This window comes from Sceloporus occidentalis, unplaced genomic scaffold, assembly GCF_023333645.1.
Source record: "Sceloporus occidentalis isolate IW3139 unplaced genomic scaffold, rSceOcc1.0.p SCAF_233, whole genome shotgun sequence".
Lineage (NCBI taxonomy): Eukaryota > Metazoa > Chordata > Lepidosauria > Squamata > Phrynosomatidae > Sceloporus > Sceloporus occidentalis.
The window spans coordinates 881,585-953,673 of record NW_028317213.1 but is presented as its reverse complement, the minus strand read 5'-3'; the positions used below and the strand labels follow the sequence as shown (position 1 = coordinate 953,673).

The 72,089-nt window shown below is 37.1% G+C and overlaps 1 protein-coding gene across 1 annotated transcript; it reads left to right on the top strand.

Annotated features, from left to right (window-relative positions):
- Nucleotides 1-42,397: 42,397 nt before the first annotated feature.
- LOC149276600 (uncharacterized) lies at nt 42,398-71,834 on the top strand. The gene is made up of 53 exons (XM_089503457.1): nt 42,398-42,638; nt 43,336-43,349; nt 44,245-44,277; nt 44,590-44,622; nt 44,971-45,024; nt 46,262-46,372; nt 46,554-46,628; nt 47,296-47,340; nt 48,604-48,657; nt 48,773-48,826; nt 49,105-49,158; nt 49,729-49,782; nt 50,000-50,053; nt 50,143-50,187; nt 50,630-50,683; nt 51,061-51,105; nt 52,102-52,155; nt 54,064-54,162; nt 54,249-54,293; nt 54,375-54,473; nt 54,909-54,962; nt 55,233-55,340; nt 56,946-56,999; nt 57,125-57,223; nt 57,905-57,958; nt 58,284-58,382; nt 58,467-58,520; nt 58,612-58,665; nt 58,836-58,889; nt 59,354-59,407; nt 59,612-59,656; nt 59,785-59,883; nt 60,261-60,368; nt 60,454-60,507; nt 60,759-60,812; nt 60,893-60,946; nt 61,985-62,038; nt 62,847-62,954; nt 63,726-63,779; nt 64,224-64,277; nt 64,764-64,925; nt 65,793-65,900; nt 66,738-66,845; nt 67,073-67,126; nt 67,565-67,672; nt 67,893-67,946; nt 68,046-68,153; nt 68,624-68,677; nt 69,235-69,342; nt 69,454-69,739; nt 69,995-70,185; nt 70,990-71,229; nt 71,688-71,834. Exons 1-53 carry the CDS (start codon nt 42,398-42,400, stop codon nt 71,832-71,834), a joined length of 4,413 nt encoding a protein of 1,470 aa, XP_089359583.1.
- Nucleotides 71,835-72,089: the final 255 nt, after the last annotated feature.

Here is a 72,089-nt window from a genome sequence, read left to right as displayed (position 1 = left end):
TCTTTTGATGCTTCTGGATGCTTCCAGGTTAGAATGGTTGCAGGCAATTGCAGGCCTTTATCTATTTAGCAACATCATATTGCATACTGCGATACAACAGAGTATAACAGTGCAAATCAGTGCTAGTACTATCGGTCTTTTGTCCTTCTGACCCAAATGTGACTCCGTGTTAAATGCATAGCAAATGCTAGTCCGGCAAGTGACCTGAGACAGACACGTGAGCTGAAATCAGGGATGGCCTAAGATGTTCAGGCACCCTGTCCGTGCCAACGACATGGTGTCCCCTCCCCTTCCTTCACCCCCAGTGTCCTCCTTATCATACTACCCGTGGTAGCTAATACAATGGTTCATTGTTAATGACCCAATGGACATTTACACTAATGCCAAACAAACTTCATAGCTCTGCATTAGAAAAAACACAAAACAATGTCATAGGGGCTGGGTGAACACCAGTTATATGTGATGAGTGTGATGTTATGTGTAATGGAAGGGCGGAATTGAGGTGTGATGTGTGATAGATATGAGGGAGTCAAGTATGATGTGTAAAAGATGTGGTGGAGTCAGGTGTGATATGTAAAAGATGTGAAGAAGTTAGTTGTGATTTGTGATAGATGTAAGGGAGTGAGGTGTGGTGTGTGATAGACGTGAGAGAGTGAGTTGTGATGCTGTAAGTGTGAGGGGGAAGGTGTGATATGTGATGGGATGAGGTGTGATAAGTTTTAGAGAGTGATGTGTTAAAAGCAATAGATGTAAGGGAGTTATATGTGACGGGAGTGATGTGTGACAGTTGTGAGGGAGTGATGTTTTATATGGGGCAGTTTTATTGAGTGTCTGTTATGGTGATTGTGTATGTTTTGGTGCATATTAAGTGGATGGGGGGACAAGGGTCTGGGGGTTCACTCGGTCTTACCTGCCTCCTGGGAACCATGAAGATATCTTCCTCCCTTTTGGCCAAGGAGGGATAAAAGGTTGAACCTATGTGACCTTTAGTCACCTTTACCATTACCCTGGAAAAGCAGAATACCTTGAGTAAATAACGTAGTTAGACTCCCATGTTATGCCTTTTCACACGTGCAGCTGCACATTCAAAGACAGGAAATTTGCCCAGTTTGCTAGATGGGCAGTCTGGTTCTGTCTGAGACTTTCCCAAGTGGGAACTCACTTTAGGGTAGATTGTGTTACTCATCAACATACTTGGGAACTCTCCAGATATGCCCACTCCCTCATAGGCATTTCCCCTCCCACCCTATCCAAATGAAAAGGGTTTGGGGCTAGCCCCACCAACAATATCACTATCAGCACACACTGATGTTGTCGGCCCTGGCTATTGAGACTGTTTGCGCCACCTACCAACATCATTGGCCTACTCAAAGAAAGGGTCTCTAGGGAGCCAGAGACTAAAAGTTCCCGGGTACTGTATGCTCATCAAGCCCATCATAGGTGCACTACCAGGGAAGATTCCCTTCAGTTTTAGAAAAAGTGGGCCGCTTGGAAGGTGGCTTATAATAGTAATTGGTTTGTGAGGGAGGGTGGGGATCAAGGAATAAGAAAGTGTTGAGATCAAGGAAAAAGAAATAGCGGGGAGGGCTGATGGAGAAAGTAAACAATTAAAATACAGGGCATTTATAGTATTATGTAAAATATATGCAACTGTTCAGTTGAATATATATTGGCTTGTAATTTGTCTTTTTTTTTGTAACCAAAACCCCCCAAATCTCCAGTTACTTAAACATTAAACATGTATCAACTACTGATTTTCCTAATGCCTAATACTCCGGTTTCTTCCTCCTTACCTGCTTAGGCTTTGGGTGAGGAGGAAGCAAGACCTCTTAATGACAATAGGTTGAGAAGAAACCATATTGTATCTTCCACAATCCCCTCCTTTTCTGTTAAATTATAGATATTTCAATCCTGCTATTGTAGACCATGTTCTCAAATGAGTTGCTATCAGGCTGATAGGCTACTATAAAGCAGACAGATTTGCAGAGAAAGAGAGTATCAGAATTGCTTCTCTTTCTCCGTGAATCTGTCTGGATTATTTTGGCCTATCGGAGTGCTTCCGCAAAAGAACGGAATCACACGGACCACCTCTCCCTCGTTCCGCCTTTTGCAGTAGTTTGCCGGGAGACTGAAGAACAAAAAAATGCAACAGAAGAAGCAGAGCTGTGGGAAAAGAAGACCGTGACACAGAAGCGTTCCCTGACTTGGCAGGCAGTTTGGGGTAACCAGTTGTTTGTGACAAACATGGCACAGACAAGTTGTTTGCTGGTAGTAACAAGCTGTTTGGGGGCAAAGATGACACAGGTAGGCTGTTTGGTGGCAATGATGGCAGAAGCAATTTGTTTGGGGCACTAACAAGCTGGTGGAAAAAGGCAACCTGGGGACAAAGATGTCACAGACAAGCTATTTGAGGACATTGACAAGCTGTTTGGGGAAAAGATGGCACAGGCAAGCTGTTTGGGGGCAAAGACTAACTGTTTGAGGCAGAGGCTTTGCCATTTTGCAGAAGTTTTGAGGGAGGCCTACGAGAAGCGATAGGAAAGGAGACAGTGTCCCGCTAAAAAACAGCAGGTGTTGTATCTCTTTTCACTATGGCTCAGTGAAGCTGTATCCGAAATGTGCATGTGCGTCTTCTTTCTCCTGGACTTTAGGAGTGTTTCTTCACAGGGGTGGAGCCTCCACGAACACCTTCTTCTGCTATTTTGAGGAAGTGCTCTGTGATGTCTTTTGTGGATGAAAAGCTGAATCCTGTTAAAGTTAGGACAGCCTTGGGAGGATGCAATGTGAAAATAACAAGACTACATCATGGTCACTTCCAATTTCAAAGGTATAATATCCATTACCTCATTCCCTGGCTCCGATTAACAGGATAGGAGCTGAGCAAGAAGCAACAAAATAGTGCTTTCTAACCCTCCAACATTGGGTGCCCATTGACATCGGGATCCGTGTCTCCTGAGGGTCAGCTAAACTGCCTATTCCTCATTTCTACATTTCTAATTTGAAAACTCTGTCAAACACTTTGTGTCCTTTTATTAGAGAGGATTTCATAAAACTTGATGTTTTGGATGAGGGAGAATGTTCCTATGTTGTGTTTACTCATTAGGCCCACAAACGGTCTCTATGGTCTTTTGTTAGAGAATATGCCATGGTGCAAGAATGTTCTGTATTTTCCTCTGCTGTTTGCAGGTTTTCTTTGTAAATCTCGGAGAGATCAGCTACATATAAAGTAAAGTGGAATCCCTTTCTTTAGTATACGTATAAACATTGAACTTAAGATATTTTGGATATAAACTTTAAAATAGGTTGAACCATATAGCTAAACAGAAAATGTTTGCATTTAAATATCATTTGGATCATTTTTGTAGCAAACAACAATATACAGGGATATAATTGGTTGCAAGAAATAATTAGTTATAGCTTGTTGATCCAATGAGAAATCAGATAGAAATAGAAAAGGAATGTTTCCCCTTTTTGGTGCACAATAGGGAATCATTTCAATGTGGGATTTTTGCCTCCATCTGGATCAACATCAAGGACTTCATTTAAATTACTATGTTGCTATCTATGTAACCAAAATTACTAAAACTGAATTAGCTTTATGCCTATTCTATGCATGTTTAAATTCCTTTGCTTTATTAACTTCTACTACACTTGTGCATTCAGATTCATACAAGTTGCAAATTTAACAAAATTTGCCGATTTTGTCAATTACCGTATTTCCCCATGTATAAGACTCACCTTTTTTAGAAAAAATTGGGGTCTAAAAAGCGGGTGCGTCTTATACAGTGGTGGTAGATTTTTTAAAATTTTTAAACTAACTGCTGCTTACCTTCATCCGCCGCGGCTGGACAGGAACCCGGTGGAGTCACGTGAATGCACATCGCAGAGGGGAAACAGCGGCCCCCACAGAAGTTGGCGAGCGGCAGCAGAAGATCTGCCTTTCAGGTAAGGTTGGGGAGTAAATTGTATGTATGTATGTTAGCAGGGATCCGTGTGAAGGGAGCACAGGGAGGTTGAAAGTGATGTGCATGTACTGGCTGCCTGAGCATGATAGGAATGCGATTGCTAACAGTTGCTAGCAGCCAACATCAATCACACTCATATCATGCCCAGGCAGCCAGTACAATAACTTTATGTAATATATATATTTTTTATATATTTATATATAAAAATGTGCGTCTTATACAAGGGAGTGTCCTATACTTGGGGAAATACAGTAGTACAAATCTATGAAAACAAATCCAGACCCCCAACAAAACAGATGAAAATGAAGAAAAAAATTACACATTTTTGTCCAAAGTTTGCTGTCTCTTTCACTCCCACTCTCTCCCACTCTCTGAATGTCTTCCTACCTTCCCTGCCGACCACTTCCTCTTCTGTGTCTCACAGATCCACTTCCATGTCTCGCATTTTCTTGTTCTTCATCCTCATGTTCTTCCCTTTTATCTCTTCTTTACTCGTCCGCATCTCCATGGACATAACCTTCCAATTGAAGGGTCAGGTAGAGGATCTCACAGAAAGCCCAGCCATTTTGGCGGACGTTTACACAGGGTTATCTTAGGGCAAAAATGGCGGAGTTTTTTTCGTGATGTCCTCTCCCTCGATTGGAGGATCAATCATCCCGGTGCATCACAAAGACTCACCGGATGCCAGCAATAGCAGACACTGGACGGCGTGGGACAGCTCCAGAATGCCGGATTCTTCTTGCCTCGTGAGAAGCAGACCCTGCAGGTTGGTGAGTGCTGTTTCTGAGAGTGTGTGTAAATATGTGTTAGCATGAGTAATAAGTGTGCATGCTAGCATGTGTGTGTGTATTAGCATGAGCGTATATATGCGTAAATGTGTGTTTGAGTGTCTGTAAGTTTAACATGTTTGTCTACTAACTGTGTATGTACACTCACTGGCCACTTTATTAGGTACACCTTGCTAGGGTTGGACCCCCTTTTGCATTCAGAACTGCCTTCATTCTTTGTGGCATACTTTCTACAAGGTGCTGGAAACATTGCTCAGAGATTTTGGTCCATATGGACATGATGGCATCACGCAGTTGCTGTAGATTTGTCGGCTGCATGTCCATGATGCGAATCTCTTATTCCACCACATCTCAAATGTGCTCTATTGGATTGAGATCTGGTGACTGTGGAGGCCATTGGAGTACAGTGAACTCATTGTCATGTTCATGAAAAAGTTTGAGTTGATGTGAGCTTTGTGACATGGTGCATTATCCTGCTGGAAGTAGCCACCAGAAAAACCAACACTGTGGTCATAAAGGGATGGAGTTGGTCTGCAAAAATACGTAGGTAGGCTGTAGCGTTTAAATGATGCTCAATTGGTACTAAGTGGCTCAAAGTGTGCCAAGAAGATGTACCCCACACCTTTACACCACCACCACCAGCCTGAACCGTTGATACAAGGCAGGATGGATCCATGCTTTCATGTTGTTTAAGCCAAAGTCTCACCCTGTCATCTAAATGTCGCAGCTGAAATCAAGACTTATTAGACCAGGCAACGTCTTCCATTGTCCTATTTTGGTGAGCCTGTGCAAATTCTAGCCTCACTTTCCTGTTCTTAGCTGACAGGAGTGGCACCCGGTGTGGTCTTCTGCTGCTGTAGCCTACCTGCTTCAAGGTTCAACGTTGTTGTGCGTTCAGAGATGGTACTCTGCATACCTTGGTTGTAATGAGTGGTTATTTGTATTACTCTTGCATTTCTGTCATCTCGAAACAGTCTGCCCAGTCTCCTCTGACCTCTGATATCAACAAGGCCACGTCCACACAACTGCTGCTAACTGGATATGTTCTCTTTTTGAGACCATTTTCTGTAAACCCTAGAGATGCTTCTGTGTAAAAATCCCAGTAGATCAGCAGTTTCTGTAATACTCAGACAAGCCCATCTGGCACCAACAGCCATGCCACGTCCATGCTGCCACCATGTGATTAGCAATTTGTGTAAATAAGCAATTGAACAGGCTTACCTAATAAAGTGGCCAGTGAGTGTATGTATGCGAGTTTATAAAATATGGGCCGAGGGATCAATGGGGCCACTTGGCTTTGCCTGGTCCCTGCTGCCAAAAGGGTGCCAGCCCTCCCCATCATTGTGTCTGACTGATCCAGTGTACAGCAAGTGACATTACATCCACTTCCTGTATGCTGGATCAGTCTGCACACAGCACAGAAGAAAAGAGACACACCACACCTACAGGTAAAGGGTGTGGGCAGGGGTCAGGGGACAAAAGATTACACAGACAAGCTGTTTGGATGTACTGACAAGCTATTTGGGGACATAAATGGCACAGACAAGCTGTTTGGGGCTAAAATGGCATTGATATGCTGTGTGGGGGCAAAGGTGGCACTTACAAGCTGTTTCAAGGCAAAGCTGGCACTGTGGGACATGTTGCCTGGCACTGTGGGACATGTTGCCTGGCAAAGTGGGGGGGCTGGGCAATTTTTGCATTGGGGACCAGTGGTTTCTAGTTACGCCCCAATATATATATATATATATATGTATATATATATATATACATATATATACACACTGTATATACATATGCAAATACATATATAATAGTACTCTACTACTACATTAAAATAGATTGTAAGCTTGCAAGACCTAATTTCCTTCTGTACCAGTATGTTATTCAAATTGTCTCATTTACTTTCTATGTACCCTATTGTATTTGCTATATGTGTATATATAATTTCCCTTTTTAAATATGCAATAATTTTCTATTATTATTATTATTATGGTTTTTACTGTAATGGAATACCCTGAACCCAGCAGGATACATTATACAAGCTTGTTAATAGTTTACATAAACCTTATTCTTATAACTTGTTAATTAACACTTGCATGAACATAATATTACTTTCCTGTCATAGGAAGATTTTCTGTATTATAAGAAAAGTTTAAGTAAGAGAGAACTACTTGTGATTCGATTGTTTACCATCAATCAGAGTATCCTTGGCAGAGACTGGATGACTATAAGCCTGCACAAGTTGAAAAGGGGCAGGAAAACTAGTGGAGGCTGCATTCTTCCTATTTAAAGCTGCAACACTTCAAAAAAGGGCTTGTTTGCAGACTTTGTCTTGGAACTGAGAGGGGAGAAACACACTGGTGGCTTAATGGTGCTAAAAAGATCCTAACTTTTTTTTACATCTCAAGAAAAAGGACAGCCACATGTCTAACTAGACATGATGGTATTAATACAGAAAAGGAACTTGGAAGTTTTTACACTTTTAATTGGGCTGATTATAGCAGTAAAAGCTCAATATGAAGAAAGTGGTAAGTAGTATAAGGACTCACATTCTTTTGTGTAATCTGTTTTATAAGTAGCCTGGAGGCAGTCCTTTTAAAGAGTTGTGTATTGTCGTATCAAGGATTTCTGTAATACAACAAGTATATTGCATTTAGTCACTTTACTGTCTTTGTAAAGTGTCCCATAAAGTATTGGAAATAGGCAAACTATCCAGTGGGGGTGGGGTATGGGGGTCTAAAGTTTCACCAGGACAATGCCGATGTCCAGATTAGCTCCTTATTATAGGGGGCAAATTGAATTTGTTAGAAACAATATGCATTTTTGTTGGTGCTCAGTACTTTGTGTATTTGTTTTGGTGCATTTATTCACATATGTGGCTTTAGTAAATAACCTTCAGTGACCTTGGCTGGTGCTAATTCATGTCCTTTCAAATTGTTGCCCTGTTACCCAGCAAGAGAGTAACATATGGATGAGGATGCCTGTGATGGGCACAGAGTTGCTTCAGATCTCTGTGTGGTTCCTGTATCCAGCTAGGGTGGAGTCCTTTATGTCTTCAGGCTTTTTTCTTTGTTAACAAAGAAATCCCTGGTCTCTACTTGTTTGATTTTTTTAAAACATATTTTAGTATTTTTTTCATTTTGTTTTTAACACACTCTATATTTTTAACCCTTATACCCCCACTTAATTCTCTCTTTTTATGTTTTTTTTTTAAAGTTATTTAAGGAATGTTCACTTCTTACACTTCAATCCTGCTTCTACACTGTAATCTTTACAGATTTGCTATGACTTGACATTTAATTTTGTAACCATTTTAAAATTGAGTAATCCCAGACCTCCTGTTCCATACCAATGGGAATCGCCTTGTATTCCCTCAGGGGAAAAACAATGTAGCCATTTAGGGTGCTTCTCACCAACTTTTAGTTCTATAATGATGCCATTCCTTCAAGAACAGTGACAAGTGATGAAGAGTATACTTACGGAAATACATTAAAGAGACGTAAAATATATTATTTTTCTACAAATTCATATGTCTGTACAACAATAAGACAAAACACTATAGGCAGTTTTATAAATTGTGTTTTGTGTTTGTAAACATTTCTATATATTATTAGAATGTTTAATGGGATTTCCTTTCTTTATTACCCATGATGGATATTTTTTATTTTTACAAAATTTAGTGGTGAGTACTTTAGCTTCGTCAACTTATAAAATATAAGCAATTGAAGTCATTACTGTTTAATTTTTAGGAGTATTTGGCCATTGTTATTTTTTTTGCAGGGTTACTTAAAGTATAAGTAGCAGATGGGAATGTATGAATTGCAATATTTCACCTACAGGAGGTAGCATAGCATTCTAATGACTAGAACAGTTGGCCAGGAAGGATGTCACAGGCCGTTAATTACAGAATAGGCCATGCCACTGATTGCACATACTAGAAATCTTATAACTACTTATTTTACAGCTTTGTCTGTGTTACTGAAATGAAGAACAGTGGTAATGGAAGTGACTTTAAAAGCTTTTTGGTCCAGAGCGCCTCAACACAGCATAGGAATCTATTAAGCTATAAGTGCACTAAAGTTTAATGTTAAATTAATCATTCTGAACAGATTGTTGGATTACAAATAAATTGGAATGCTGTTTCTTATCTATGACAGGGTCTTAAGTCTCTTCCATAAAGGTCCAAGTAATATAAATCTTAAGGGAATTTTCAAGAAATTACATTCATTAATTTTGACCCAGCTATACAGAAGCAGAACTATGTGAAATCATTGGCTCAGACCGTTTCCAGAATTGAGTTGTGGCATGCTGTAGTCCAACTGGGCCCCTGAGTGGAAAATGACATCACTGCTCCACTCAAATGTTTGCTGTTACACAGTGTTCATTAGCAGTGCTGGCTTTTTCATTAAGCAGCATAGTTATTGGTTTATTAGAGTAATTGGTGAGGTCATTATTTTGGGTAACCTACAAAGTAGCTCCAGCCTTGGGGTGAAGTCATGCATGTCTTTACTGATGTCACACTCCAGATGCAGGTCATATGGAAAATGTAGGGTTGTGTATATCACATTTTAACAGTAAGGTTATCAAGTTTTACCCCTGCCATTTTAATTTCATATTCCTAGTGAAAAAAAGTGTAATTATTGCAAACTAATTGCATGCTCTACTTCTGCCTCTACATATCAATATAAGGTTTACTACATACTTTTGGTGACCATCCTCCTGAAATGAAATATTTTAATTTAATTAATTGCATATGTAGGGAATATAATGATTTGCAAATATACAGCATATGTCAAGAAACTGCTGCTCCCAAATACCTTGGTTGCATTAGAAAAAGAATATTGTGACAGACCTCTAGTGGTGGATGAGAATATTACTTTAGCACATGTTTCAGTGTCATTTAATCTTGAGGTAATTTACATTGAAAGTGCTTAAATATTCATAAGCCACACAGGAAACACAACAACCCAAATAAGATTTGTCTTCTTTTCATTATGTCTTTGTTTCTAGGTGATATAACTGCATTAAATAGAGATTATAATTCTCTGAATATTTTGAAAGTTTATTTTATTATGTGAATACTGTGATTCTAATTTGCGCAAGTCAAATATTTTTGAAGGCCTTCCAATTCTGTATGTGATGGGCTTCCATTCACTATGAAATATACTTGGCACAACAACAAGCATGGCTTCTGAATCTGTGGAACAGGAAGTGCCGGTATCATACCCTCTACAACTTCCTGTAGGCCTAAAGAAGTGAAACCAACCTTGTAGTCAATTTAGCCTACATTGCCATACCAATCTGACCAGAACATGAGCATCTTGGATACTAATGTTGTAGTCATGTATAAGGGAAGTCTTTAGAATATTTATGGTAGATCTTCTCATAGGTCAACAAAATCAAATAAAAATATTGGAAACACAGTGATATGGACCATAATTTACCTAGTCTGGTATTTATTATTAATAAAAGTATTGATGACTGATAATGTTATGTGCAGACTTCCACGTTTTTTTTTTACAAATCTTTACAATATTATTAAATACCTACTAACCATTTCCTATGATGTTCTATGAGTAACAGGTCTGCGGTTACTAGTAAACAGGCATACAGTGGTACTCAGTTTTGGGAAATCTAAACCTCTTGGTTTTATTGGCTATTACTCTGGCAGCAAGGGGTTACAAACATTAGATAGAACCAATAAAATGTTTGGCTTCCTGTCTGGTGAGGTTATGGATTTATGAATGTCCTAGGAATAAAACTGGATTAGACATCGTTTGGAAAATACGATTCATTACACTGAGACCAGGATATATTTCCACATTTCTGAAGCTATGTCTAAAAATTCAATTATTTTGAGATAAACAAAACTACGTTTTTGAATGCAACCCTTCCCATTTCTGATCAGCATTTGAAGCATGTGCTTGGTGAAGCATTGTAGGCAATGTAAAATGTAATCCTATAAATTCAGTTTTAAGAACCAGACATTTCTGTGATGACACAATTTCTGGCAAATGTATAACTAACGAAGAACTTGTATTTTAGCTAGGTCAGAACAGCCCTTCCTCTACACCGTTCCTCTCTCCCATGTTTCCTTAGCACTCTATATTAATGTGAATTCAGACTACCAAGTTTAGTGCTATTAATAAGTACAATCTTTACTTGTGTACATGGATGACATTAAATTACAATTACATTACAGTCAATGGACGTGTGGCCACTAGCTGGATATGCACAGCTGTGCTATATGTTCTTCACTCACATAGTGTGCAGTCATGTTTAGCCAGTGTGTGGTTGCATATTATATTAGTGGCCCTCATCATCTGGTGCATTTGCCTGGTTTTCAAAATGACCATTCTGGGCCTGGCCTTCTCTTCCTAATTGGTATGTTTATGTAACAAATTTTTATTATGTTATTTGTAAATGAGTTATGGAAAACGACCCTTTGGGCCAGGCATTAATTGTTTTTCAATGTCAGAGTAAATTGGGTGTGGGAATAGAGAAGGTCAGACCTGGCACATTCTTTTTCTTCCTTAATGATGTGACTCATGTAATTGGATATAGAGGAAGGATGTCAGCTATCCAATCAGTACTCAATCATGTTGATTTTTTTTTTGCAACCATGAGTTACAGTGAGTAGCGAAAGCCTTGCTGTGAAATGGATTACACATAGGCTACTTATGCTCATTACATTCTAAATATTGTACACAAGAAACATCAATCTTTATGAGTATAAAATATTATTTTAGTACGTGCAGTATTATTGCTACAAATATATTACTATCCATAGTGATCTGAAATAGCTTAACCAGCTAGTAGTATTGTTCTAAGGGAGGGCTTGCAAATCTCTGGAGCCAGGTAGCCATGGTTGTCCTATTTCACATTGATCTTTATGGATGTACTTATTTCTGGCTCATGAAAAACATCAAGCTGGCTTCAGGATTTGTCTATCTGGTTCCTAATACAGATAGTTTGTAGAATTGTATCACCATACTGTTACTTTTGTGACGTGTGATTGTCAGCATTCCATTCGTTTGTTCATGTACAATTATTACATTTCAAGAATTGCATAATAGATAGGTCCACCTTATAGTAAAACTCTCTCTTTAACATATAGTATACAGCAATGATACCATTTCTGCGATTATTTGGGGACGAAGAGCTTAAGAAAGCTATTTTAATTTTTTAATATATTTTAAGTTGTTGTAAGCATGCATCAAAATAACTGTTTTACCTTGCATTAGTTAAATTACAAATGTGATATTTTTACCCTTAAAGTGTATATTACATACATTATCAAATAAAACCATGATACCCTTTGTTTTCCTGGTGATTTTGTTGAACAGTGATATTAGCCCATGGCAGCTTGGAGAAGCATAAAACAACATAAAAGTTGTTGGATGTATTTTTGTGAAGAACAAACAGCAAATATTAGTTGCGCAAGTAAAAGTTTGCAGACATTTCTGACAAAAAAGTGTTATCCTGAAGTTTGTGTTCTACAGGGCCTGATGAACCCTCCTTCCAGAGAAATATTCCAGTATTGGCCCTTTATAATTGCAACTCACAATTCCACAACTCCTCTGGAAAGTCTCCTGCATATTCCCATTTTTGTAAATAAACCATTGTTTTAACTGAACCAAACCAACCAACCAACCTCCTGTGGCTTCAATGGATCCATGGCCTGGTGGGCTGGTGGCTAATAATGGCAAGAAGGGTTCCACTTGCTTGGTCCAGCTGCAAGAGTATACAAATATAAAAGTGTGTATCTAGACGTGACCGTCCATATGTCATGTAGCGGTCGCTGGCCTTAAAGTGCCAGAACAGTTGAATTAATTCAAATACACAATTTTGAATGCTGGGGCTATTACACTTTCACAGATGCTTGTTTGCTTGATTTATGGCAGCACTAAATAACACAAGCCCTTAACAGGTGTTTAAGCATTGTAGTTTAGAAAATTAACACCTTACATTTAATGAGGTTTTTCCGCATTTGATGTGCAGCTGCATGTATGCATTGGTTAATAGTGACCAAGGACAGTTGCATATGACTACCTACTTCACTTAAAAAGGAATATGTGAAGTTAAAACAGGATATTAGTTGGTTACACGTGTCATTTGTGCACATCTGTTGGTCTGATGCTTCATTTCAACATACTTCAATGCAAAGCAGAAGACACAGTGTGACACACACTGCATGTAAAAGCCAAAGGAGGAATGCATTATAAAATCAACTCCATTATCATTACTTTCATTCTATTCCTTAAGCGTTACCCTTCTTATTCCATGTGTGAGTCATTATCCTTTTAGAACATGTAGCTCATGCCACAGATGAAATGATTTTGGTACTTTGATCATAGTTGATTATATTATACATGTATGGGCGGCTAGTGCCAGCTCATCTTATCAACTTAATAACCCTCTTGGGCATGTTGGCAGTATTTTACAACACTTGTTCAGACATTTATTCTGTAAATACTAATTAAAAGTGAAGATATATGGTTATAGAAATTAAAATGATTAATTTAAGGAACTACGTTATTATAAGGTGACAATATTGTAATGCTTTATAATTACAGACAATGTTATGGCAAAGCAGTGGTCTTGAAATTGACATAGACTCTTCTTCTGCTTCCTACACTTTACATGTGAAGAGCAGAATACAGAGGCACAAATCTTCTTGCTACTTCAAAAAAATCACTGGAAATTATTGTGTAGCACATCCTACCTAAGTCTCTACATCAACAGATATATGTTGCATGTGCCAGATATTTCCAATGTATATATTTAAACCCAGATCAACATTTAAGTAAAATTCAATGCATATGTCAGAATTTCCGTCTCATGGCTCATTATGACAGTAGTCAAAAGTTAATTGCCTTTTCCATCAATCACTATTTAATATAATTGATGCCTTGCCTGTTGGACAAACTGTGGTTTAGGCTCAGTGACAATGTAAATAATCAGCACATTCATTGACTTCTGCTATAGATCAAATGTTACCAAAACAGTATTACTGAGAAATGCTGTTTGTGTTCATGAAGTTAGAATGGCACATTAAACTGATTTTTTGTAACAGTAATGACTTTAAGTAGAGCTTAGACTTAATAGTTGCATCTACACAAATTAGTGGAGTGGGACCCCAAATGTGACAGAAACGCCTTTTGAAACAAACTTGTCTGCTTACCAGAACCAAACTTCAACCAAAAAATAAGCCTGGCATAGACCCACTAGGGACATTTTTGGAGGGTCACTAAGATCACCCCCATCCACACAATTTCCCCAGGCAGCCTGCAACTGAGAATGACAAGGTGACAAATAATCAGTGGCTTCATTTTAGCTCCCTATTTTTACTTTTCGAGGTTATGGTTTAATCTGCTGACCAAGACTTCACTGAAGTTCCATGCCCTTGCATACTAACATTTACAAAAAACTTGAATGTTCATGACACTATACATGTACAAAAAGTTAATTATTGAGAGAGCGAGACCAACAATCTCCCTCCTCACAGTAAGATAGGGAATACCATGAAATGTGTGTGATCTGATGAACAAAAATAGCCATTTTGTAGTTTGTATAGGCTCCATTTTAGTTTCTTAAAGACAGTGGTGGAAACAGAAAGCTTGTTACCCTTTGAAAAGCACATTCTGCTTATACATAGCTTTGTTATGGAATTAAAATAATATGTGCCAATGAAGTATTGGCCAGATCCCTGCTGTAATAGTATATGGAACGTCTGTAGACCTCTGGAAGGCTTTAGAAGAGAAACATTTTAAAGCAAGCGATTTTCCAGTTGCAGAGTATGACAGGAGACAATTGCCAGATGTAGTATGCTTGTTTTGGACAGTGGAATAAATGCTGGGAACAATAGTAAAATGGAAATAAAACAGTAATATAAAAGGAAACAAAATTTCACTTTGCAAAATATCACAAACATGCAAAGATAAAACAGCAAAAAAGGTACTTTTTAGGCAACAGACTTAAGTTTGGTAGGACATATAGCTAGTAAAGTAAAGACTGGTGCAGCTTGAACAAAGCCAAGTAATTAAAATTAATGTTACAATTACTACTACAGCAATTCCCATTAAACCTTGAGTGCAGGACTCATTAAATTCCATTCAAACTGGACCAGAACTCACTTGGGATATGAGTCACTCCTGAGAACCTCTGAAATCACTGATACTCATGAGAGCAAATCCTGAAAATGTATATTCTTCTAAGTTGTAAGGGGCCTTTGTTTACCTAATGTATCCATTTGTTTTAGTCTGTCAATTCTAGTTGTGTACAGTGTTAATCTAGAAATAATAAAATTAGATCTATTTTGGTCATGGTTACTAAAATTGGCTCTTTTGATTAAAAAAAAGTGCCAAATCTATAGCTATTTCCTGAACTGCTTTGCCTAACATATGATCTGTGCCCTTTGGACAAGAGTAATGTTGTCCTGGCAAATCATATATCCTCTTTCATTATGGAATGTCATTTCAGTCTTTGATATATATGGACATTTTGGATTTGAAGAGGATAAATGAAATGCAAAAGGAGCAGGGCTTTTGAAACACACATACCTTCCCCAAATAACAATTGGGTATCAGTTTCTAGCAATATAATAATAATGCTTTTTTGCATGCGACTTTACAAATGTTTATGCGATGAAGCATGATTTTGTGGAAAGTTGCTAAATAGAATGTTCAAATTCTGACCATTTTCATTTAGAATAACATGAGTGAGCTATGGAGGCTCATCATGAATTACAAGCCATCAACACTTAAAGTTATGTCCCTTTGGAAGGGTAACCCAACAGCTGTTGTTAGGTGGTAATGCTTGCCAGACAACAAATGTTGATGTTTCATTTTTTCCACCCTTTTGGTGCTATTAAACCCGCCATGTATGGGATAATACTGATTAGGGTGACTTGATGATTCTTTTGGAAACACATGTATTTTTAATCAGATGATTGATATTTTTGTGAACCTACATACCGTAGAACATGTATGTTTAATTCTCTCAAAACAATAAAGGGTAGCTGCGGCTTGAGATTATAGGCATTTATTTGGGATAAGCAATTGGCGACATGAATGGGAAATAAATTCCCTGGATATGTAGCATGCTGTATCTGTAACAGACTGTTGACAGGACGTCCTGCAGAAGCATCTATTAACAGCCTAATGGTGGATGCAGAAGAATCCTCTTGAGGTCACTGACCAACATTCCATTTGGTTGTGGCACTATGCCCAGTGTATATGTCCAGTCTTTTGCTTTGCCATTTACCTGCTTGTGTGTAGACCCAGTTAATTTTGTTTTTGTTCAGTTTACATTTAATTATACATTATTTGTAGCATTATTTCTTTTATTTATATAGGACCAACAATTTACGCAGTACTTCTTAAAGTACATTTATTTAAATGGTATGACAAAACTAGAATCGACAGACAAAGGTAAAGACAAACCAATACATTATGTAAAAAGGGCCCTGCTTGCAAACTTTCGTATTAAAAGTATTATATAGCCCATTGGAAATGATCCTGCTTGAGAACATCAGGGAACAATCTTTCCACCATAGAATTTAATTGACACGAGGCTATAGTTGATTCATGGGAATCTTTTTTTTGGGGGGGGGATTGGTTTACCATTATATGTGTCCAGCAAATTCATGGCTGGTTCCATTTTGACATAAGCTACAAATTATTGCCATATGGTTTTAGTTTGCAACATATAACACAATATATACCTTCACATATTTTGTTCCTTGAAGGCTCCAATTAAATTGTTTTAGATATACTAAAGAATTTCAACCATATGTAGTAAAAAGGTTATGAATTAATGTAAAGGATTTGTTTGGACTTTAAGCCTGCTGTAAGGACCCTGGCAACCTTTTGCATCATTTCAAATCTGTCAAAATAAGTCTTATACTAGCCCTAATGAGGATCTGCGACTTACCAAATCTTATATTTTATAGTTCTGTATACATAATCAGGCTATGAAACAGTGTTTACATTTAAGAGAAACAATATTTATTCCAATATTTATATTACTCGAAACATCCTGTTTTACATAGTTATTCCTAAACTACTAGTGATCCTCACCCTTGTAAGTCTAGTTCTGGCAAGGCTTATAAGGGTATGGTTAGAAGGGATCAGAATATGTGAGAGGAAACTGTTATGCTAGTTTTGACACTTTTTACTTCTAAGCTCGGATTCAATAATTTAAATTAACATTTTACTTTATAAACTTATGAGATAAGTGGTTGGCATCCACATATTGTATTTAAATACAAGGTATGTTGATTGTTCAGTGGCACATCAGCACGATCCAACATATATCTGATTACTGCTTATAAGTAGAAATCTGTTCATAGAACTGGCAACTTAGTGTAGCTGCCCGTTACTATGGAAAGACCCTTACTGGCAACAAGTCTGTTTTATGTAAGCAGGAATAGAACATTGTGATATCTGTCACAGGGCCCCCAACACTAGCCATAGCCCCAGAAAGATTTACAAACTAAAAGTACACATACCTACGCACACAAATATACTTGAAGATTATTTTAAATAAAATCCAATTGTTACATGAGCTCTTCTGGACTACAGCTTCTATGAATCTCACCAAGAATGTTGATGAGGGTCTTAGGAATTATCACAACTCTGACTATAATTTGTTGAACCAACCTTACAGATCTTATGATTAGAAACCGGCAGGCATATTTTCTTTACTCTCACTGATCAGTAATTAGGATGTGCCATTAATAAATCCTAATCATTCAGACACTATGCCAGCATTCGTTGAATACAGCCTTCCAGACATCTGCAGACAATTTAATGGGTTCTTCACACATGGAGTCGCAGTTTTCTGGTTGATTTTTTTGTTCCAGTGCATATAATATATCGATACAGTTTTTGCCCACTTGTTGTAACTCTTTATTTGCAAACCTTATAACTTGCGTAGTTTCCAGGTCAAGTGCTCTTTTGAGTTCTCCTCAAATTGGTAGAAGTGAACCCTGAACCACTTGTGTTGAGTAGGTTTCAGATAACTATGAAAAAGCTAGCAATCATATCTCTGACAAGTACATTCAGGGCCAGCCAAACTCCTTTAAGTTATTTTATTTGACATAGTTGTGTTTCCCGCCTGCTCATGTAGGCATTGATCTATTTTGTCATTAACAGAATGGCTGAACATATACATATAACATTTACATAAGACTAATATCTGTTCTTTCTTTCTAGTTTCATTAGAGGTGTAAGATGCTTATTTCTTGACATGTTAAATAAATAAACTCTAAAACTATTCTAAACTAACGCCTCTGTGTTAGGCTTATTGGTCACTGTATTCACTGTAAAGAACATATGAATCCTCAGATACAGATGTCTCACATATTAGAAAATAAGAACCACATGTTTCCCAAGATCAGTTATATAAAATACTGCAGATCAAAGTTGGTTCATGATCAGAAGGTTATCATGAATAACCATTTTTGTAAACTGAGTTTGTTTGATGTTATATGCTAGTTATTTTAATTGTTAAACCCCCTGTCAGTTGTAGTATGCATATTTAGGTTATGACATTCAGAAAATCAGAGAAATAAAAAGTTCTTTACAAGACTATGGAACGTGCAAAAAGAGTAATTAGAATGAAGCCCTCAAGTAGTCTGTCATTCTCACTGTAACAATGATTCCATTATTATTGTCATTGTTGTAATGCTATAGTATCTTTCTTCACAGTCATCCTTACCCCAGGACACCTCACATGATACATATACCACAGAAGAAGATCTCTTAACTTCCTGTTATCAGGAATAATAATAATAATTATCCCTACTCATTAAGTTACCCTTATTGTAAGTTGCTCCTTATTAGGCCAGGCTGCTTTAAGTCTTGTAGCGCTGGGATATGACATCATATCCTGGCGCTATACAGCAAGGACAGTGGTCATGGAGTGAGTGGCTGGAGTGGTGTGGCCTTGGGTCAGTTACATGGCACCCAATATAAATACAGCACTTACTGTTTAAGTGACGACCATATAAACGGCTAACATTTTACCTATGGAAAGCTATTCATAGATACCTAGTTTAAGGCAACCCACAACATTTTGTAATATTAAAAAACAAACTTACATGCAAGGTTCAGTACACAACATATCACATGGTCAATTCCATCATTTAAGAAAGAAAATATAGGTAGAAGATATACATTCCTGTAGTATGCTAAACCTTTTGCACTTCTGGTGCACCTATCACCCTCATTCTTATTGTAGCTAAGGTAATGGGAGTTGTAGTAATGAAAAAAAAATGTGTCTGCATGTTTTCAATGTATTATTTTTTATAAAAAAAATACCTCTTATGGGTGGACCATAAACATTTTTATCGATAACGTACCCCAGCATTTTCACCTTAGTGAGGTCTTCATCAGAGCAATACAAAAATGACAGGGGGTGAGGGGAGAAGATGGCTGTCAGTTGGATCTGATCAGCAGCATCACTACACTCTTGGACACTTCTGGGTCAACATTGTGAACCTCGTATCAGGGGTGGATACTGAAGCATATGGGGTAGAGGAGGACAGTGATTAGTTGTGAATTCCTTTCTTTACCAAAAAAAATCATTCAACAGTAAATATCTTCTACACAGTCCCAAGAAACTCTGCCTGACTGTTCCTTGATGTTATTGGTTATGGAAAGATGAGCAAACATCCTCTTAGATTTTGGTTTCCTTTTAGTGCCTTATTGTATTACAGTATGCATGGGAAAGACTACAAAGATATTGAGGGCTGTCTAAACAGAATACAGTGTTACATGTGAACCAATCTTAGATTTGTCTGAAGTTCTTGTCATTCCCAATCTCAAACACATCAAATCCTATTAGTGGTCATTAATTTCAATCCAGTGGTTTTAGTGATATAACTATCATCAGGGCCGGCCCAAGCCAAAATGCCACCTGGGGCAAATTTTAAAATGCCACCCCCCGGGTACTTACCTTTCAGCAGTCCTGCGGCGAGTCTCCCTGTTCGGTCTCGGTGCCGGCTTCTAATGCTGAGCGCCGGAACCGAGACCGAACAGGGAGACTCGCCGCAGAGGAGAGAGAGAGGGGCGCCGAGCGGGTACTGACAGCTTGGTAAGCGAAAACCACTCGGCGCCCCTTTCTCTCTCGTTTGCTTTAAAAAAAAAAAATAAGGGCTTGGGGCGGCAAAGTGCCACCGCTTCAAAAGTGCCGCTGCTTCAAAAGTGCCGCCTGGAGCGGTTGCCCCACTCGGCTCCCTGTCGGGCCGGCCCTGTATATCATGGAAATCTATCCTATATTAGACATATATGCACCAACCCAGTTTAATTTTTTCTGTATTATATTTTGGGCAGTTTCTGTAGTTTATTGAGACAAATTTGCTGCTGTCTACCGTGTGCGGCGCAGGGTAACGTCATTACGTAGGCTCTAAAGTGTATTTGGGCTGGTTTCCCCAACCAGCCCAATGATAAGTGGCAAACCGGTGCGTTCCTCCTGGAACTGCTGCCCTACACCACTGCTCTTACATGTGTTGTAGAATGTTTTTTTTTACTAAATGAGAAGCAGATTTCCATTATGGCATGACTGAGCCATGGTGTGGGTGGCTACAGGGATAGTTGCAGGCAATTTTTTTATTAGGTCTGTTTCAAGGCTTAAGTTACAGCATGCCGGCCAAAAGTCTAAATGTGTCTCTTTTTAGATTTAAAAAAACATAAAAAGCCAATAATTAAATACAAACTCATAGATCAGCATCTCAAAACATCCCATGGGAATGGTGTTGCCGCATAATCCATATCTAGCTGTGATGTTTTTTTTTATGTAGCCTCATGGCACAGAAATTACTTATTTTCATGTTACAGTTGCTTAAATTATTTGGTTTTCTGAACATCCCAGGCTTTCTTGTTGTTATGTTGATAGAATAATTTGGAGAGTATTAGACCAGTAATTAGGAATCTACATTTAAAAAAAAATTTACATTTTAGTGAAACTATTGCATAAGTATTATATTCTCAGACAAAAGTGTTCTAGTGTTCTGGGTTTTTTAAAGTTCTTTGCAGATGTTGCTATTTGTATGCCTGTTACCACAAGAAGACATGTGGCTCAAACAGGAAACTACATATTATATTCAAAGAAAATGATCTGTATTCTCATATTAGAGTGGAGGACATGAAACGTGGCAAAAAGAACATCAGATTCTGCGTGTCACACAAACTTGAGGTCAGCAACGTTTTTTGGCCACTGCCAGATGTTTAGAGAAAGGAAATCTCTGAATGGATTCAAACCTAAAGGCTGTTAGACGTCGACTTTTAAAATGTATTTGATTGGTGATCTTTACACAGTAATGTAGGTTAGCATTCGAAAATACTTGGTATTATACAATGTTGCTTATTTCCTTTATGTACAGATCTGGAGGCTGCCATTGTTGTCAGTCACAGCATCCCTAAGCATACAAAGACTGATCCATTCTGCTGTTTGAAAGACATATGTTTTTAATAACAACAGGCACACCCTTAGTTTTACCAGTAAGCATAGTTTTTTCCAGGAAAACCGTGTCATAAAGATTATATTACATGAAGTATTTAAAATAATAGTAGGATCCTGGGGATATCAGTTAATATTTACAACAAACAGTCTTGTATCTACTTTAAATGGGTTGATTACATATAAAACACAATGCATGTTTTTTATCCATAAGGCAACCTTATGGTTGTCTGTAAGGACCTAAATTGGTCAAAAAGGGCTTCAATTTGCTGGCTCAGTTCTAGCTCAGCTTATGCAATGTTTTTCTTTGGACCTATTTTGAGTTGCGTCGTTACAATTTGACTTCTTTTTAAGTAGGAACCTCTATCTTTCACGTCTGTAGTTTTTTATTACCGTATTTGCTCGATTATAAGACAAGGTTTTTTCCAGAGCAAATACTGTGAAAAATACCCCTCGTCTTATACTTGGGGTCATCTTATAATCAGACCTCTAATAGTTGCCCCCCCCAACTTACCGGTGCTTCTGAGTCCCCAGTGCTTAGTCCGGACAGCGTGTAGAGCTCTACACGCTGCCCGGACTAAGCACCGAGGGACTCAGAAGCACCGGTAAGTTTGGAGGAGGGAGGGGGAGGGAGTGTTAAATGGGGGGGGCCATAAGGCATTTCTGGAGGCAGAGTGCTCTGTGAAATGCCTTTTAACCCCCTTAATGCCACTCTGCCTCCTGAAATGCCCTACACTTCCCTATATGCCACTCTGCCCCATAATATGTCTTTTAACCCCCTAAATGCCAGAGTGGCATATAGGGGTATAAGGCATTTCTGGAGGCAGAGTGGCACATAGGGGGTCAAAAGGCATATCATGGGGCACAGTGGCATTTAGAGGGTTAAAAGGTGTATCATGGGGCACAGTGGCATTTAGAGGGTTAAAAGGCGTATCATGGGGCACAGTGGCATATATGGGGTATAAGGCATTTCTGGGGCAGAGTGGCAAGCCTGGGGCAGATGTGCATAACCAGAAATAAAAACAAAATATTTTTCTCAATGGTAGTTTTTATTAACAAACAATTGTTCACATAGTTTACATGAATTAACATTTACTGGTAAAACTTTTTTCCTATAGGGTCGTCTTATATTCAGGCTTTTTCTTTTTTTCATAAATTAATATTCAGATTTTGGGGGGGTCGTCTTATAATCAGGGTCGTCTTATAATCGAGCAAATACGGTAATAGTTAGAACTAGATAGATATTGCAAACTAACTATGCTCTTTTTTTCTGGATATTTTATGTTGTAGTATACATATGCATGCTTTAGGTGGTGTGTATTCTTATTGTCAGCATGTCTAAAGGCCAGAAGGTTCACCTATGTATGGGAATTAAATAGTTATTTGCTTAATATGATTACACGTTTTGAAGTTTAGCTTAAATAGACTAGATGTATATTTATTTATTTGGGAACATCTGGTTCCAAAAGTTGAGATTTGGGATATTTCCATGTACAAAAATGCAGTTTAGAGATTTAATATCCATGACAATTATATGACTCACTGAAAGCTTTTCCAAATACAGCTTCTGTTCCTAGTGGACTGAAGTTCATTATTGGTATCATGTGACCAACCACTAGGTTCCTTCAGAATGAAGTGCCTCGTTATTTGACCAACAGAACATAAAACATGATCTATTACTCTGGAAACTGATATGAGGCACACAGAGGGGCAGAGTGCAAAATTGCCTTTTAAGACTTGAAATCTGTTTTGCAGAAGAGGGCATTCCATTGTAAGACCAGGGTAATGACGTAACATATTAACAATTGGTAGTAACATTATAACAATTGGTAGTACATACCACATAACATTCCTTCCACCATGATCCAGGGTAGACAGCTTACCTGGATTTTGGCAACCATATTATATACATTAATTCACACTTTTTGGTCAACCTAAGAAATAAAGCAGAAGAATTCATTCAGGATAATGCTATTACAATGGTCTAATACCCTGTTTATGCATTTGTTTCTTAGAAGTGGTACGCTTTTGATCACTGATTAAAGGTTGATAATAGCCTGAAAAATTATATTATACTTGTCAAAAAAACAACTCAGAAGCAATGATCAGCAGAAATAGCAGTGTAAAGTATGAGGCATGTCCTGTCCTTTGTCTTTTTAGCATTGTTTTCTGGAAACTAACATGTCATGTTGTCTATCACGTGAAAAGCTATTTTGATTATGTTAAAATCAAAGTGTCTTATTTGATCTACTGATATGCAAACGTTACAGTTCCTAGTCAGTGTAGATGAAGGTTTAGAATAAATAATTTAAGGTTTGTTTGTCTTTCTATAGTAAGAGGAAATTCCAGTACTAGTAAGATAACCACTACCTGAAGTGCAAGAGTATCTAGAGAAATGGCTAAATCTGGGGTTCATATGTCTAACCATAAATCTTATTCCCGTAGGCAAGGAATCAGTTATGAAATACATTTTGAATTCTTTATTCTTGGCTGTATTCGAAAACTTTTTTTTCTTGGCTGTCTGTTTTTATTTCCCACAGGCACATAATTTTACCAACTGCATAACTTTGGTTTGCAATCATCAACTTTATTCATTTCACTTTCCACTGGAAACAAAAGCATTTCACCTCCCCCACTTAAAAATACAAGACTGCTTCAATAGCCCTGTGCTGGAGCTCTTGTTACAACTTGTAATCTAACTTACTTTAAAAAGGCAATCACGTTTTAGAATGTTTGTACAGCTAAGTTTGTATTTTGAAATTACATTTTGTACCATTAAGCACATATTTTCTTTTTTTTGCCTAAGATCACATTCCTTTTTCATTGGAAATCCATAGAGAGTACTGTTATGTGTGCCAGGGTTTAGCCACCATTTAGGTCCAATGTCCAACAGATTAATGTGTACGAGCATTTAAAAAAAAGTTTTAATTTTTTTTATAGAGTTTTTGTTTTGCTGTGAAAAATAAAACAATGCATCATCCATACACCAATGAGTGTCAAAGGAATGTACATAAGTCTTTCCTTGACACTTGTATTCTCAGCTGGTGTTTTAATAAGACCACCATGTCATTAGACAGTTTTAATTACATGTAATATGCTTGGGGCTACCTTCTCAGCAGGTGTCCCTCTTTGGTCAACTCAAAATGTTGAGAAGTAGCTTTCATGTTACATGTACTTGCATACTTAAGCATTTTCTATGTTGCTAAAATGTGACAGTTTTTAGTGTCCTGACCTTACTGCATTGTTTATCATGACCAAAAACACCAAATTAACATAGTAAATGGATCCAGTATCTAAAAGTAGTCTAACAACTTAATGCTACTAGAGCCTGGTACTATATGGGTTTAGAATGTAGGCTTCAAGAAACATAGGTGATTACTTGAAGTCCAAAGCACCCTGTGATGTTTAAATGGGACAGAGATTGATTGTGCCATCACAGTCTTGTCTTCATGTATCGACCACACTCCCTTCTACTGTACCTCCCATAAGAAGCAGGAGTAGCACAAGTTTCTGGAGTTCTCAGGTATCAATGCCAAACAAACCTCAGCTCTACAGACATGTTGTGCTAACATTTCATGATTCTCTTACTGTTACCTTCGGCGTAGCATTCTTAGGTACCCAAGGTCTTCTGCTCCCCGTGGCTGCCATCTAATTTCCCTCCTGGCATTTCCTGGTCCCCGTAGGCTCCTACATGCCTGCTGTCCCGAAACACTGCCGCATATTCCCTTCATGGCTCCAAGACGGCCAACATGGCTGCTGCATTATCAGAGCTTATTGGATGATTCTAACCCTTCTCACCTGTTGTTCTGTTATGCTGAGGCAAACATTGACGGTCGTACAACATTTCTATTATCATTATATACTGAGGCAAACATTGACGGTGGTATAGGATCTGTTATCATTATATACTGAGGCATGCACTGACGGTGGTACAGCATAACACCTATCATCATATACTGAGGCAGACATTGTCAGGACCCGGGCAAGCAGGTCGGGTAGGAGCCCAGGTGCAGGGGATGCTAGGGGTTCTGTCTGTACCCCTTGATGCATTCTGATGGGAAGGTAGGTACAGACAGGCAAACAACAGATGGAATAGCAAGACTGGAAACAGAATATAAGGGAGCTGAAGTGAGGACGCACAGCTTTGAAGGCCTCAGACAGGGCAGACGGCAGGGAGCCCACTGGCAGGGCAGACAGCAGGGAGCCCACTGGCAGGGCAGATGGCAGGAAGAAAGGCAAGGTCAAAAGGCAATCTGGGTCGGTAGGCAAGCAGCGGTCGAATATCAGAGTCAAAAGGACAGTCCGGGCCAGTAGCCGAAGTTCAGAAACAGGATAACAGGATACCAGGAAGAAGCCAGGTACAGAGCCAAAGCAAATAGGTAGCTGACACTATAATGCAAAGGCCCTGTTTGAGGGGCTGAGCAGGTATATATAGGCAGGGCTACACTCAGGTAATTAGCCTCAGCTATCTCAAGCAATCAATAATAGGTGCTCCAGAGAGGAAAGAGTGGACACTAGTGGTTGCAGAAACACATGGCAGTTCTTATGATCTGGGCTGGTAGGGTGGAGTCTGACAGACAGTGGTACAGCATAACTGTTATCATTATATACTGAGGCAGACATTGATGGGGATACAGCATAATCCCTATCACTATATACTGAGGCAAACATTGACGGTGGTACAGCGTAATCCCTATCACTATACATTGAGCCAGACATTGACAATAATGCAGCATAACCCCTATCACTAAGCCAAACCATTGATGTGTCTGGCTTAGTATATAGTAGGGATGTACCAAAACGAGAATTCTGGACCGAAACTGAAAATTCAGCATTCACTGAAAATGACCCCCCACCTTTAAAAAAAATAAAAAATACACTTTTATTGAAAGTAAGTAACACACCAAAATTGGACAAACAAATTAAATAACAATATTAATATACATATATATGATTGTTAACAGCAATCACAATCCTATCATTCCCAGGCATACCCAGATTCCAGCATGTACTGGCTGATTTAGCATGATAGGATCGTGATTGCTAACAACAATCACACAGGGAAAAGAAAAAATGTCGGTGCGCTAAACTAGTCTCAGGCTCAAATAATACAAATGTATAATATGAGGCCTACCAAACAGTGTGAGCATGCTGCAAATACAGTGTGTTGGCTGTACAATGTATACAAAAAACAAAATACTGTCTGCGCTTCTCACCCTAATAAAGTTGGCAACAAATATATAAACATAATATAAATGAGAGGTTTTGGTTATATGAATTGGCCAAAGCATAATTAAGCTCACCCGCCACGTCAAGGCACACTCTCAATAGGGTGAGAACCTACTCTCACCTCCTACATAGTGGGCACACAAAGCAGTTTATACTGCTACCAAAACCAGATTAATGTATTGGGGGAGGTGCAATTAAACCTCCTCCCATTTAACCCCTGGACAGCAAGCTGCAACCAGACTGATGAGGAGCCAACAACCTCAAATATGTGCAAACAGGGAAAAGAAAAAATGTCGGCGCGCTAAGCTAGTCTCAGGCTCAAATAATACAAATGTATAATATGAGGCCTACCAAACAGTGTGAGCATGCTGCAAATACAGTGTGTTGGCTGTACAATGTATACAAAAAACAAAATACTGTCTGCGCTTCTCACCCTAATAAAGTTGGCAACAAATATATAAACATAATATAAATGAGAGGTTTTGGTTATATGAATTGGCCAAAGCATAATTAAGCTCACCCGCCACGTCAAGGCACACTCTCAATAGGGTGAGAACCTACTCTCACCTCCTACATAGTGGGCACACAAAGCAGTTTATACTGCTACCAAAACCAGATTAATGTATTGGGGGAGGTGCAATTAAACCTCCTCCCATTTAACCCCTGGACAGCAAGCTGCAACCAGACTGATGAGGAGCCAACAACCTCAAATATGTGCAAACAGGGAAAAGAAAAAATGTCGGTGCGCTAAGCTAGTCTCAGGCTCAAATAATACAAATGTATAATATGAAGCCTACCAAACAGTGTGAGCATGCTGCAAATACAGTGTGTTGGCTGTACAATGTATACAAAAAACAAAATACTGTCTGCGCTTCTCACCCTAATAAAGTTGGCAACAAATATATAAACATAATATAAATGAGAGGTTTTGGTTATATGAATTGGCCAAAGCATAATTAAGCTCACCCGCCACGTCAAGGCACACTCTCAATAGGGTGAGAACCTACTCTCACCTCCTACATAGTGGGCTACCAAAACCAGATTAATGTATTGGGGGAGGTGCAATTAAACCTCCTCCCATTTAACCCCTGGACAGCAAGCTGCAACCAGACTGATGAGGAGCCATGCTCACACTGTTTGGTAGGCCTCATATTATACATTTGTATTATTTGAGCCTGAGACTAGCTTAGCGCACCGACATTTTTTCTTTTCCCTGTTTGCACATATTTGAGGTTGTTGGCTCCTCATCAGTCTGGTTGCAGCTTGCTGTCCAGGGGTTAAATGGGAGGAGGTTTAATTGCACCTCCCCCAATACATTAATCTGGTTTTGGTAGCAGTATAAACTGCTTTGTGTGCCCACTATGTAGGAGGTGAGAGTAGGTTCTCACCCTATTGAGAGTGTGCCTTGACGTGGCGGGTGAGCTTAATTATGCTTTGGCCAATTCATATAACCAAAACCTCTCATTTATATTATGTTTATATATTTGTTGCCAACTTTATTAGGGTGAGAAGCGCAAACAACAATCACACTCCTATCATGCCCAGGTTCTAGCATTTACACATTAATATTGTTATTGAATATTTTTCTGTCCAGTTTTGGTGTGTTACTTACTTGGTGTGGTTATATATATATATATATATATTGTGGTAAAGTGTATGGGAGAGTGGTTGATGGGATATATGTCTCACCTGGTTACCTCAGCCAGGCCTGGTAGCAAACCCAGGTGCTCTCAGGTGAGGCTTCCTAAGCTCGTTACTGGGGAGGAGGCCTTAAAAGAAAGGGCTGTTAGGTTTTCAGAGGGAGGGAGACACTGAATGAAGGAGCAGCTACAGCCAGCGCTGCAGCCCACCAGGTATGACGCTTTACCCCATACAAAACTGGTTACTTTGCTTTGCGTCAGACCTTAGGCTGCTAGAGAGGTATCCTGCTGTTTAGTTAGAGCCGGACAGGCTTATAGTTTGTTTTATTTACAAGGTGCTCTGTGATTACAACATCTCAATAAACACGCTTTTACGTTGGAAACCTGTGTGAAACTGTCATTGCCGCCCCATGCGTGAGCTGTCCCCTACAATATATATATATATATATATATATATATATATATATATAATTGCTAACAGCAATCACACTCCTATCATGCCCAGGCAGCCAGTACATGCTGGAACCTGGGCATGATAGAAGTGAGATTACAGCCTCCCTATGCTAAACTATACCCCCCACTTACACATCCATGTTATCACACAAACATTCATTCACTCACTCATATACTCATAGTCATATTCATGTAATGTCTGGTATAGTATACCTTTTCTCTGTCACTGTCGCTTTTCCTCCTCCTCTTGGCTCTTCTTCTTCTTCTGTGTCCTTCCAGTGCAGTGAGCGCGGAAGGCGGTGGCCGTGTTGTGCACCGGGATATGACATCAAATCCCGATGCACAGCAGCAGTTGCCGTGCGCATCACAAGGGAGCAGGATCGGATGTCTGCATTAACAGACCTCTCGCTCCCTAGATTGGCTTTAAGCCGGTTAGAGATCCTTGATCTACAAAACAAAGAGATAAAGTGCTGCGCAAAATTTACAAACGACATCACAATATGTGCAGAAATTAAATTAAATAATACTTAAATTCATTAAAGTGGATTCTTCAATAGGTTCCTCTGTTGGGAAGCCCATAGAGCCCCTTCTGGGGAATGGAGTTTCTTCTTTGTACCGGTGTACCAGAAAAGACCGTAGGAGAAAGAGGTAAAATAAAGTAGTAGCTTTAATATGAATAAAAAAGTAGTATCTTACATATAAGAATACTTTAACGCTCCTTTGGAGAGGACCGGAATAATGCTGTGTTGTAGCAATAACAGCTTGGTTCTCACAGGGTTCTTCTGTGTCCACTTCCTCAATGGGCGTATTCAGCACAACGCGTTTCACCAATCGGCTTCCTCAGGTGCATAGTCTCTCCAACTCCAGTCTTCCCATTTATAGAGCCATTAACCTCTTCTCTACCGATCACGTGATTAATTGAGTCCATTAACCCCTTCTTTACAAAATCACTCAATTACCATAAAAATATAATAATTAATATATAATTAATATAATTAATAGATAAAACACGTAAAAAATACCAGTGTTCTAAATGAGGTCATCACATATGAAATAGCCACAAATATATCATACAGGTCTTTTGACGCAAATAATTATATATGTTCATAAAGTCCTGCATAGCGTGCAAAAGGATAATAATTATAGCAGAGTACTGGTGTTGCAATGGTTAATTTAAAGTGCAAACTGCTTCAAAGTCTGTCTGTTTATACACATAACCTGCATACACATAGCAGCATAAAACTTTAATCCTTGATCTCCCCAACCAAGCCTGCTCCTCTATTGGTGGACATTAATGTCCGTCTCTGGAGGGGTGCCGGCATCCTTCAGCTGCATTATTTGTCACATTGCAAAAGTCATGGGGGGATAAAGCCTAAGGCTCAACCGTAGGTGGCTTCTCATAAGTTGAATATCTCTGTTTAATGCCCTGTTTTGTTGGTTGGTTCCCCTGCGCTGACTCTGCACTGTGGTACGTCACCCCATTGTTACACTTACAGTCTTTGTGTTGGGAGCATTTAGAGAATCTAGCTTGTCCAAGTCAATTTTGACATCTGTTCAGTCTGCACCCATGTCCTATTTGGGACATCTTTGAACCTGACCAATTCAATTTACCACATAAAACCATTTTTGGGAAGATGCAGAATTTTTATTGGAAGCTTTTGGAGAATCTAGCTTATCCAAGTTAATTTTGGCACTTCTAGGGCATAGTTATAAATATGGGACAGTCCCCATGAAAACCAATAGAACACTTTGACCAAACTTTGCTGTTTTTGAGTCTTCTGTGTCTGTACTATGATCACTGCCAGCGTGAGTATTCCCATTCCTGTTTCATGTGATTTTCAATTTGATTATTTATATACCGCCAACAATTTACGCCACGCACCTTACAATACATATATTCATGTGGAATTGACAGACAAAGACAAACCCATTGAAAGGTAATTTGCTATTTAATCATATAAAATAAACAAATATTAAACCCAGTTGTTCTTAATGTCATGTTTAGCTCTGCAGAGACCAGTAACAGTGTCATGGTTTTTCCAGTTGTGATTCACCTGGAAATCATTAAAGAACTTTGTTGATTCAAGAAATTCAATGTATCATTTCCCTCGCTTTGATGTAAGTGCAAATGTGTTTTCAGTTGCCCAAAGAGCACTCCTACCACATTGTTCCCTATGGGACATAGAATCAAAACAGAATAACTGCTCCCCACTGTCTTTAAAGGAATTCATTTTGAGCAAACCCACAAGCCTAATTCAAATTGATTAAAGATGGATAATTACATCTCAGTGTGTTTCTTTAAATAGGTTACACTTTAAATACTGTTTGCTTAAAGCAGGTATGATTGTGTATATAAATTGGTCATAATTTGGAAATGGTGATGGCTCTTTACTTTGTGTAATATTAAGATTTACAACTCTAATGAGGGGTTAATATAGTACTTCTGCATAGCAACCAGTAAATAATTTATTTCACTAAATGTATTTGGATTGCTAAGTATATATCTTTCCATATACTGCTACTTTAGATTCATTAAGCAATTTTGTAGAATAAAAAAGTGGTCTCAAATTTATGTAACTATAGAGGTATATTTAACTCTCGAAGCGCAAATATGAACTGCAAGGTGACATTGAATGGCAGAGGGTAAGTGGAAAATATAGTAATAGTAGCGAACACATGCACTCATACATTGTACAAGTACTAGAATAAAATGTTGTAAAGAATGACTGCAAAAACTGTCTTTCCACACATTCCAAAATCCATATAATATTCAAAATAACGTCTTTGCTGAATAGTCATGCAAGAACCACATGCATTGTCAAAAAACAAGAGTTTTCAATTAACATATTGTCATACTTGGGAACTGTCTGGGGTTGTCCTAGAGGCTCTGGGTGAAGCACTACTTTTTCAGGTCTCTGGATCACTTTCTTCTTTCTCTGGACAACAATGGGATGTTAGGCCCTGCCCATTCTCTATCCACCTCCCCTCCTACTCCCTACTTATATGTATAACTGTATATTATTTGTAGGTGAAACAAAAGTTCATATGTTTATTGACAATACACATGGTCCTTAACTATTGGTGTGCTATCACTTTTTAGAAATAGGGAAAATTGGGGCAACAAGAAAGCAGATCACCTCCACTCCAGTGATGGAGCAATGCTGTGTGGTCATTTACCTTTCAAATCTGGAGCCATAAGGGAAGATATCTGAATTATGTTTAGATTTGCTAAGGGGCCACAGAACTGACATTCGTTTTACAAAGTAATCAACATATCGATCAATAATCTTATTACCGTTAAGTTGTAAATTCTCATGCACATAATTACAACCATCATTTTGCATTTACTAGAAATGGACTAAAGCAAAACACTCGGGTATGCGTTGCTTTTAAATGGCAGTTTTTTTGTTTAGACTTTATTTTCATAGAAGAACGAGGAAGGAAGTATATAATAATTTAATGTATAATATCTGTGCCTCTGCTGTCCCCAGCTGAGGGATTGTCACAATGATAAGTGTTCAGCAAACCAGTACAGTTCATATAGGATTAAAATGTTAATTATTCATTATGTTAGATGACATTTTCTTCACTCAGATGGATACATAGCCCCCATTGTGTATGCTACTTCTCAGAAATGAAATGCTGCTTCAGGCATTGTTCTGTGGCACCAGTGGGAGAACACTGTGCTTTGTGTTTGTTGTACAAGGCATGTTTCAACATTAAAAGCCTGATTCTTTTTTAAATAGGGGCATTATTTCTTTAAGGATAATTATATTTCCTGTTATAGTGTCAATTACCAATAAAAAAAGTTAGGTTTTAAACTTAGGTGCAGGGGTATGCAACTTATTTCATAGTTATAAATTCTTTATAAGCAGGAATACAGCTACTGTATAGCTAATGTAAGGGTGAGGCGAGTGAGGCACTCCAGGACTGGTTGGGGAGATCACGGATGGTGAATAACATTACTGCCAGCAATGTGATTTACCATGAAGCCCCTAAAAAAACAGCAGTTCTATAGGGCAGGGGGCGAGCGGAAAGGCCACCTCCCCTGGGCCGGTCTTCAGGGGACTGCTGAGGCAGCAGCACGATTGTGCTTTCCCCAACCAGCTCTGCTCATCAGGCGCCACCGTGGGCAGTGCACCCCCCCGGCACCATCAGCGCTGGTCTGGGGAGGAGGTGTCTGATGAGCAGGGCTGGTTGGGGAGATCACAATCCCCCTCTAACCGGCCCAACATTAGGGAACGAGGTCTGTCAATTCAGACTTCGGCTTCCGTTTTCCCTAATCACTACGTGCGTCGGCTGTTGATGCAGAGAGCTGAGATATGACATCACCCCGGCACTCTGCATCAATAGACGGCGCAGAGTGATGAGAGAGCACTAAAGCAGAGGCCTGGAGTGATAGACCTCGCGCTCCCTCTACGGGATGGAAGATGAGAAATGTAAGAGATGAGGATACAGGGGTGTAAGGGCTATATATATATATATATATATATATATATATATGTGTGTGTGTGTGTGTAGGGGCAGTGTGTGTGTAGGAGCAGTGTGTGTGTGTGTGTAGGACCAGTGTATGTGTAGGAGCAGTGTAGGTATTTGTGTGTTTGTAAACTGGTGTGTGTATGTGTGTGTGTAAAGGCAGGGGAGTGTGAGGGCAGTGTATGTGTTTACACGTGTGTATGGACAGGCTTGTGTAAAGGCAGTGTATGTGTATATGTGTGTTTATGGGCACTACACGATGGCGAAACCAGTGTGTAAGGGCAGTTGTGTGTAAGGGCAGTGTATGTGTAAGAGCAGTATTTGTAAGCTGGTGTGTGTATGTGTGTATATGTGTGTAAAGGCAGTCATGTGTAAGGGCAGTGTATGTGTATATGCGTATTAATGGGCAGGTGTGTGTAAGGGCAGTTGTGTGTAAGGGCAGTGTATATGTATATGTGTGTTCATGGGCAATCGTGTATAAGGGAAGTGTATGCGTATATGCATGTTAATGGGCATGTGTGCGTAAAGGCAGTGTGTATGTGTGTTTATGGACTGGTGTGTGTAAAGGCAGTGTGTAAGGGCAGTGTAAATAAAACAACCTCTGTAAAAAAAAAATAGCTGGGGGGCACAATTTTCCATTCTTGCCTTCGGAGCTAGCAAAATGAGCTATCTACGGCTCTGGGGACAGTCCTTCTTTTGGATCCAATTTTCTCAATTGATGTTGCTGTTTTCTACGAACTCGGTTTGCTAGGTACAAGTGTATTATAGTGTTCTACAGCCAAAAAATATATAAAGATGTCTATTGAAACAATAGAAATGTGTTTCTTTTTAACCACTAGCCTATTCCTCAGTACTGTACAATTAAAATATGACAACAAAGATACATTTACATATACAGATAAAACAGGAGTCAAAGACCCTCCACATCTTACTCAATTACATAAACAGCTGATGAAGGGTCAGAAAGTCACTTAAATATCAGTAAAGCAGCCCCCCTGGTCATATCTCTAGCCACATGTCCTAAACCAAAACACGTGTCTCTCTCTCAATTTGAACAGGTGTGGGTTATGAAGTAACTTGGCATATTCTTAGATCAGAGCTATAACTATGTCTCTTGGTGCCCGGGGCAGTGCCCCTCGCAGACATCTCATTAACTTCTGGAAGGTTATGGGGTGCACGGACATTTCCACTGGGTGGCTCAAGTGTGGCCCTCACCTAGAGGGGCCTGGGCAGCTGCCCTTTTTGTCTGATCGACATTACAGTACTATTCTAGAGCAGTGACAAATAGTTCTGCTATGGGCTAGAAACCCTAGGGCGTGTCTTGTTTATAAGAAAATGTATTATTGGGGGGTACAGTAATACAACATCATACGGGTTAATAAAAAAGTGTTCTCATTGGAAATAAATTAGAACAGTCATACCATAATGTACGATGTTTCAACATGTTTCTCACTGGGAGGTTTTCTAGATATTAAAATGCAAGTTAGGGTGGAATTCCATCAAACAGATTAAAGTTGGATGCGCTTTAAAACATTTCTGTTTGACAAGAGCATGCTAATTTTGTGATAGTCTATTGGACTGACATGAAAGTTCTTGTACGCAAACTATTTTAAGCAGGACAGTGCATTTTTAGTATATTTGCTTACTAAGTGATTTCCTGGCATATAACATCTGAATGACATTTTGGAATATGTGCTGACATTTTTGCAGGTGTTAAATATCTTACAATATATTCCATTATTTATAAAATCTTAGGACTGAATGAATTGTAAAAATTGTTTTATATACCCCCTGCCACTTTCTGAGTGTCAGCTATTTCAAAGAGACAGCTTAGTGTACCTGACAGCACTACTAATGAAAAACACATTTTAAAGCACCCTTTGAGTGCATTAATCTGCATTCTTCAGAAAGAAAACCGCCCTTTTTCGTGATCCGACAATTCGTGACACTGATTGGCTTCTTAAAACAGCCAATCAGTGGTAGGAAAGTTCTCCTGTTGAAATTACATTATTCCTCGTCAGCCCTAAAGCTAACTATATTTTCCAAACATATGTCATGCACGGCGTAAAGGGACAAATGCATATGGGGGGGAACACCAGAAAAACTAAAGTATATATGATGGCTGGAGCTCTCTTTTCTTGTATATTAGATTATTTTTTTTAATTACTTCATTTTAATTAGTAATTTAATTACCATATTTTTATAGCTGTTTCACATATTCATTGTTTTTCCTTTCTTCGTTAATTTTGTATTATTTTTATTCCTATAATTCATAGCCATAACTTGAATTGCGACATTAATTTTGCTAAATGATTTTATCATGTTCAGATAAACTCCAAGAGACCAGATCCGAATGTAATTTTTACTAAAAAAATCCTGGTTTGCAGGATGATATTTGTGTTTGTCTATGGAAAGAATTTAGCTGACAGTTTTATGTAACAAAGACTGTAAAATATAATAGATCCTAATTACCAGGTGGTATATTGCCACTTGAAATGGCCCTGGGGTGTTTTACTACATATAACATCATAACAGTCAATGTGAAAATGTCTGTAAGAGTCACTTCACTGCATTAGACAAGGTCTCAATTACTCACTTACACATGGCAGGTACGAAAGACTAAATATCTGAAGGGGATACATGCGTTAACCACATGTAGGTATTACTAGAAACCCCTTCCTGAAAAATCAGTAGTATGATTCACTAGTGTTTGTATAGAACCATCTAACAATTTATAAATAATAACATTATGAGCTCCTAGGAAAGAGCAAATGGTTAGCAAAGAGGTACAAGATGAGTTGAGCCCTGAAGAAGGACTGAAACTCTGTTAAGTCCCCAAATATTCTAAGCTCCTACAAAATAGGGGCACCTGTGGATGAAAGATGGATTTGGATTTCAAAGAGAAACTTTCAAAAGAGGGACACTTGGCAGATATGTTTTTCTTTTTTTTCCACGCATGCTTTTGGCCAAATATTTTGAGGCCTAAGCATTCATGAATTGAGAAACGTAATGAATGAGGTCAGAGCATAGTGATCTCTTTAAGGAGGGAATCTTATGAAAAATGGTTACAGCTGGACTGCATTAAAATAGGAAGAACGTTAAGTTAAAGAAAAATGAAATATATATAAAAATGAAAATATGGTTTTTTTTCGTCTTGTCAAAGAATGTATTTCATTACATTCTGTCACTTAGAAATGCATGTGTAGTTTATTACTGGGTGGTCTTGGCAGCGATTATTAGCTGATCACTCATCTGTTTTTGTGCTTTGTGGTATTCTAACCTGGTTAGTACATTGCATTACTGTGTTTGTGGGGTACTAGATTAAAGGAGCACTTGGTGCCTTGTAACACTTTGGCCAGAGAAATGAGATGAACAGAAATGTCACTTCTCTGTAGGATTATTTGGATTAGCAATTATTTCATTCCTTACAGCTGGGAAAACATTAGAAATTCTTTCCAGACAGACTAGTTACTAATTTAGCTATTGTTTATTCAAGCGTTTTACAGCTCTTCCTAAACACAGTTGTGTTTTCTCTACACCTTTTAAATGGTTTTAGGCAGGGTCCAGGGTGAAATTGGTACTCTGTGTGAAGAAAGCAAAGGCAAGTGAATGTATTCTTGTGGTTGCTACATTCATTCTCACCCACAACTATTTTTAAAATTTTTATGCCTATCCATCTGGTTAAACACAATCTATTCATGCCTGGGTATAAAACATTTTTTTTTTTTTTTTACATTTTAGCGTGCTTGCTGGGCTTACTATTTTGTTACCCAGGGTACATAGCTCAAAACAGTTTAAGACTGTTTCATAAGGCTTTCTGCAGCTTCATATAACCAGTGACATACCTTAGCATGGAGGTTCTGACTTCATATCCAGACACGCCACTTTGTAAGGACATGCAGGTTGTAAATTGACTATTGAGGCTGTGACAACAAGAATTTTAACAGACCCAATGAACAGTGGCGCTACTGGGAGCCTAATTGCCCGAGAGAACCTGTAGCCCTATGCCGAGTTGGTTTATGCTAGAAAATGCCACTGTGTATATAACAGATTAACTCATAATACCTCAATTGTACAAAAAATATAAAATATTTTTATGTTATAGATATTTGTTATGAAATAAATATAAATATATAAATATAAAAAAGCATATTAAGCTATACTGATTCCTTTTTTGGCAATTCGTACCAAAACACTTCTCAGAGTCTTGATACATTTGTTTGATTTACTCTTTTTACATTCCAAATAAAATGTCTATAGGATTAATGCCTCACTGACTTTTAAGTATTCCTCTCAGAGAATGACTTCTAGATGATCCCAAAGAGGCCTCGGGAGAGTTATTTTACTCTGGAAATATGCCAAATTCCGTTTCTTATCTCGGAGCCCCTATAGAAAACTTTGGTTGGGAAGTTCCTCTCATCCCAGCATGAATAATAGGATAGTATTCCTACACATACACTCATGGTAGACTGAAAGGAAATCACTTATTAACAAGGTATAATGTAAGGAATATTTTTATGCTATATAATCTAATACATTTTATATCCGCAGTATATTTATGCTCTCTGGAGGTCTTGAGCTTGCCAGTAATTTTTCCCAATTTGCCCAATTATTGGTGTCCATATTATGTGGCGTTAACATAGGAGCTACAATTACTGCATTTCATTTAAATTCAACATATGGTCGTACACAGTTCTCTTCTGGAGAATATTGAACCGATTCTCGAGTAACTGTAGTGAAAATAATTAGAGCTTTGATACAGGACATCTGTAGAGACAGCTGGGGTACGGACCAGCTAGTTGATGGGAGCGCAAGATGATTTTGGTATTTATACAAGGAAAGAAAAGAAGAAAAATATAAAGATCTAAACATTAAAGGGAACTGCCAGCTTTGTAGCATAGGCTGCAACTAGACAACTCTGCCTCTGCACAGAGGAAGAATTGGCTGGTTAAAATCATGTATTGAGATATTTTTCACTAAAGCTTACATAGCTTAAAATATAAAGCATTGCTCACAATTCCTGATTCCAACAGTCATTAGACAGTAACTCTCCTCTGCCTCAGCTGGTCTTGCACCATTTTATTGCAGTTCTACAATATACATTTTCTATAAGAGTTCTTAAAGAAGCCATGTGGTCACCCGAATATGTCATATTAGCTGTCATGTCATAAGAGTCATGGAAAACAGACTAAATTCTATACAGACCTGTCAAGCATTTTCTATATCTTATATTTTTTCACAAAGATCACATATACAAAGCACTGATAAATGTATATTTGGTTGTAGATTATAGCCCTAGGTTCACACAAAATACAATTAGATGATTACAGAGGCTTATGGGATGGGTAAAACTGTGTGTAAAACATGAAAGGCTGTAATTAAAAGCAACAAACTAATTAAAACACTGCTTTCTTGCATTTCCCGCATAATTAAATTATACAAACATAAACATATTAAATAGCATTTTATGTTAAAGTATCAGATATAGTTATAGTTTCCCTTGTTCTCTGTATATATTTTTTTGACTTGAACGTATTTAGGCAAACCATACACTAAAGAGATGTTTTTTTATTCTTCACAGCTATTCTAGAAACTATATTTATAGAGGAATTTGTGGGGGCAGTTTTCTCTTAGTGGAGCATTCACTTTCTAGTAAGCAGCAAGCTTTTCCAGTTGATAACCCTTTGCAAGCTCAGAGGCTACTTAAACCTTGGGCAGTCTGATGGTAAGACAGTGAGTGCAAAAAGAAATTCAAGCTACAGCAGGGTCAGCAGTTTTGTGTAAAAATTTCCTTTGCTCAGCTAGAACATTGATTGGTCACATATGGGGGAAAATTCTACTGTGAAATTAAGTTTTTATGAGAGTGTCTTGGAACAAATTCAAAAGACATGAATAATGCAATGCAGACTGGGTGTGATAAAAAAAAACTATTTCAAAAGGTTATTGGCTATGTATTGCCACCTTGTGGATATGAGGTGAAGTGCAAGTAATTTAAAATCACTTATTGGTGTGTTGCATTACAGTTAAAATTGACTGTAGAAACAAATACGTGAACACAACGTTTAAAATGTTTAGCAGTACATCTTACATTACAACGTCACCTTTACTGTGTAATACATCCCGCTACACTGCAACTATTTTCAATTAAACCTTTTCAATTAAAGCATCTGTATATACTCTCTGAAGATTAATCCCTGAATGCTATGGAACATTAACTCCGTTGTTGTAGAAGATGTAACCATGCGATATCATGCCACATCAGACGTTTTCAGTGGTTTCCAGGACTCTGAGAAGTCCATTAACTATTAAGCTGTTTGCAAGTTATTGTCAATGAGTTCATGCAGTGGATGTACAGCTGTTCAGCTGTCTGAATGTGTAGGAGTGAACAGTCCATCAGTGTGGCATTTACACATTTTGTAAATGATGTATTGTGATTCCTAACAATATATGTTAATTGTACCAATGTTTTGAACATTCATACAGCTACACTCTCCCTATGCTAAAGTATTACCAAAAATAAATTCATCATTAAGAGAGATGTGGGATCAGTTGTAGTGGAGCTTGTACTTAGCACGGGCTAAGTCAGACCTCAGCTTGGTAAACTTCTGTGCAAGTCAAGCCATTCCTGACCCTTGGTGCCCAAGTCCCCTTGGACTTCCGGTAGAGCATGATGACCCAAACCAAAAGGGAATGTTAATGTTTTTAGATGAGTGTGCACTATAGCCAAAGGACATTGCTAGTTTGAAGTTTTTGATAGCGTTTTTGATATCTTAAAAACATTAATACAACATTTTGTTGGGGTTTACCAATTCATGTCAAATGTATAATTGCTTATTTTACACTTATCAAATAATAGGAAGCAACAAAATCCAACAAACCAGCCAGCAAGAGATGATGTCATTTCCCATCGGATATACATTAGTTGCTGTATGGTAAATGGTAGATCAGTTGCAGTATGGTGAAAGAAAGGACAAACAGTAAAGATGAAAGAGCAATTATAATAGGGTAGTAAGTTAACAAGGACAGAAAGATGACATAAAGATGAAATAAGAAGAAAAAGAAAAAAATTAGTATATAAAATAGAAAAAAATATATTGGTTAAAAATCAGGCAAGATTTTTAAGTAAAAACAGTTACTGGTTATTGATGCAACAATGTGTTTCATGATAAATGGTTTAAACATTGTTTTAAGAAATTTAAGAAACAATGTTTCAGGTTTAAGGAAAATATTTTGCAGTTGATATGTTTCTACTATAGAATAATAGCATTCTTAAATCTTAAGAGTTAAAAGGGCCTTGTTCGATCATTGCAAAGGAATGTCAGAATGAAATAGAGCTTTGTTAGATGTAACAATATGAGCATTTCTTGTACTTTAATAATGTCCATATTAATGCCGCTGGTATATATGATTTAATAATCTGACATGATTAGAGCCTGTCAATTTAATACAATTAATAGCTCAATGTAGTTAACTTTGTGTTAAATTTTAGACACATGCTTTACTGGAAATGAAGTGAGTCCCTTGTATATGGCAGTGATGTTAATCATATGTAGCAGCAATCACTGCTTAAGGCTGGTACTAGTTTTGACAATGGTAGGATATGCTGTGTAGATGATACCTGCACATAAAAAGTAACAATACAAAAGTACCCATATGACAATTCAGTGCCATATATATATATATATATATATATATATATATATATATATATATATATATATATATATATATATATATATATATATGTAGTGTGACAAACCCTGTAGCATGAGGGCCATACATGTCACCTTTAGGGGTCCTAAGCACAGTCCTCTAGGGCAATCAGAGTCGGGAACACCAGCTTTGATCAAAACATCACTTTATTTAACCGCTTAAACCCCTACGCCAGGCTCTGGAAAACCTCCCCCAGACAGCACACAAAATGCCCAGGCAGGTATTGCCTCACTTGGGTCAGGGATGGTCTTCTTGTTCAGGGCCTCTCCTTGCCCTGGGAGCGCAGCAACTTCCTATTCCCCCAACAGTCTCTCTGAGTATCAGGCTCCAGGGGTTTTTAATGCCCAGCACCTGTGCCCCATAGGAATCCCGGACCGGATCCTGCAGACTTCTTGCCTCCTGGAAAAGCCGGCATGGATTTTACACAGAATGGGGGAATGGAGCATTGGCCCACCCTTCTCTCTAATTGCTCCACCCCAGGGACCCATATTTACATTCTGGATAGCACCTGTGCCCAAATGCCAAAATGAGCATCTCCCTGGGGTTTACACTGTCACAGTAGTTAATGCAAGTATTAAACTATATATATAGTTATGGCAGAGAATGGTTAGAGACTTGGGAAAGACACCGTCATGGTCATGGAATATGTATCCAGTTATATCCAGTTGTATCAGCAATATGGAGCCTACATAATAAGACTCTCTCTCGGGTTTCTGCGAGATTCATTGTTTCATAGGATCCTAATGTTGTCAACCTAAACTCATCCCAGTGGTCTTTTTTCATATAATTATGACAGTGCTTTCAGACCACGGAGCTATAACTACAAACAGATGGAAGCACACATTCCATCATGCCATAAACATCTGAAAGCGTATTTCTCCAATAATACAAAGGGGCCCCTTGGATGCAAGGAAGGACGTACAACTGTGTACTCTCTTTACTAGGGATCCCCTAAGTAGCCAGCATAGTGCATGGACGTTAGAATAAGTGATGGGGGGGATGTAACTGAGGCCACTTAATAACTGTAACTACACCCCTGAGCTCACTAAAGAATGCATTAAAGCTGGTTGAGTAGAAGAGGTGTGAGCACATACATATACACGCATAAAATGAAACCATACAATACAATTATTTGTACATTAAAACCACAGTATCCCAGAAGTGTCACGTTTTTTAATGCGACATGCATATTCGAGCAGAAAGTATTCTCACTGCAAATCAATTTAACCAGATAAAAATCAAATGCCAGACATCTGGGAAGAACAATATCTGGTCTAATGTAATAAGTCTTGCAATGAGGGAGGAAAGAGATGGAATTCTATCCAATGTAAAATCTTCAGCTGTGAAATCTGGTTTCTCGCAATAAAAAAAAAGGTGGCTTGGTTTATGTTGAGAAAATTTACTTTTGGGACCAGATGTTTTTATAACTGGAATGTTTCTGTGACATATGTTACTTTGTGTGAAAGAAGCACATTGCATCTTCATATGAAAGTTCAAAAATGCCAAGTGTTTGAACAAAACGTTTATATTTTGTTTTGATAAACTTTGATTCAATGGTAGTTTGATTGTAGACACATACTAAGTTCAGTAGTTAATTTTCCAACTTTTAATTTGCCAAGTTACACTATATAGTTAGCGTATATATTTTATTTGTTTAAATAAACCAAGCATGTTCAATTTACTTGCAGGAGAAGTGGAAGATGTTGCATGCAAACAAGACAATAAGATGTATATGAACAGAGATGTCTGGAAGCCATCGCCATGCCAGATCTGCGTTTGTGACAATGGAGCCATTCTCTGTGATGAGATCCAATGCCATGATGTTTTAGACTGTGAAAATCCTGTGGTCCCTGAAGGAGAATGTTGTCCTGTCTGCAGTGGCACAAGTGGTGGCCGACCAACTAACCAATGTAAGTGCCTTTTTTGTTTCTTATAGGGCCCTGAACTGCATTTACTTTTTGGTAAATGGAGCAAGGATTGTAGGAATAATGCGTCACAAACAGTTGAAAAGAAGTTGAAGAATATCAAGGAACTCTCTAGATCTCTCTTAGAATCTCTTAAGAAAAGTGGATGGGCCTCCAAAGCAGTCTTGTAATGTCCTCATAGGGAGAAGTGATGTTTGGCTTTTCCCATTCAACAACCACTCTGTGCTCCCTTTGACTCTGTCCATGGGCTTGCTCTACCCAACCAACATGATTATCCTGTCCATATATCGAGAGCGAAAGAGAACTTACCTTGTAAATGCCTTTATGTGAACACAGGTCACCTATTGCAAACACTACTAATGTCCTTCAATAGCATTACTGGAGACGCATAGCGAAATCAACAACAAAAGCCTTTGGCAGGTTATTGGCTAAAAACATAATTACTTTTTGCTAACTTTTAAAATACTTAAAATCAAGTAAAAAGAGTTGGTGAAACATTGCTGTAGTGCTTGTTGTCTGTCATGATATTTTATTTGCTGATCCCTGAAATCCCTTTAGTGATATTCATATATTCCATATCATCCTAACATGGAACACATTGTTTGATTTTAGTATATATCGGATTAGCCAATTATTATGTATAAAGCACTAACTGTCTTACCTTTCTTCTTTGTTTTTATAGACAGAGGACAGAAGGTGAGTGATAATTTTAATTTTGATCACCTACAGAATGTAGATATTTTTGAACTCTCTATTCATAGCATTAGTCCAAAATAAAATCCTGGGGGCCTCCTGCAAACTGGGTTGAGGGGCCAAACCATATGGATGGGTACCTCAACATAGCTTGCATTGGCCCATCCATATCTATATATTTGCATCTAAATTGTTGTGTCTTGTTGCATTCTGTTGAAAGTGCCAAATTGGTACCCAGTTATGCTCATATTACTGTATATTATTCAGCAGACAAACATAATTTTGACAATATTTTACAATGATGAGCTAGTGGTATATTGAGGTACTTAGTAGGTACTTTAATATGCCCTCTAAAAACCAAGTAGCTGCTGTTGATGCCTCTCTCTTCAGTCTCTCTTCAGTCTGAGATTTTTGCCGCTAGAAGCAGATAATCACCGGCAGGAATGCATTCCCTTTGAAATCAGCCGGAATGCTTTCTGGTTTTTGTTAGCCCCATCTGGAAATCTAATTTATGCAAGTTAGGCCAAACGTACCTTTAACAAACACAGATGCCAATAGGTTAGAACCAATGTAAAAAGGCCCAACTTTGCCCCCATAAAGCCCCCTGAGACCTGGGTCTACCTGCATGTCAGGGACCTGTGTTATACCCCTGATTTGTAGTTATAGTACTGAGATTTTAAGTCACGGGTGTTCCTAATTGAGTCCAAATGCCCCACATATTTTGATAGACAGTCGAAGAACATCTTTGGAACTTTGTGAAGGCTCTGCATAAAATATTTACAGAATCAAGGGACTAGTGTTCTCTTTAGTAAATACGTCAGGCAACATAGTTAGATCAAGCCTTTTTTGAATATTCACTACTTTTCTTTTGACATTAATATTGATTTTATTTGTTTAGGGTCAAAAAGGAGAACCTGGAGATGTCCCTTTTGTGAGTACCTTTATCATCAATAGTAAGGATAAAGTCATGAATTTGGATGAATACTCCAATATAATGAATTATTTTTGAAACTTTAGTAAGCAATATTACTAATAATAATTAATAAAATAAATCAATAAACATATATTTAGATTTTAATATTGAAATTAAGATTTAATGATTGTATACACTTTTGTATAGTGATGACACATTCCAAAGATATAGGAAGAAAATTTTACTTACTGTCATTTTACGAGAAAAAAGCCCTTATTTTTTTCACTGGTTATTGCTTAATAATAAGTCTAGATGCTTTTCTTTCATTAGGTGACTGGTATCCGTGGTCGTCCAGGCCCTGCTGTAAGTGTTACATTCTGTTAAAGTGATAGTAAAATTATGTTTTTTTAAAAATCTTGAGAGCAGCACTATATTTAAGTTCAGTTCCTTTATATGAGTAAATAATTGAAGGAGTATTCTTAAATCCCAAAACTTACTTTGCATTGTGACTACATGAAGAGTCCATGTTAGCTGTCAGCCAACTAGATCATTATTCCAGTTTCCTTCTTGGCAACATTTAAATAACAGTATCAATCTTCTAACAGTAACACTTACAACTCAATTACTGATCCAATGTCCCAAAAATATAATGTATAACTATAATATAACTCATTATATACAAGTTCCAGAAGTATTATTGGTTCATTACAGGGACCTCCAGGCTCACAAGGACTAAGAGGAGATAGAGGCCCAAAAGGAAAACCAGTAAGTTACAGTGGGACCTGTTTGGAAAAACAATGTTCTGTTTCTGTACTGTATTGGGCTAAAGTGTGGTGTTGACTTCATACTTTTTTCTACATCACTAGTTCACCACTGCTTGTCTTGGCTCTACACAACTCATGACAGCTTTAATAAATTTGCATTTGCTCATAATCAACACTGGATGTCAGTGCAGCTTCATAAAGTTTGGAGAATAAACTCTAGGAAAATATTTTCATACAGTACTATTTTATTTTAAGTATCATGAATATCGTAGAAGCTGTGATGGAATGTGATTTAATTTAATATGATTTGTCTGCTTTTTTTTTTTGAGTTTGTTAAACAAAAGTATGAAAAACACGGAACATCCAAACCTATAAACCTGTAATCTTTTCCTGACATTACATTGTGGCTTCATTGCCAAAACATTACACTCCAAGAAGTATAAAACAATATTTGGTCTTTTTAAGGATCCTGACTTTTGTAGTGAGGTAGCCTTCTTCTGTTGGAAAATCCATGGGTAGATCCCTAACTCTTGGAGCTGTGAAAATGTTACAATACAAATATATACATTTCATCTCACATACTTCATTTGGCATAATCCAGTGCCAACCCACCCAGTTATCCTTCAAGAAGAACGGCAAACATTCAAAGATGAAATGTAAATCCATGTAAAGCACATCTACAAGAATATTCCATCAGCTCCTTTGTAGTTCAGTTTGTGGCTAGTCTTCACTTCTTTAGATGTATTTCTTGCACTGACAAAATGACTGACTACATGTAGAAGAAAAGATAATTATTAATGGAGCCCTTTGAGGTCTGTATCAAATAGACATGTTAACAGTTTATTGTTGGAGGTGTGTTATTAAGAAGTGAGTGTCATGTACACTTGTATATAATGTGTTGCCATAATTTAGACTCTAAGTAGAAATCAAATAAATCTATCATGCCTTGTGTTCAGTAAGCACCCAAGTATATTGGAATAAGGGACAATTCTCAGTTTTATAGTTAGGGTTGTACTGTTCATGATCTAGGTAAATGTTGCTATATGTAACTGTCTGCAACTGGGTCAGATAATTGTTTGTAAATTCAATTACTTTGAATGAACAAATAACACATTTAATTACAGAATTAATTGATGTAATAACCAGTATAACTGTATATAAGTATTTGGTGAAAAATAGCTCTTCTTGTAATATTTTAAACAATAAACCAAACCATAACCAAACAACATTTTTTGTAGGGTGTTCGTGGTCCTGCTGGATTGGATGGAGAACCTGGAATCCCTGGACAGCCTGGTGAACCTGGCCCTCCTGGACATCCATCTGTCCCAGGCCAAGTATGTGACAGTACAGTTTTAACCTACAATGTGGTATTTCATAAAAATGTTTGTTTCTATAACTTGTGTTTCATAATATGTTCAAATATTCATTGATGTTAGAATAAGCTGCATTTTTGGCAGTTAGCTATGAAGACCATATCTATTTAGATCTGAGTAACCAAGCTTTGCAGTCACATTTACATTATCTCCACAGCCACTTTCAGCTCATATGCAAGGAGGCTTTGATGAGAAATCCAGATCACAAATGGGATTTATGCCTGGTTCAGTGGTAAGAAAATACATTCTGTCTACATTTTTGATTTTTTTTTTTTCATCAGCAATAATCCTAAACATAATTATTTTAAATCCCCCCCCCCAAAAAAAAACACTTTTAACTTTAACGACAGTAGTTAAAGAGGAGCATTCATAATCCTTTGGTAACATTTCATTATCAATAAATGTATTAACGTTCACTATTTTGGCAAATTAAATGAGAACGGTCTAGTATAATTAGTAACACAATAGGAACATATATGTTTAGATAACTGATAAGAACCGCTGATGAATACCAGCTTTCACGTCATTTGCATTGGTGATGATGCATGCTTATGATATACATGAGATGGAAATGGGAAGAGTAGTCATAGCATGGCAGAAGCAGATTTGGCTACCACTGAGGCCCTTTCATACATCCATAGTATCTTAGAGAGAATACATCCATGCTACCGATAGCTAAATACCCTGTGAAAACCTTTTGAATGCAGAAATGTTTTTTTAATTAAGGGAATGCAGATGATTTAGGCGTCATCATTATTCTAAGAGTTACTGTTTTCATGTATAATTGCTCTTTATCGAAATATGCAAGTTTGATTTGAAGTTTATGCTGTAAGTGGGAACATGTTCAATTAGAAATTAGCACATTGAAGGGAACAGAGTTTTTTCTTTGTTTTTTACAGGGTCAAGTGGGTCCAAGAGGTCCCCAAGGTCTTCCTGGCAACCCAGTAAGTAAGCTACAGAATGATAAAGTATATTATCAATTTGAAGTTAGTAGTATCATTCATGAAGTCATTTATGAATTGGAACTGCATACAACAATGCTCAGAAGAAAAATATTAAAGACAGAATGACATTGAAGTGTTCAGTCATCTCTCTAACTGTTAAGTATAACATTTGTGTTGTTTCCTTGCAATCTTTGAGTTTCGTACAGATTTACTCCAGAGTGCAACTTTCTTCTCTTGATATTCTACTTATCTCAGAATGCTTGTTGTGTGTGAGTCATGGTGGTCTACAGCACGAATAGTGTTAATAATATGTCTAGAAATCACAAAAGGTTTGTGTGTTAGGGTGTGAATGTAAAATATTGTAGTTTTATTCCAAATAGCTACTAGTCATGGTCTTTTCTAAAACAGTGTTGTTTTTTTTAACTCCTGGCCTTTCTTTAGATCCTATAGACTGAAAACACATATTTTGCTTATTGTTATGTCTGTGTTGAAGCTGGGCTCTCAAAAACGGTTGTCTGCTTATATCCACCCGTCCCTCTTTAGCCACTTGAAGTGTTGTTTGGTGTTGTACAGAGATGGAATTGAGTTCCTTAAATATTTATGCACCTACCATTTTAGAAGCAGAATAGCATATTGTAGATGTAGAGCATCGGTTATTTCTCAACTGTTAGACCTAAACTTCATTTTGTTGAGCCACACTAAATATCACATGAAATTAATTCTATTATTTGCTCTGTTGTGCTGTGTGTGATATACCCAGACCTAATAAACCATTTAGTACTGCCAATTATATCCTTTGTCTTTTGCACTGTTACATGTATTTGAAAATAAAATGACTATAAGTATTTAAGATGCTAGATTTACAGAAACAGTCTGCTCCCCCAAAATGTATTTTGATTTTGAATACACTTTGCAGTGCTAATCCATGGACTCCGATGCATTATATTTCTTGCAAATTGGCACATGCATTGTTTAGTTATTTGAGTTACAAAATGAGACTTCTGTCTCGTTTTCCTACTTTCTCAGCTGGATCTACTGAAACCATGAAGCATTAGTTTATAAACATCTTGAATATGTTCAGTACCACTCCCATTGAAGTCATCGAAGCAGCAGTCAATTACATATATGCTAGCAAAATGATGATTAGATAACATATATGTGATTGGTTGCTACTACTCCCATTGATAATAGTATTTTTTTATTCTGTTTTTGATGTAATTCTCCATTATTTTGTCTGAAGATTTTATTTTTGTGATTTACTAGGGTGGCATGGGACCTCCTGGTCCTCCTGGCGAGGCAGGTGAACCAGGTTCAATGGTAAGTTACAACCTTATCTTGGAAAGGTGGTTCATTATTTATGAAACACATCCTATATAATTATTACATAATTTAAAATGTATTTATTTTAAAATAAATGTTTACTTATGTTTAGGGTTCACCTGGTCCACGAGGTCCTGAAGGGCCAGCAGGAAAACCCGGCGAAGATGTAAGATATTTATACATTATTATACATTGTCACAAATTTGCCATAAGCATCTTAAATGTTTCACTATATTGTACTATGTTACTGCTTATTTTGAGAATTTATCTCCAGCAAACACTTGTAAAAGCATTTTGCAAATAAGTTATTGTTTATTTAAGGATTTAATAGCAAAATATTCTAGTTAATGAATATATAACCTAACATTTTCATTGCAATATGGAACTTGTTATTCCCATATATTCATTTATAAAGGAATAAGACCACAAAATCTTTATTTCCAGGGTGAATCAGGAAGAGCAGGACAAACAGGTGAAACTGGATTCCCAGGGTCTGCAGTAAGTTTTTTATTTAAACATACTACTTTATTTATATGTCCAATTATATGGTTAAATCCAATAATAGTTACATAGACGTATGTATCAGTAAAAGAAGTAATACAATAACAAAAATACCATTATACTGTATATTTACCGGTATTTTTCAAATCTTAGCCAGGTCTACGTGGTTTTCATGTAAAATTCAGATTGCAGAAGGCTCTTAGTAAATTAGGTAGAACATCTCTAAACATCTTTCTACCCTGGACCTTTATCACATTGACTCGATTCAAATTATCAATTTCATACTGATCATGGGGAAAATAAAAACATGGTAGAAAAAACCCATGGTACTTTCATTTATTCTGTTGAATGTTAACACTTTGTTTTAGCTAATTGAAGCGTTAAAAACATGATTTCAATACCCAAACCCTTCCAAAAACTAGCCTCATTGATTAGGGTTTGGGGTTTGCCTTGCTGAGTGGTGTTGAATGGTTTTCCATAACTTCACTGAAAATTTGAGCTTTAGTGAATTGATGTACCTATATTTTTGTGTTATATATGATGGAATCCATATTTATTTATATTTAGGGAGCTAGAGGTTTCCCTGGAGCTCCAGGACTCCCAGGTCTTAAAGGACACAGAGTAAGTAATCTCAACTGAACATGCTTGTTGGCTATTTGGTTAGTAAACCCACTATATTGCTGGGTGAGTAAAACGTACCCTTTTTACAAAAGGTGCAACAGTACCTCCTGAAGAATGATTATTGCATATGGGTTAGCAAAAAAGAGGTCATACACGAATGATTATAATACAATTAATAGTTATAATAAAAATGATAAACTTTGATTACTTTTTATAGGGTCACAAAGGCTTGCTAGGCCCAAAAGGAGAAATTGGAGCAGCTGGCTCAAAGGTAAACATAGAAATCCTGCCTTTTTTCTGCTAACATTTATGAGAGATAAAACATTATGTATGATACAAATTTTTCCTTGTACTACATAGGGTGAAAATGGTCCTCCAGGCCCCATGGGTTTAAACGGACCAGCGGTAAGTGTTTTTAATGGAAACTACTATTTATTTTGGTTATTATGGTTCACAGCAAACAATAATTAGAATTTTAGACAAATTCAGTATTTTCCACTCAGTGCGGATTGTTCTAATAACTGACAGTAAGACGAGTTCTGGGTACACATGAGCACAATGTAACCCATGTCATCTTTTAAAAGGCTTATGAAGCAAACTACACAGTGGTAACAGTATTTAAGAATATTGTACTTTCTTTAGTATAGTGATAATGCTCCTTGTCTTTTGAGCAGTAGCCTATCATAATCTCTGAGGCTTTTGCTGTGTTTCACTTCATAAACAAGCACAAAAATGTATCACTAGAACATGAAGAACAATTAAACCTGTTATCTAAAACATAGTTTTTCCTCATGATGGCCTCTCACGCAAAACAATTATTACATAATTTGGCTTATCTATTTTAAAGGGGCCTAGAGGTATGCCTGGAGAAAGAGGAAGAATTGGACCACAAGGAACACCTGTAAGTAACATAAGTTCTGTCTGTTCTTCAGAATGTGTCTTCCGAACATCAGTCTATGATAGAGTTTAGCAAAACAGACTCTGGGCTGGCTCGCCAAGTCGGAGCATGGCCCAACTTGGATTATCTCCAGATTCCAGGATTCTGAAATACATGGGGGCCCAAACAGTGAGGTATTTACTTTTGGTGCCGCCATAGGCCTGGCCTTGGGCAGTGCCATCAGTCACCCCCCCTTCCCAAAATAGCAGGGTGGTGGACATTTTGAAATTAAACTGGATTTTTTATTTATTATCATATTTACACACATTATGTAATGTGTTCAACTGACTCAATTGAACACTGATGTATCTGATTCAAATGTGTCCTTGTTCCAATTTCAGGGTGCACGAGGTGCTAATGGACTTGTTGGACCAGCTGGATCAATGGTAAGTCAAGTTTTAATGTCTGTTACTAGTTAAGAGTAATGCATATTGGCAGGTCTAATTCATGTATTCACAGTCATTCTCAGAATATTTAGAAAAAACATATTTAATGGAACGTAGTCAAACTATTCTATGACTCATTCTGTAACTACATTGTATTGTAGTGCATTATATGTAACATTTATGTTTTTCTATAAGAAAGGTTGATTTGGCAGTTTACTACCTAATACTGAAATAGTCTCTGTCACAAAAAAAGAGTCACTAAACATTAAAATAATTTTGGCTTCTTTTTCAAGAGGCCAAGGTTATTTTCACAATGCCCCTAGTTGAGAAAGCAGCTTGTACTTTTTCTGCTTGCATACAGGGACGTGGTCACCAGTAGGCAATCAGTGCTCCTGCAGCATCTCTTATTTGTTCCAGTACATCTCTTGTTCCACTTTTTCTCATAACTGATTGGTCGAGGCTCACATTGACTGTTAAGCTTTAAGCTTAAGGGAAAAATGATATTGCACCAGCTCCCCAGTGCTCAGTTCAGGCTTTCAGCGCATGACGTTTTAGAATTTCTCATTTTTATTAAAAATGTCCCTCTTGGGAAAGAAAGCTTTTGTAGTCATATGAGACAAATAGGTATTTGCTGGGTTTATAGCTACTATATGATAATGATCTGTAAAAGAATTAGTAGTATTTGTACTGAAAGGTTACTACAGCAGTCAGCAACACTCAGAAAAATTGATAATGACCCTTTTGTAGAACAATCAGACCAATTAAAGTATGGTGTAGATATTATATATAGGCCTTATTGTCAGCTTTGACCACAGCAGTACATTTTCACAGATAATTTCATCTACCCCATAGACAAATATTTATAGAAAATAATAAGCCTATCTTCTTTTTTAACTTTTAATGTACTTCTTTGTTTGGTGTAACTGACTAATTTCCACCATCGTGTGAAGGAACACACAATTTCATGGACTGTAAAAAAATATTTTTATTTAACAGGGCCCAATGGGATTAAGTGGTGCCCCTGGATTTCCCGGTTCGCCTGGTATGAAGGTAATGCCCGTATTTCCAATTACTTCCTGTTATTTGTATATGTATTTTGCATATCTGTTTATCCCCTTGTATACAGTTGACATAATAATTATAATTTAATTTAGTGTACCTTAACTATAGCAATAGGACCTGTGTACTATTACCAAATACATTATTTTGTGACTTTATTTCATATTATATGTCATGCCCTTTTTGAAATTTACCCAATATACAATAATACAGCAATGTAACCTTTAATGTAACTGTCTATATACAAATATGTCAATATAGGAGCACAATCAAATAAAATTACTTGTTTCTGTTGTAATATAATTTAGTTCACAATACCTTATAGCACAATAAGAAGTGAACATACAAGAATATGCAATATATGTGTACTAAAAAAGTTAAGATCTTAAATTGATGTTCTAATATTTTTCCATATTGTTCCTCCTCTTTAAGTCGTTCTTCCTTTTTTATGATGCTGAGACAGCCTTTGTAAGGGTAGGAGTTAATGGTTAAGATAGGTTTGCTATCATTTGCCATATAACTCAGCTGCCTCATGGTAAAATAGATACATCCGTTATTGCTAACACAACTTCAGCAATCAAAAAGGACAAATTATAATCTGTGAATTTATTGATATTTAGTTATGGTAAATGTATGTGATGGTTCCAAGTTAACCATTTTATATTTCCCCACTTTCATCTTTAAGAAGCCACAATTTATAACACTTAAAAGGGTGATCCTAGTGTGTTGTTTTGTGGATGCCATGAGCACACATATGGCTCATTTGTCATCGATTTGTATATTCATCATATGAAATATCCGTAGTCATTCGTTATATCATAAACATTAAGTAACAGTTTGAGATTTGTTGCAGTTACTCTATATATCACTTCAAGTTTTTTTTTTTACTTGCTGGGGGTGTATTGTTTATTTTTTGGTAAATGCATTTATTTATCGTCTTTAGACTGTGTAACAGATATATAGGAGCCTAGAGATCCGCCACTTGGTGATTTTTGGTCCCCCAAAACTGTATTTAAATAAAACCCACAGGTGCTGCTTATTTCCCATCTCTGAGACAGCTGTTGCTACAGCCTTAAAACTGGAAATATCTTTCCCTCTGTACTTCCCTGGATAATGATCTGCAGACATTTCAAACAATGGTTGATTTCATTACTTTAAATAGCGTGTAATCAGTCCATTTCACATGCAACTTTGGCTCTAGAAAAATCCCAACTGCTTTTAAAAACAACTGGAAGAGAAAACTTTTGGCACCCACAATGGGAAAACATGAAAATACCTCAAGGGTAACTCCTATTTCTTACACAAAACTGTGTTTCTGTAGAACCTTTTGAACTTGCGGAAAGCTTATTGTACGTACAAGATTTTTGTCATTGCATTTTTGTGACCTTCCATTTTAGCCATTTCGGATGACATTTTTGGTCAAAAAACATGTGTTCTATCCTTCTGGAAATGAATAGCACATGGCCTAAGTCAGAAAGTGTACTTTTGCTGTCCCCGCTTGTCCCCTGTGACCTGGTACATCAAGAACATTCCATAAGTAAGGGTACATTATCCAAACAAGAGAAGAGCTGCAGTTTGAAATGTGTACCTCACTGAAGATATTTGTGATGATACCTTCACAGATGAACTATGAGCTCTCTAATGCTAGAGACTCATGTGCAGTCTGCTAAAACAATGGACATAGAGCCCAGTAATTATGGTACTGAAAGAATTTCGGTGCAGTCTCCGCTGGTAATATGGTCAAATATAGTTTCATAGTAATATATCATAATACAGATGTAAAATTATAAAATTTCATTTTCTAATTGTGATTTAACTCTTACAGACTTTCTTCAGTCTCTATGATATAAACTTGAAAGCATGCATGATTGTATTGTGTCTTTTTTTATTTAACTTCAGGGTGAAGCTGGACCTACAGGTGCACGTGGACCAGAAGGTCCACAAGGACCTAGAGGTGACACTGGATCACAAGGACCTTCTGGGTCACAGGGGCTCCCAGTATGTACTTTTTATGCAAGGTGTTCTTCCTAACTCTAACTAGTAAGTGTTTTGTAAATTGTTGAAAATCTATTTTTTATGTTTAGGGTGCCGTAGGAACCGATGGTGCTGGTGGTGCTAAAGGACCTACTGTAAGTTATTCTCAATGCCATCTTATTACTGCATTCAAATTATTCAATTTGTTCAAGATTATAATGTTAATTCTGTTGCAGGGTGCCCCAGGTGTTGCAGGGGCACCGGGCCTCTCAGGACCACCCGGATCTCCTGGACCTCAAGGAAGTACTGGACCACCGGGTATCAGAGGATCAGCGGTAATTACATTGTTATATATAGAATAAAACTAGCCTGCTATTGAGCTATAGTTTTCAACTCATTCAGTGGAGTGTCTGTAAATGTTGTTATTGTACAAAACGGACATTCGGTTATTCTTTAGCCAACCCAGGTGGTGTTACATTATCTGAAAAAAAATCTGAAATGTTACTACAAATTAGAAATACCAACAAAATATGTCCATTAAGTGTCTGAAAGGACCTAATAATCACTTTAAAAATTCAGTAATATTGTGTTGTTCGCCACTGACAAGGTTAATGAATTAAAAGCACTACTTTACACTAGCTGTAGTTATGCAGAAGAATAGTTGTGTTCCAATAGCTCATCGTTTGGTTTGGAAGGATTTTCAACATTTTATTTATGTTCATCCTTGTGTAAACTCAATATATATGTATCTACTTTTTTTGTTATTTTAGGGTGATCCCGGAGTTCCCGGATTCAAGGGAGAGGCTGGCCCTAAAGGAGAACCTGTACGTATCAGTTAATTAAATTAGAATAGAGTACCCACTGGGGTACTAGAAATCTGAGTTTGGGTTGTAATTAAATAGAGCTATGAATCATGTGGGCTCCTGCCACAGTATAAGTTATAATTCTAAATTTATTATATGATACCTCCCAAGTGCTCTTCTTTAGGACCCAAATCACTTTGTCTGTGTCTTTCCTGATGTCCCTCTTTTTTAGGAGCACAGAATGTGGGATATAAGTGTGTCAATTCTGTGGTATTAATTACATTTCAACAGGGCCCACATGGACCTCAAGGTGCTATAGGCCCACAAGGAGAAGAAGGAAAGCGAGGACCTAGAGGAGATCCTGGATCAATAGGCCCACCCGGACCACTTGGAGAAAGGGTATGAGATCATGTAGATTCACATTTAAGTTTTTGTGCCTTCTAAAGTATTGGATTGCCATAATAAAAATATTTTAAAATGAATAATATTTGGACTTCATAAAAGACATAGCCTTTTATATCATTGGTATGATTTGTTTTCACTAATGACAAACAATTGCCTGATGCATCTGGGGTATCTTTATCTTTTTGATGGTTATTTACAAGAACAAATACATCAACTGTGTTTAGAAATATGAACAGCATTGTACTGATCTATCTCTCAAAACTGTTTCATCATATCGGTTTTCATGAACTCTTGCAACTGTAAAATAGTAATCTCTGTTTCTCTGGAAATAAGTTGGAGTTTGTTTTTTCTTGATGCTGAGATAAGCAACAGTTGATCTCTGAGCCCCAAAACACGTAGTAACCATAAGTAGTCATTTAGTAAGGGGAGTTTGGAACAAACACTATTGAACTTGAAGCAAGCTATGAGTAATACTATTTTGTGGGACACTGAAGCCTAATGGGGGTATTGGCAAGAGGCACATTTAAGCCATCTGCTTTGGAAGGCTTTTCAATAAACACATTGTTACTTAAATCAGAATACAATGCCATACATTCTTCTTAAGTATATCTAGATATTAAAGCAGATACTATATTTTACTGTTCCGTACATTAATTATAATTTAATGGAGCTCAAAATAAGCAATACACATGTATAAAAAAACACCATGTGTGTATGATGGGTAAAGATAACTAAATTATTGTTCTCTCAATGGTTATGCCTCCCTGTTAAGTTATTCTCTTTTTTTGCTAAGCATTGTGATAACTAGGGCTCTTGGCCCTGGGGTAGTCAGAGGTCCTCTTGTTGATATCACATGTTTTTCTGGAAGAGAGAGGAGGTGCAGGGGCATTGCAGCTCAAGCCCCCACCACCAACACCTTGCACTCTTGCCCCGTGGAAGTTATGGCCCTGTTGTTAAGTTTATGTTTTTGTTTAGTATGACGAAATTGATAGGATACTTCTGCCATAGACTGCCCCTGATCTTAGCTTCTGTGAGGAAACCATTAAACTGGTTGATCAATAGCACAACCTATAAGTAGTTTTGTTAAATTAATTATGCTTTTAAATAATGAGTATTTTGTAAATTAAATTAAGTTATGATAAACAACAATTAAAAACTAGTTAAAAGTGTGTTCCAAAATACATGCACCCTGCATATTCAAGATATTTACTATACATTTAAGTATCATCCATATATGTTTCTCATCTCTGATTTTGTGTAGATTGTCTCTCATCTTTTAATCAATAAGGCTAAGAGGATCTACCAGAACAATATTTCTATCATTTTGCCATAATCATTCTTTTTCAAGGTGCTTTCGCTGGTAATTGCATTTAAGTAACTACTTAGTCAGAATTTTAATATGAGCATAATTACTATTCTTATCAGTGGATGGTGAGTGAGGCCATTTTCCTAACTATTACTTTCTTAAACTAAATGTAATGTCCTTTTTTGGTCCTACTTTGAACCGTCTTTGGTCGTTTTCATCTCAGGATCTATGGGGCACGATGTGGCATGATTTAACTGTGTTTTCATCAATATTTAATGTCATATGTCTGACAGGGTTCTCCTGGTAATCGTGGTTTCCCTGGATCAGATGGATTGCCTGGACCAAAGGTAATGTGATTTAAATGGTTCATATAAAGTGTTATTATAGCAAGTATGAGTATTGACTCATTATGCTGTTTTTGTTAATATGATTTACATTATAAAGTTATTTATGAAGTGTACCACTGGTGCAGGGAGCTCAAGGAGAACGGGGAGTTGCTGGAGTTTCAGGCCCTAAAGGAGCAAATGGGGATCCAGGCCGTCTTGGTGAATCCGGTCTTCCTGGTGCCAGAGTAAGTAACACACTGAAATGAGCTTAAAAATAACACATTACGTCATTGCTGATTTATTTGTTTTGTCTTTCTATTTTTAATGAATAAAAAGACATGACTTACCATATAATGTAGAACTTACAGGCCTGAAGTGGTTGAGGTTCTGTTATATTCCAATTAATTTCAGTACAATGTAGAACCTTTTGTTTTATTCTGCCATTACTTCTTTTTCTTTCATTTCTGCTAGAAGGTTAGCATCTTTTCTGTCTCACATTATGCCTCTGCTACTCACACCCTAACATATTCTTGCTTGTCCTGGCAGTTGACTTCCACCTATCCAGATCTCTTATATTCATTTTAGAACCTAAATCCAGACTAGTGAACATGTGCCTCTAAAGCTGTTATTGATTTTGATCTTCAACCTAGTTGAGAGTCCTATGAGTAATAGCTCACCCACAGCTGGAGAGCTACTGGTTGTCTTGTCAGCCTTTGAATAGGGCTTTTTTATTCATATCTCAGTGCATCCTGTTTCCTCCAGGCAATGCACATTAAAGTCTTGCACAATCCTTTTAATGTGCTCCATGCTCCATTTTAGGACCTTTCCTTTTTACAATCTTTATTAATTTCCTCTCAAGATAAGGTCTACAGAATACAGCACATTGGGTAAGAGCACGTCACTAATACAGTATTCATATTGTTCAGGGTCTAACTGGAAATCCTGGAGTTCAGGGTCCTGAAGGCAAACTAGGTCCAGTGGTAAGTGCACATCATGCCTTTACATGGTCTAGTTCATGTTGCAGATCATGCCTATACATGGTCCAGTGCATGTTTCAGTACAAAAAGTGGTAGATTATTAGCTGGAGCAGAATATTTTGTTTGTATTCTTTAGCACCATTAGGGTGCCATATGGGGTAATTGCTATAAGGGATGCCTCTGGCCAGTGGTGACCTTGATAATATTACTGGAGTATGTTTACACATATTATTATATAATAATTTTATTATTGCTACAGTATTCGGTTGCTTAGATGGTAAAGGCAAAATCTTTGGAAATGTATAAAGTTGGCTGAAATTTATTTCAGGGTGCTTCTGGAGAAGATGGTCGTCCTGGACCTCCTGGTTCAATTGGGATACGTGGTGAACCTGGTACCTTGGGGCCTGCAGGTCCTAAAGGAAACAGTGTAAGGATTATCTTGATTTGTCTTCGCTCAGTTTACTTTTCTTAATTTTTTTTTCAAATGAAATTACTTTTTTTTCTGTGACAGGGTGATCCTGGTAAGCCAGGTGAACAAGGCAATGCTGGCGTACCTGGGCAAAGGGTAAGTATCATTGTTATTTGGGGCATTGTTTTTTAAGTTTTGTAATTGCTAAATACTTGCAATCACATTAAATTTATTTTGTTATTATTAGGGAACTCCAGGAAAAGATGGTGAAGTTGGGCCTTCAGGTCCTGCCGGTCCCCTAGTGAGTATGTTTATGTGGCTTGAGAAAATATTCTACAAGTAGCCTGTCTATGACTCATCCATCATTTAAAAATATAACATTTGATGTTACTCATATGTCTTAACCTTAATGACAAAACAGAAGCATCTTAAACACTATGTTTCAGAAACATATTTATACATTTTCTTTAGGGTCCAGCTGGAGAGAGAGGTGAACAAGGCCCACCAGGTCCAACAGGATTTCAGGTATATTGTTTCCTTCATAATGCTATACTCCAGGACACTTATTTTGATGTCACATATGAGACATTCTTGAATAATTACTTATTAACACTCCATTTGAATTATTAACGTTCAGTTAATGTTTATGACCTAGCCATTGGTAGCGGTCTATCAATTAAATGTCTTGGTTAAGAACTAGCACGCTAACTTAATCTAATTAGGACATTTATTTACACTCATCTCATTGATGTCATCATCAATTTTTTGGCAACGTATCCTGGAATTATATTTAGGGAATGGAACTTTTTATTATACCATATATAGTTTCAAGGTTCACACCATATACAGTTTCTGATATTTGTCTTGAGTGGGTGACAGGAGGTAGAAGGGTTATTGGTATAATATAAAATTTTAATTCTACATGATTGACTCTCATTTATGTTCATGGATTTGCGGTAGACAATACTGGATTTTATTCTGCATTTTAGGGCCTGCCGGGTCCTCCTGGACCTCCCGGAGAGACTGGAAAGCCTGGTGATGAGGTAAGTAGCATTTATCTGACTGGCATAGTATTTTTATACAGGATTAATTGTTTATTTTTTTATTTAGTCTATTCTCCAAGTTAAAACAATTATAAGAGCCATAACCCTCCTAAATCCTCCAACTATGTTCGTTTTCATTTTAAAACTAACACAACAGACAAGATTGCATTGTCAATAAAGGCGTATATCCTATGTTGATCACAGGGTGTTCCTGGAGATTCAGGAGCTGCAGGTCCACTTGGCCCTAGAGTAAGTATCTAGAATGATAATCTGTTTATCATTTATAAGATAATACAACCAATTTTTTGGCCTTGTTTTCTTAAGAGGCATCACAGACAGAATGTGATGGAATTAATGATAAGTACTTATCTTTATAGGGAGAACGTGGTAATCCCGGTGAAAGAGGAGAACCTGGAGCTTCAGGTCTTTCAGGAGAAAAGGGTATGGCTGGAGGTCATGGACCTGATGGTCCAAAGGTGAGTTTTATATATTTATATGCCTTTCATGCTTTCATGCAATTTCTGTTTTTGAATACAAGTAGTTATACGTGAGCCTCTTGTTAATATTACTTATAAGTACCGGTAATACTATTTATTTTTCCATATTACGTATAATGTAAAATACAAAATTTCAGAGCTAAATGATAGTATGGGTTGTTGATATTTAATTTATTTTCATCTGTAATCAAATTGAATTTATAGACAACTAGCAAATTAGTCTGTGAAAAAAATAAACAAATCTAGCCGTTGAGTAAAATGGTATTATAGTAAGGTCTAGCAATTGACTTTTACAGGCTAGGAACCTTTTTTATTGACTAGTTACATTTTGAACGTATCTTTTTATTTAATCTCAGGGAAGTCCAGGTCCGACTGGTACTCCTGGTGATGCTGGCCCTCCTGGTTTACAAGGTATGCCTGGAGAAAGAGGTATTGCTGGAACACCTGGTCCAAAAGGTGATAGGGTAAGCCAGTTTCTGTACTGCAGATATGTAGAAGATCTTGTTGTATATAAGCCATAGAATGACATCCAAGCATTATGTTTTATAGGGAGGTCTTGGAGAAAAAGGTGCTGAAGGTACCCCCGGTAATGATGGTGCAAGAGTAAGTACAAACATTGAGAGTGCCATCACACCAGACAGTTAGACATTGAATTAGGAAAGTTGTGTTACCTTTCCAAAGACAATGCATCACAACTTGAAATCATATTACATTTAAAGCCTTTCTTTATAACAGAACTATGAATATAAAAATGTAATATAAATGTATATAAAAAAAACCCATACAAATTTACAGTATGACACTTACAAGTAAAACATAGATAACCTAAATCTGTTTTTTCTGCATTTATGTAGGGTCTTCCTGGTCCCCTCGGTCCTCCTGGTTCTGCTGGTCCAGCTGGTGAAAAGGTAGGTACTGTTACAGTAAACGATCCATTACTTTTGAAGTCGAATCGGTATTTATGCTAACAATACTTGATTTATTTCAGGGTGAGCCTGGTCCACGTGGTGTAATGGGTCCATTTGGTTCCCGTGGAACTCCTGTGAGTAACATTTTTGTGCAAAACGTTAACATTTGATTGGGTGAATCAGATTGCAGTATGGCTAGAATGTATCAAATATTATGTTTCCATTATTGTTATGGTCTATTGATACTGGCTCATAATTCAATAAGCAGCTCTAGTGTTGAATGAGTTGTTGTTAACATCAATACCTCATTTTAATACATTTTTTTTTTTTTTTTAAAAACCAACTCTTTGCAAGGGACTTGCATGATTGCATATTGTAGTGAGGAAACCCATAGAGTTTTGTGTGCAGTAGGCTAAGCTGGCTTCTACAACCAAGTTAAGGAACAGCCCAAGACAAAGAACAATGAAAATGTTTGGCTATAAAATCAAACTTTTCCCAAGATCCTTAAGTCCTGCATCCATTGCACAATCATAAGAAGTAAATGAGATAGGTCCACCATTAAAACAGCAGTTGTATATGTATTTAGTATTTAAACATTTTTTATTTTAGTAAACTTAACCACCACTAAATCTATATGTGTTATAACAGCCAAATTGTATGAACAGAATCTATTTCCATGTACTTCCAAAACACAAATTGAGTTGATCTTTAAAATTTGTTCTATGTAGTCTATATTTGGAAGTCCTTCCAAGAAGTAACATTTTCATTTCTTACCCATTTATTACAGAATTGAGTATTTTAAGAGCCCACAAAACTCAATATTTAAAAAATGTATTGGTCAATCAACAATTTATTTAGGTGCAGCTCTTGAGGTACAGTCTCAACTGACTACATCCACAACTAGCAATTGACTTTTACAGTCTTAAGACTCACAGGTCCAAATAAATTGCCCTTTTGGTTGTGGTAGATATAAACTAACTATATGGGCATTCTTTATATAAAACCTCATTGTTTCATTGTGATATAAAAGGAAAGCTGGCCGATGATGAAGCAAATCATATAAAGCAGCATTGTTCGCTATCAGACAATATCTATATAGCACAGATTATCAGAGCAATAATATTTTTACAATGTTTTCAAATTTGTGAATTCACATTTTTATAATGTCACAGGGCTCCCGTGGTGAAATTGGTCCAACTGGCCCTGTTGGATTTGCTGGTCCACCGGTATGTAATCATTAATATTCATTCTAAGTTTACTATGATCATGGACAAATACAAGTTATAAATACTGTTATGTGATGCAAATAACCATTAAATGTGTGTGCTGGGTAGACTGAATATTTTAATGCATATTTCTCACATTAAATGAGAAGGAAATTATATGGTAGGTTGAACCTTTATAATCACTTTTAATTTTTGAAGATCATCAGTTTTTTGAGGATGAAGTTTCAGGGAAGAAACAAAAAAATAAAATTAAACAATAGTTGAACTTTTGTCCCAGTTTATACAAATATTAGGTTTCTTGTATCATCCATCCTTCTGGTAAATAGGAGAAGAGTGCATACAATAAAGTTGACATTATACAACATATTGTAAACACGTTTCTCAAAGAAATGAGAAGAGAGGCCTTGCTCTTCTAAGCTTACAGTTTATAATGAAGGGTGAAGGACAGTCAGGGGCTGCTTGGGGGAGGATGATTTGATTGTAGCTTCACTGATGATTTGATTGTAGCTTCACTGGCCTTAAGACTAGGGGGTGGATAGATGGTTTCATCCTGAAAGCAGTTTGTGTCTATTAAGAGGATCGGTTGTATGATTCTTATTCTAGACAGGTGTGTTTCTAGCGAGTTTAAAGATGGAATAAATAAGGGAGAGTGTGACAGAATGAGATAGGGAATTCTAGCACCAGTAAAATCAAGCACATCAATTATGACAGTTAGGAGAGTATCATTAAAAGACATATGTTTATTAAAGATATTTTTTAATATTTTATAAAAATGCCAAATCTATGTTCTAAATAATGTTGTTTGCAGGGACCTGATGGACAACCAGGTGTCAAAGGAGAACCAGGAGAACCCGGTCAAAAAGGTGATGCTGGATCTCCAGGACCACAAGGGCTTTCTGGATCCCCAGGCTCACCTGTAAGTATTAAAGATTAACTTTTTCTGTCTAAAAAGCTATCATTGCTATTTCAACACTTTCAAAAAATTAAATCTAGGTTACCTGGGTAACAAAAATGAGGGAAATATCTTTTTTTTGCCATGACAATTATCAATTGCCATGACAATTATTAACTTACATGTTGTGGGTTTAACAGGGAGGGCAATGGTTGTTCTGTGTATAAGTAATAGATGGCTGAATATGATGGATGTTTTATGAAAACCACACATATAAATATAAAAACAAGGGGGGTCTCAGTGATAAAAATAAATTCTTGGATTGGTCCAGTTAGACAGTAAGGACTGGACACATACAATGGATTGGTTATGCCAATGATATATTTAATGCCCTGTGTAAACCTCAGTTTGAGTTCCCTCCACCTCCATTTAATAGACTACATTAATGGGACAATAGTGGCCATGTGAGGTGACAGCACAGGCTTCTACCCCCCTTTACCCCAGAAACATTTTTTTAAATATTTGCTTTTGTTCTGGAATAATATAATTTGACACCAGTAGCATTAGGTTTCTACATGTATGTGGCACAGTTGATTAAAATGTTGCAGAAGTTTCCATGTATAAGTAATGTTTTTATTAAATAACATTTTATAATAATAATTTTACTGACTAATACTTAATATGGTTTATTACTTTAGCATTATTATTTTGCTTCATTTAGTTTTGGGCAGATTTCTCAAACTGATTGTATATGTATAGTAAATGTATTAGTGAGTGGCATATCTGTCATTTTAGGGGCCATCTGGAGTTCCTGGTCTGAAAGGTGGCAGAGGAACTCAAGGACCACCTGTAAGTCAACATATCTTTCCTTTTCAGCCAGAGTCCAGATATCAATGTTTTATTACATTACAGCACATTCCAATGTATTTATTATATGTGTGACACATTTTGCCTTTCCACAAGGTATCTCCATGCACCTAATTTTATAATACATTTTAAAAATCTCTGTATTGTTTGATCTGAATTTAATGCGTTATCTCAGCTGTCAGAGCTGTAAAGTGAACATGAACAAAATGCCCCAGTGCAGCATGGTGAGCTGCAAAGAAGCTAGCCTTACTCCACTCCCAACCTTGTCACACTCAGATCATATCCTGCCTAATAACTAACCTAAATGGTTCCATATCCCAATCTTTACCTTAACCTTAGCAATTAGTCACTTACATAGTGTTCTCTCTAGAATTCACATTTGCTCCATTTTTTTTCTGAGTTTCTAATACATTGATGTGTGTTTAGGGTGCTACAGGATTCCCTGGGTCTGCGGGTAGAGTTGGCCCTCCTGGATCTGCTGTGAGTATATCTTCGCCTTTCAAATTTTATCGTGCTGATATGGTAAATTGTATGAATATGATCCATGTATGGTTTTATGAAATGATCACCTTGCGTGCAAAAAATATTATTACCTATGTGATATATAATGTACATAATATATTTCACAGTATATATTGATCTTCACTATTTGATGCTACATATTTAACCAGTAAAAATAAAGTGCTAATAGTACTTTTTCTCAATGCCGTAATTCAATACGTAAAGGAAAGCATCCCTCACCATTACGACATGTAAGCAAACGGCCTGTTCCACAATAGTCAAAGTTACAATGTTCTGTATATTTTGTAGTTAATCTTGCCCTCAAGGGAGCAAACGAGTTGCATATCTACCATTTTCAGTATATATATATATATATTTATATATTTATTTTTCCCCCCAATGAGCCAATGAGTGTGCTCCACTGTTCTAGGATGGAATTTGTAATATTTGGTCATTTTGTAAAAGGGAGCTGTTGGCCCAGCTGGTCCTATTGGTGATCCTGGCAAGGAAGGTCCACCTGGAATTCGTGGTGACCCTGGAACACATGGTCGTATTGGAGACAGAGGTGCTGCTGGACCCTCTGGAAGTCCTGGTGACAAAGGAGATTCTGGAGATGACGGACAGCCGGTAAGTTACCAAATACTAATAAACAAAACATATTTTATTACAATACAATAACACAATTGGGGACAATATTTATTATGAAGAGACTAAAGTAATTATAGATCAGTCCGACATACTTGGTTAGTTCTTTGTCGATAGTTGATTGGTAGTTGTACTGTTTGCTTGAAATATAAGTATACCTTAAGTATGATACATATAAACAATTATAATTTGTGTCTTGTACAGTTGTGTTCCTTTTCTAACATTAATAATACATTACAATATATTTTAAATGATAACAGATGGGGGAAAATCCCTTGCAGTAGTATTGAACACCTCCTAGAACCATATTCTTCAAAAAACAGGCTTTGAAAATACTTAAGACTTACTGAGTTAATCAGTTGTCGTGTTAATCGAAAACATTCTCCTGTTGGAAAATGAGGACATGTATTATGGAAAAAAGTTGTAGGCTTAATCAAACGTAAGTAATAATACCCAACAATTCACCATTAACAAATTGGGTTTTTATAGAATTATTATCAGTTACCATAATATATAATATTATCCATATTATCCATATCTAGCACATTCAGCATACAAACATCTGTCCTTTTTATACCTCGATAGTTTTATTTATGTAATGCAATGCAGAAAAAGTTGAAAAAATTGATTTTCATTTCCAAACAATATTTTGTATTCAGTTGTATGTATAGGTCCATCAAAGCTGTATCATCATAGATTTCAGAAAAGCTTTGTGTGATTTGTCGCAAGTTTCAAGCAAGTTAGATTAAGTATGTTTAGAATCAGTAGACATGGCTTTTGACTCGTTAACATGCATTTTGTATGGTACAAAATGCACAGTATAACCTTAAATTATCTTCATTTACTTAGGGTCCTGATGGTCCACCAGGTCCAGCTGGAACGACTGGCCAAAGAGGTATTGTTGGTATGCCTGGTCAAAGAGGAGAAAGAGGAATGCCAGGACTTCCTGGGCCAGCGGTACGTTAATATCCTGACAGCTAGTTCAATAAAAATATATATAAATAAAACATATAGAAGGGGATACAGAATATAATAATAATTAACAAACATTTATTTAGCTAATAAACCACTGTTTCTTGCTTACACCCCATCATTAGTCGTATAGTCACATAAGAGGGACATGGGCATGTATTGGTTAGATCAATAATTGTAAAAAAAAAAATACTACGCTTTTAAGCATCAATCGTTTGCCCTATGGCCAAAAAACTAGAAACAATGATATGAGTTGTTAAAGATTGTAGCCAAGAATTTCCAGCATGATAAAGTTATAAGGAGAACATTGGGTTATATGTAGAATAATTTATGAGCTGTGAAACAATGTGTTGCCATTGAATGAGTTAAATGTAAAGATTAAAGATAGCCTCAAGAGCTATGTAGACACTGTTTAGATAAAACAAAGAAATAAGTGTGCCAGATGTACTAAATATTGAACCATTAAATCCAGGCAAGGATAGCATAAAGTCAAGACTTTTGCTTAATTACATATTGTATGAAGAAAATGTTGGAAAGCAATAGTTTGCGAAATCCTACAAATATATTAAAAAACGGTGTTGGCTTATTTCTAAATAAACTAACATAAAGTTAAGAGCCTGTATTTTTTAAGATTTCAATAATCCAAACAGATGTGCTAGATATATTTGGCTTGGTATTGAGATCAACATTGTTTTCCTTAATTGGCCTTTTACAACCTGTAGAAGTATTGTTGTTAAGTTAAATATGTTATCTGTAGAAAAAATACTCATGTCTGTTGGCTTGGTTTTTAGAATAATGTTGCTATACTTATATACTTTTTAGGGATCTCCTGGAAAGCAGGGTCCTCCTGGTTCCTCTGGAGACAAAGGTCCATCTGGTCCTATTGGTCTTCCTGGTGCAAATGGTCCTGTTGGGGAACCTGGAGCAGAGGTTAGTGTATTGTCTTATTTCCAAAAGTGCGTTGTATGCAATATGCCATGTCAAGTACTGTGTATTTTTCCAGCTGTACTCTATTTCTAAAACATTTTATTTAAAATGACCACATTGCTTTTGGCCAATGGGCAACCATTAATAATTGTATCTATTAAGATATGCTCTACCCTTCATGTTACACTATCTGCATCCAAGTTATTAATGGAAAATAATGTATTTTTTAGGGTCCTCATGGTAATGATGGTCCTCCTGGACGAGATGGAGCTACTGGAAAGCGTGTATGTTATCTATGCCGTTTAAGTTGTTTTTGCTTTTTTGATATTATGATGTTTATGTTTCTTTAATTCTTTCTGTGCCAACCACAAATGTGATACATGTTTGGAAGGTGGACTCAGGAGGTGTGCCTTCCCTTTGGCCCCATCCCATTCCCAGAGGGATAGGGGTTAAAAGTAAAACTAGAATCCTTGGGGCATCTAAGTTCCCTTCCCCCTTCACCCATAACCACTAGCACTAGGGACATTAAAATGCTGTTATAAACTATTACTAAAATAAAAACAGTCTTATATAAATTTTTGTGTGGATTAATAAAGAAGGTGTTATTTTTGTACAAAATGATAAGGGTCATGAGGGTGGCATAAACATAGAAATAACAATAGAAGTTTATGATGAAGGGGATGCTGCATTTTGTAATTAGGAATCTGTTTGTTTATTTTTAGGGTGATCGTGGTGAACCTGGTCCTGAGGGAATGGCAGGGGCTCAAGGAGCTCCAGGAACACAAGGTCCAGTTGGTGCTCCTGGAGAAGCTGGACCAAGAGGTGAAACAGTAAGTCAAGCTTATATATGCCCATATGCTTTACCAGGGTACATACATTATTTAATTATGTAAACAAGAACACTAATATCCTATGCTGGGATTGACTCAAGGCCTCCTAGGTTTCTCCAGAAGATTGCTTCCTGTCAACAGTTGGATTGTTTAATTACATATATCCATCTATAGCGACTTTACATATATCTGATACTTATTCTGCTACTTTCATTTTTAGGGTTCTAGAGGCCCCATGGGTCCATCTGGCAGAGCTGGGAAACGTGGCTTCCTAGTAAGTTTTGTCAATCTTGCTTAATGCTAAACTGTATTGATCTGTGGACAAAAAAACAGAATTATAATTTTCAAAAATATGTTACTTGTTCATCTGCAGGGACCCCAAGGACCACAAGGGGACAAAGGAGACAACGGTGAACGTGGTGAAAGAGGACAGAAGGGTCACAGAGGATTCACTGGTTTACAGGGACTTCCAGGTCCTCCAGTAAGTATTGTTTTTTAACAAAATTTTTAATTAGACTTTTCTTTACTATGCACACGTTAAGGGAACTATATGTCAGGTGTTGAGTTTAATTATAAAAGCATACATTTCTAAGCCATCTCTATCTTTGTCATTCTAATGCATATAATGCACAAAATAAGGTCATAGAAAGCAGATGCATTTGCTTTCTGGTCTCTTATAAGGTAGTTGGTGTGCCTTTTGTCATAAAATGTGTAACTTCTAGTTTAAAATAACATTAAACTACCCACTGGAAACTAATTTATTCTCAACAAACCTTGACTAATTTTCATTTTTACAATTCAGTTGTAGTATTTTTTCTTTTCAAAACTGTAGATCTTTTTTTTTGCTTTGTAGATAAGCGATTTTGTTCATACTTGAAGGCTTGTTGTTTTTTTGAAATATTTTGGAAGCAGAAATGTGTTGATTCTGAAGTATGCTGATTTAATTTTTAGGGCCCTGCTGGCGAACAAGGCAGTACTGGACTTCCAGGACCTTTTGGACCCAGAGTAAGATTGGTTTTTTTTTCCATTTATATTATTTTCACGAATAAACATGTCATTTTGAGTGAAATGCAGTGAATGTAAAGATAATCATATGTGACTGACAAATATCCAATATCTGTTATATTCCATAGGACATCCTATATGTAGCTAACTATTGATTGTAAATTGTTTTGCCCTTTTGGGCACTGGAGTACAGATTTTGACCTACTGGCAACCACTTATTAGTTTTCTTCCTCTTTGGCTTAGGTCACAAAGTGGTAGAGGCCACCTGGAGATATATTTAAGCACCTTTTATTTAATATAAATAATTGTGACCAGGCCACTAAAATTGTGACGTTTTAGTGTTTAGTGTTTTATAAGTCAGTAATATTGTATAAATCATTTTTACATACATAGTGTAAGCTACATGAAATTAAATCATAAATGTCATTTTCCACACAGAAATAGTTGGCATAATATATAAGGTGTTTATGTCTGTATTTCTCTCATTTATAGTTAACTTGTAAAAAACAAAAAATGTTTCTAATGCATCCTCTTGTCATTTTTACATTATTTTACAGGGCCCCCCTGGTCCAGTTGGACCTCCAGGCAAAGAAGGTAACCCGGGGCCTACAGGGCCAGTTGGACCTCCTGGTGTTCGAGGAACTGTTGGAGAATCTGGACCAGAGGTAATGTCCAGCTTTACATTGTTGTTAATCATATTTCAATTAAAAGATCTAAGATTAGACTGTCAGCATAAACAAATTACTAGATAAACCATCAGTGCACATTTTGTTTAGGGACCCACTGGTGACCCTGGTCCTCCTGGCCCTCCTGGCCCACCTGGTCTCCTCACAGCTGCTATTGATGATTTATTGGGTGGTTATGACACTATCCCAGAACCGTTGCCTGAGTTTACTGATGATGAAGCAGCTAGTGATGGAAATAAGACTGACCCAGGTGTCCAGGCCACATTGAAATCTTTGAGTAGCCAGATTGAAAACATGAAGAGACCAGATGGTTCCAAGAAGAACCCAGCACGTACTTGTGATGATTTGAAACAGTGCCACCCTTCCAAAAAGAGCGGTGAGTATGCATTGCATAGTAAAAAACCTCACAATAAGCATGTTTAACAACAGGAAAAGTTTCTGTAGGACGTAATTAGTCCTATTGGTTCATTTGAGCACTAAAAAAGGAAAAAAGGTACAAAAAGAAAATAATGAATAAGCCATTTGTTCAAAATATACATTATAGAGTAAATTAAGATGACATTAGGTTACAATTTCAAGGCCTATAACTCTTATAGTAACAGACTATAATATGGATATGTTTTGTGTATAGGAGAATACTGGATAGATCCTAATCAAGGCTGTGCAGAAGATGCCATTAAGGTTTATTGTAATATGGGAACTGGAGAGACATGCATATCTGCTAACCCTTCAAAGATACCGCGCAAAACATGGTGGACAGGCAAAGGAGTCGACAACTTCAAGCCCATATGGTACGGTGTCGATATGAACAAAGGAGCGCAAGTAAGTCATGCATGTTTTTAATAATCACACAAGTGGACACTAGATAGAAATTGGTGGAAATTATATATATTGCTCCTGTGGCAGATCCATACCAACTCCAGTGAGCATCTTCTGCAAAAGGGTTAGAGCTGGCCATGCACAATGCTATTAATGTGATTTTTTAAAAGTCATCTTATAGATTTAACTGTGTTTATGGAGGCCAACCTAGTGCTTTTGTGGGAGATGTTTACAGGGCTCAGCGAAGTTGAACATTTAAAATGTTTCACTCCTTTTGTAAATTTGTGGTTAAGTAAATGCACTGTTTTATCTGAATGCACAAGTACATAGAATGATTCAATACAATAATTGAATGTACATGCGCATTTAGATATAATGGTTAGAGAAGACTATAGGAGGAATCAAATGGTCATTTGTATCCCTATAAGCACATAGACCTCTTTATGAAATATTCTAGTTCAATGACTTATCAGTTTTACAGGTTTTAGGATGTTTGTGTTTTACTCAGTTTTACTATTCAGTGTGTTGAATAGCCACGTATGCTTTATCATCTTTGCTACCTTCAGCCGCAGTTAGGGTCATTAATGCAAAAATTAAGGCACTACCAATGGCTTCCCAATGTCATGGCTTTTATGTATTCTATTTAAAGTATTTTAAGTGTAGTCATTACTTAGATGATTTATTGTACTATGTTAAGATTGGTTGTTCTATGCTCTAGCTTTACCCCCTATACCTTGAAATACTCAATAATAAGATAATGTACATCATAAATGAAATTACTGAAATAATTATTTTTTGTCCATATAGTTTGTCTATGGAGAAACTGACTCACCAAATACAGCTGTCACCCAAATGACTTTCCTACGCCTTCTGTCCAAGGAAGCTTCCCAAAATATTACCTATTACTGTAAAAATGCAATAGGCTACCTGGATGAGAAAAATCAAAACCTGAAAAAAGCTGTTATACTTAAAGGTGCTAATGATCTAGATATCAGAGCAGAGGGGAATAGCCGATTCAGATATACAGTTCTAGAAGACACCTGTTCGGTAAGTTAAATGCAGATTTTATTTTTATGGGCACACCAAGATGGCCGTACTAAATATTGTGTTTTGTCAATATATGTCCTTTTAAAAGCAAAATGGAAGAAAACCACATTTTCATTTTCTTGTTTGAATTTACTCTGAGATATATTTAATATATCTCTGATTGTATATGCAGTGTTAGTGGAGTTATCAACTTTGCAGTTTTAGTATTGTTAAAACTAATTCTAGATTGTGAATTTTGCCAGACCCAGCTCACAAGGGAATGCATATTTTAAAGTGCTCATAAACCTTTAAACTATTATTGGCTTGTCTGATAAAACCCAACATTTATTTTCATCGCCTACTGTAAACTATGAAAACTATGTGTATCTACTGAGTTACACTTCATTTCTGTTGCTGCTTCACTGACAGCCGAAGATTAATTTATTAGTCAAGTAATACATTTTTCTATTTATTTGCAGAAACGAAATGGAAATGTTGGGAAGACTGTCTTTGAATACAGGACCCAGAAAGTGGCACGTCTACCCATTATCGATATTGCCCCTGTGGACGTTGGTGGTACAGACCAAGAGTTTGGAGTTGAGATTGGGCCAGTTTGCTTTTTGTAAAACATCAACAAGATGACTTAAGAACTTAAACTGACTGAAGTTCATCCTGAGACTCTTGAAAACGCATAGCTGGCAAAGCACCAGCACTGTACATACAGTGTTCATTTATTTTCCATTTTTTTTTATTTTTTTCAATTGTCAGGCCTTCTTCCAAAGTATTTATTTTAATTGTCTTTAATCCAGTTTGACGGACCAACACTTTTATTTTTATTCTTCACCTGTACTTGCTCTTGATATCAGAGTAGATTAATTTCA

Bases quoted from the DNA above. Each gene is read 5' to 3' on its own strand.
- LOC149276600 (XM_089503457.1), top strand. From the start codon at position 42,398: ATGTTCAATTTACTTGCAGGAGAAGTGGAAGATGTTGCATGCAAACAA. The intron at 58,666-58,835 runs GTGAGTATGTTT...CATTTTCTTTAG, and splicing joins CAGGTCCTGCCGGTCCCCTA to GGTCCAGCTGGAGAGAGAGG. The intron at 70,186-70,989 runs GTAAGTCATGCA...TTGTCCATATAG, and splicing joins ATATGAACAAAGGAGCGCAA to TTTGTCTATGGAGAAACTGA.